At 33.3% G+C, this 72089-nt stretch overlaps 2 protein-coding genes and 1 pseudogene across 2 annotated transcripts in view; 2 read left to right on the forward strand and 1 right to left on the reverse strand.

Moving 5' to 3' along the window:
• Positions 1-1980: 1980 nt before the first annotated feature.
• LOC133180664 (uncharacterized) lies at positions 1981-2571 on the reverse strand. Its single transcript, XM_061315134.1, has 2 exons — positions 2506-2571; positions 1981-2421 (listed from the first exon to the last, which is right to left on the reverse strand). The coding sequence occupies exons 1-2, from the start codon at positions 2569-2571 to the stop codon at positions 1981-1983; spliced, it is 507 nt and encodes a 168-aa protein (XP_061171118.1).
• Positions 2572-5075: 2504 nt separating this feature from the next.
• Positions 5076-39275, forward strand: LOC133180665 (putative amine oxidase [copper-containing]; annotated as a pseudogene).
• Positions 39276-70511: 31236 nt separating this feature from the next.
• The window catches only part of LOC133180666 (putative amine oxidase [copper-containing]), a 5865-nt gene continuing 4287 nt past the window's right edge, over positions 70512-72089 (forward strand). Inside the window, exon 1 of the mRNA XM_061315135.1 lies at positions 70512-70532. Within this exon, the coding sequence (XP_061171119.1) occupies positions 70512-70532 (21 nt within the window). The remainder of the gene's footprint in view (positions 70533-72089) is intronic.

The raw sequence follows: 72089 nt of genomic DNA on the forward strand, positions 1-72089 counted from the left end.
AAATTGATCTTGTAATATATGTTTTACAATAGTGCTTATCAATTCATAATTGATATTGACACATTGTTCGTACCATACATTTAATAAACTATACATATTACAGATTCTCTGTCTGCAGTCTCATCATGGGTTTGTCAAATGCCATCACAATACAGTTTAAACACGTACGAGGGATGTTCGGAAAATAATAACACCTGGCTGTTTTCACGCACGTTTATTAATATTTGGTATTTATATTTCACCCTGCCCGTCAAATTACTCAACCTTGGCCTGGATACACTTTTTAGATGATAAATCAACTTCTGGAACCATTTTTCATACTTCTCAATAGGGACACCCATCACATACTGATAAATTACAGACCGTAGGGCATTTCGTGGTTTGTATTTTTTCCAGATAGATTGATTGAAGTTTGGGGAACAGAAAGAAGTCACACGGGGCTAAATCTGGAGACATCAGGGGTTGGGTGGGGTGGTAGGACAGTAACCTTTTCCGCCTTTAAATACTCGATTATAACGCGTGCTTTTCGTGCAGGAACATTGTCCTGCAAAAGTAGGAGATACTTCATACCTATTTTTGGGCCTTGACTTTCGTACTAGTTCTTCAGTTTTTTTATTAACAACATTTTTATAGTAGTTATCTGTAACTGTTTTGCTCTTTGTCACATGAATTTGCATTACAGGGTCTTTGTTGTCAAAGAAAATAACATATAAAACGTTTACGGTGCGTAATCTTTTAGCAATATTAGGACGTTTTGCATTCCTTGGTGCCCAGATTCTGTTAGAACTCTTACGGCTCAAAATAGTATACCCTGGTCTCATCACCAGTAACTAAATTATCAGAAGATCTTTTGATATATTTTAGATGCAATTTTAATAATTTCTTTGTGTTTTCAACACGGACTCTCATTTCTTCATCGCTAAGCAAAAAAGGTATCCACCAAGCGTTTATCTTTCTAAGCTTTAGATTTTTTTTCAAAATACCATGAACACCTGCCAACGACAAGTTTGTCATCCGGGCCTATTGCCTCACAGAATATCTTGCGTCTTCATGTAAGATTTGGTGGATTTTTACGTTTTTATTATTGGTTGTAACTGTTGCAAGGCGACTTTGGCGAGCAGCATCTTTGAGGTGTTCGTAACCTGTTTTAAATTTAGCAACCCACCTACAAACAGACCATTGAGACATTTGACCATTTCCATAGGTATAACAGACCTCACGATGAATATCTACGGGTTTAATCAAATTAATACCATGTAAGGACCTACCTTTAATAGGCCCTAATTTCAAATGCGTTGTTTGTTCTTTTTTCCATTCATTTTGAGTATAGTGTAATGAATACCCTATAACACAATGTACACTGTGGCTAAGTCAGTAAAACTGTGAACATGAAATTTTCTTCCGCTACGGTTCAGTGATCAATTTTACGTGTCAATGTGGTTTTAGTAAGATATTTACACGAAGGTGAAATGACATTATTTTGGAACACTCTTGGTACATATATTTGTGTAATACATTTACATTTTTATTTTTCGCGCCTGGAAAAAGGTTTGCCCAGCATGAGATTGTTTTACAATATACCGATATATATATATATATATATATATATATATATATATATATATATATATATATATATATATATATATAGTCCCGAAACTGATGTAAGATAGTCATTTACTAGTCATTTACTAGTACTATACGTCCAATGTATGATTAGTTATACGTAATCATTTTGTCATGATTATTATAATTACCCTTCAGACAAGAACGTATGCTAGTATGTACCTATATATGCAGACCTGTATAATCATGTATCTTATTACATATAACACATTAACCCATAGGATAGTCCTGTCACTGTAGGTGTGTGTCCATGTTTTTAGTTATCTAACTAGATTTAATTCTTTAATAGTGCCGTCTTTCTATGTATCTGCATATGTATGTACACTGTTCCATGCTCCCACCCAGAGAAGGTTACTAAGTACTTTTGCCGTCACAATAGAGGCCCTGTGGTCTGTTCATCCCTTGTTGGGGTTTTAGTAACATTGACAGAAATTGGACGTCCTTGTCTATCATTTGTACTGTATGGGTGTTAACATCACACACAGGGATGATCAATAGTGCATCTATACAAACTACACGTGGTTCTAGTCCTGATCCTAATGGACATCCTGTGTAGGAGAAGCGATGTCTTTCTCCACGCTCTTTCACCACTACAGCGAATTCAAAGTCAGACACAAAGATATCTCCTTTGCGGTTTTCTGTGATGTAATTAGGTAGTCTATACAGTTTCTGATCTGTGCTGGTGTGTTGTATTGCCAGGATGTGTTTTCCTATGTTATTGTTATGGATTACAGTGACTCTCTTTGTATCGGTATTATACATCACGACCATTACATATCCATAGGAGGGAAAGCACTAAATACAGTGTGATTCCATTTTTTTTAGTTTTCTTTATTAGTGCAGACTTTGTTTTATTATCACAAAGTAACTTTATCATACCTCCATGTTGATATCCTTAGTTAGGGACAGCAAAAAGAGTTGTTTATCACTAGGAGTGTCCTTCATCTTGCACTACTGGACTTATTATCCCCTGATATTCTGATTTTTCTCTGAAAATCTCTGTCAACCTTTGTACTTTCACTGTACATTACTGTACTTACCTCTGTACTTCACAGTACATAACAGTACAACACTGTACAGAAACACAGCATTTCACAGCACCTCCCTGTACTTCACAGTACACTTCCTCTGTACATCACAGTACCCCACAATACTCTACAGTACGCAGCCACTGCTTACCACTGTACGTCAAAGATATTAGCTGTACAGATAACTGATATTCACAGTACATTGCTGTTATTCCCTGAACCTTCATACTGTACATCAAAGTACATCAAAACATTCTACAGTTTATTCAGTATATACCAATGTACAACTAATTTTACTCTGTCCTACTCTGAAAAGCTTTGTATCCTAGGAAATTTATTTGATATTTAAAAAAAGTCTTATTTTATTTCATAGTTGCTTTTGAATACAAGATTAATTTTCAAAATGGATAGAGCGCGCTTGATGCTAGATATAACTGAAAATGTTTTATTAAAATGTTCTATTTTCTTTTTTTTTTTTTTCTAATTCTTTTGTCCAAGTATTTTAAATGAGTTTCCATTTAACATCTGAGAAATGAGTAAACGGACATTTTAAAGAGTTAACGAGTTTTACAATTCTTTTTAATTTATAGTTAATTAATTATATTAATCTTTTCTCCACATAGTATTGCATGTTTTTAATTCTACATAATTGTGTACACTGAAAAGCTGATTAAAGCCAATGTTATGATTTAGATTTCTGATTTTCAATTAATTCAACTTTTCATTTTCCTTGAATTATCTTTATGTACAGCGTACATCTACTGATAATTTTCTCTTTATATTCATTATGAAAACAACTAGAATTAATTAATCCCTAATCGCCGTCAAACGTACTGATACCCCCCCCCCCCCATTTTTATCGACAAACTGAGAGAAATTATTAAAAATGTACCGTCTTTACTGCAATACGTCGATAATTATTGACATTAAGTTATATTGCCAGTATTGAACTCCAGAACAGTGCTGATTATCTTGGTTTGTGATGATAAACGTAATAAAAATATATAGATAATTTTATTATTAACATAGCTCCCGACTAATTCGATATAAAGTACAAAGTATTAAATTAAATCTGGCAAATCAAGTTTTAACTTAAGTGAATATATGGAACCGTTGCTTTTTATCTCTTTCCAAGTTCAATCTTAAAATCAATTAATACAGGTCCGTAGGTAGCAATTTCCCATTAAGGGGGCACAACCATACATTTTCAGTTGGGGGGGGGGGGACTAAGAACTACGAAAATTCCTTGACAAGCTTAAAAAAAGGTCATCAGATATTATTATTGAGTGCGCACTAGCATGTAGCAGCTATGTTTTCTATAGTATTGTATATATCGGCAAAACTATGGGGGGGGGGGGGGGGGCACGCCCCCGGTTCCTACGGCCATGTAATAAATTTAATTCAAGAATTAATTATCATTTTATTCTATTCAATACAATGGGTACGTATATCCGTATGCATGTAACTTGCTTTATTTCCTTTTACCATTGATTAGAAAAACATGTTTTTAAATATTTCTCAGCAAGACAAGCGCCTCGGAATTTGTTTTCTCTATGTACAATTTTTGTAAAATAATAAAGACTTGGTTTAAAATTAAGGAGTAATTGTACATGTAATTTAAAATATCCCTGCTAACCGCTTTTAAGGATTTCTGGTATCCTCAGACAGATTTCTGAAATGGGTAGGAATAATGATCGTATGACGTTTGTTACAGCTGATGTGGAAACACACCTCCCGCCAACCCCAACCCCTCTTTCCACCCTTACCCCTTACGAAAAAAAAACACTAGACACTTGGTATCAATACTTCATAATAAACGAGGTCCTTACTAAAATTCCTTGCTGATCGAAAATAGTTCGTGAATTTTTAAATACTATATCAAACAATTGTGTCCTAATTAGGCTCTAAACCATTAAAAATAAGAAAACCTTTAAACCTTTAAACGCTTAAAATATGAATAGAATTCCCCGCATTACATAAAAACCTTAAATATATGTGTCGTTTTACTTTAAATTTCTTTGACCACTTGGTACAAACGTATTTATCATAACGTTTTGTCTCAATTTCATTTCTCAATCACTGGCCCAAATGATAATCAGCGCAAAGTTTTACCGTAATCTTCTCTCTCTCTCTCTCTCTCTCTCTCTCTCTCTCTCTAAATAAAGTTTTACATGTATGTTCAGTGCGTATAATTCCGACTGAAATTTGATTTCTTTTATTTCTTCTGAACTTTTTGCATGTAATTTATTTTCAAATTATGAATTTATTGAATTATTTAAATAATAATTGCAAGTTCACACAATGTACCCCATGAACATTAGAACAAGGTGTGTATTTAAACTATACTCATGAAAAATAGACTTAATTAGACTCTGTTACACCACTCTTTTTGTTGCTTGTTATTGCCCACCCAAACTAAAAATGTATGGACATGCCCTGTCAAACCAAGTAAACAGGTCTTTCGCGGGACTGCACTCCTTTTGTTTTATTAAAGTTTATATCCACACTTAAAGTTCGTTTTCTTTTATATGTTTATAGATCTATAATTAATGTAGTTCAGACGACATCACAATAACTTATTATTGTGCGATCTGTCACTTTTCAGTCCTGTAAAATGTGCATCGCACACTAAACCGATCTACCAGAAAACAGGGGGGGGGGGGGTGTGCTAAAATTATTTTCTTTTTTCCCTTAAACGAGTTTCACATTATAAGAGATCATTTCTTTTTATATATTTATCTATTGTGAAGGAAAGTGATAGATTATAAATATTTCAATTGATAATGTGTTTAATGGCTCAAACTTGTGTCCTTAACCTCGCTGTGGTCGTAATGTTGCGTAACTAAATTCATGTGAACTCCGGCGAGTGCCTTTCTGTATAATGCAGCAGTGACACCTATTGTCTTAGTGTCTCGCTACCGTACACACTCGGATCACCTCAGTCGATTCTATCTACACACAGAGTAACATCACAGACTTTCCGATTGTTTGTTTGATAATTCCGGTATTCAACAGACTCGAAATATTTCGTATTACTGAAAATGAAACTTGTTTATATACATAACAAAGATTCCGACTGGACTATGCAACATCAATTAAAATTTTTTTATAAAAGTTTTGGTGTAAACCTTTATGAAATTAAAACTATTAATAACCGTAATAATTGAAATAAATAGGAACGTTTTATCATGTTAAAAAAAGAAAATATACAAATGTTACAAATTCATGCCACGTAAAATAAAATGAATTCTTCTGTACATTTTAGTATAAAATATTGTATACACTATTTAATTCACCATATTTAGATTAGCGTACAAAATAAGGGCACATTAACATGACTACAATATTTTGCTGTTAAATCAGGCGAGAGATTATAAATTAAAAAAAATAATGATACCGTATCTATTGAGAGGTCAGTCGCTCACACACACAGTAAAAAGGATTACATGATTGTCCGTGTGTCAAAGTTTTGAGAGATCTGAAAAGTTTAATTCGCCCTAGTAATTAGACACTTGTTCATTATACTTCCCCGTCCATGTATTTTATTTTTCAATTAAATCAATAACAAAATAGCACATGCATTTAACGTTACGTATTTTTTTTTTATTATTATTTGTTGTCTTTCTTAATCTCGCTGGGCCTTACGCGCGAATGAGTTTGGAAAACTAATTTATTTTTCACACTTCCCGGTAATTGCTAGCTATTTTTTTTTTTTTAAACAAATAAATAACTTATATAGTTTTTCTAAGATAGCCAGCTCTCTTAACTTTCATTATAACTGCACATGTGGGTTTAACATCATACGTGGAATCCTCAATAATCAAAATGTTATTTTTAATTCCGAAATCATTGATGGCTTGTTCGAGTTGTCTGGAAGATGTCCTTGAATCTTCACGTTTTTTAGTCACCTTTCTCTCCTCCTCTAGTTGAAGAACACGGTCTCGATTTTAAGTTCTTATATTGAATGCCAAGTGCTATCGTATTCTGTATACGGATCTGCACATTGATATATTATTCTCACCTGTTTGACCAATGAAGCATTTCTTTAATTGTGAATGCATTTTCTTATGAATATGTATATAAATCGTAAATTATATTAGCTTAGGGTCATATTATTGATAGTGATACGTTTGGTTTGTACAGCTGATCATGAATAAATGAACTGAATTTTCATGCAGTGTACAATTTTAAGGTATATGTCATAATATGTCCACCAGATTGATGTCAGCCCCCCCCCCCTTTTTCCCATTGAACTGGGGTGCCGATGGGGACATTTTACTTTTAAAAAAATTGCTATTCTCAACTCAAATTATGGGAAAAGAAACAAACAAAAATTCATCCAACACTAGTACTTGATCTGTGGTTTGCATTTTTCGACTTGCAATAACCCAAGAAAAATTATACTAAATATAGTATGTCAGCTTTTCAAATTAATCTTGGATATATTTTTCCTCTCCATATGGTCATGAAATTGACAATGATCAACTAATAGCAATGGCCTTAAATGCATATTTACAGACTTAAAGTGCTAAAAAAGTGTTTGAAGCAACTAAAAATAACTAATTAAAGAATATATTTTTTAAAAAAAATGCGAATTCAACCTTTGAAAAATGGAATAAATAGCAATACAGCAAAATATCCTGAATAAATTTCACATTTCACGGCATTTGCAGCAAATCATAAATTGATTCATTCAATTATTTATTAATCAATCTTTCTTTTAAAATTTAATTATAAATACCAAGCTTAATGGAACCAATGGGGAGGGGGGGGGGGTTCCTTCCTTTTTGTTTTTTGTTTTTTGACTCGCTAAGGAATTCGAACAGCACGGTGTCCCTCAAACTAAAAAAAAATTATTTGTTTGCCCCCGGCAGATCCAGGGCTGTCTGTCTGATTTCTCTGTCTCACGAAGCTACATGTACAGTTCTACTTTCCGTATAAGTATAATAACATTGTTAGTGAAATTAGGCCTTCCAATGTAATACTCTAAGGGTATGCAAAGTGTATATTGTATATGAAACACAACTTAAAGTTTGGAAACACAAACTTATTTAACACTGATTGATTACTCTTGCAATTAAATTGGCTTATCCCCCCCTCTCTCTCTCTTTTACAGAGAGGTTCTGTATACTTTTATCTGAAGTGCACTTAGTCTTCTATTTACACAGCAAATAACACATCAGCTGCATGTTACTTTTTTCGTCCTAATTTAATATTATAATTATAATAATTATTATCAATATTGAATTTTCAAATAACTCCCTTTGTTGTTTGTTTGCTATTATATTTGAAGACTTAGAGAAAGAGAGAAAAAAATACAATCCAAATGATAAATAAAAATAAATAAATAAATAAAAATATAATTTTTCATAAATAATTAAAATAATGAAAATATTCTAAAGTTTTTTTTTTTTTTTATATATAATTATATCTAATTATTTGATTATGGATATCAAAATAAACGTCTCAATACGTACAATCTAAATCTTTGTATATGTTTTGCGTTTCTATTAATTCAAAAATATCTTAAGTTTGAAGCTCTCAAGAAATTATAAAAATATTGCTTCCTGTCGTTGTGTAACCACCACTTGTTGATATATCAGGACACTCAGTCTTGACACCTATTGTTTAAATCTCTGGCTACTGTCCGCTGTTTAATCCACCGTTTTCCTGTTTGGTATACATTTTCTGTTGAGTGTACACGTTAACCCACAACCATGATAAGCCACTCTACCCACTGAATCATTCTTGTCATTTTTTGATATTTTATTTGTATTGACAAAGTCAATTCAAACAATAATTAGTTTTTTTTTACAAGCCGTGTTAAAAAAATAATCATAGTGACAGGGTAAATGTATGAGTGAGAGAAAGAGAGACTTAATTTTTTGAGAAAAAATATTTAAAAAATATATAATATACTAATGTTTCAAAATTTTTCTTAACATGTAACTTTGCCTCCCAAATCAGGTTGTTAACCGCATTATCGAACTATGGAAAATGACAATGTGACGTTAAAATTGTTCAATACTATGAATGATAATTATTATATATAATTTAATTGCTCAGTAAATTCAAAACTTTAAGACTAGAGGAATCATAATTATCAATTAAATGATCTTAAATATAATTTATAGGATTTATTTTTATTTTACATTTTTATATATGGTGGTAGTGTGTGTTAAGTGTACTAACAGCAAAAAAATTATCACTCTTGAAATAAATATTTTATTTGCTTAAATCTAAAATACCAAAAACAATTAGAGATGTAACAAGAGAAGAATAAAATTTAGGAAACTCAAAAGTTAAATTTCATTCATTTAATACGTCTAAAATATTCGCAGTATGGTTCAGTGATGTACAGTGCCAAACTGGGATGCGTACATTGAACTTCAGTGATGTACAGTGCCAGTCTGGCACGCGTACAGTGAGCAACAGTAGTGTACTGTGCTGTACAGAAGTTGAGTACTGTACACGTCTGTGATGTACAGTGCTGTACTGTGGAGGCGTACAAGGACAGACAGTGGTGTACCGGGCCGTACAGAGGGGACGTACAGTAAAGTACAGGGATGTATAGAAAATAACAGTGGGTTTGTACTGTGATTTACTGGGGATAACAGTAGGTACAGCGATTTTGTACAGTGACTGTACAGTGTTTATACAGAGAAAAGCAGTACTTAAACAGTGGATATCAGAGTTTATCAGAGATTTTTCAGAATATCAGGGAATTTTAAGTTCAGTAGTGTTGGATACTTATGTTTTCTTAATAGAAAAAGGAATTTTACCGGTATGTTGTCTGACTGTTCAGATTTGCGTTTTATAGTTCTCTCTGCAGGTAAAGGCGTCTTTTCATTTTCGTGATTTTAATGATATAATCTCTGAATAATACCTTTATCTCTGGTTTTAAAATGTAACATCATATACCACAGTGTCAAAGAGATTTTCTAGTCTCTTAGCTTTTGTCAACATCTCTGATTGGTGTTGCTGGGTTTTTTTTTGTGAAAAGTTTTTATATTAATTCTTATCTTTGATAGGATAAAACAATTGTTAAAGACATTCTGCCTGTCTGATGTTATGAATGATTTCTTTGTTTTGTCTGCGGTTTGTTTTAGAAGCTGTTCCTGTGAGGAGCACATGGCGTATGTGACAGGACAATGGCGCCTGATCTCACCTCTGACGTATTTGCTCTGCTCCAAATTTGTATTGTTTCAATGGACTTTTGAGATTGATTACTGTTCGTTATCTTCATTTTCCATCCATCACTGTTCATTATCCTCTCCTTTTCTTCCACATAACCTGTAAGAGTAAGTCGATATTCATAAATTGTGAAATAGACTATTTCAACCCTCTTTTTCTTTAAAATGCGTGACACTGAAATCAGTGACGTCAAATATGAACTGTAAGTGCGTCAGGATGATCACATGGTCAGTTTCCCTTCATACGTCAATGCATCGTGAGGAATATTTATATAGCAGGAAAAACAATGCAGTTTTTTGCGTGATTTGTAGCAGACAGTTTATGATTTATCTGTTTAGCTTGTTGAATTTTTGTGTTACGTGATTATTTTCACATTGAATATTTACGACTTTTCCATTTTCCCGATCCTGACAAGGGTTACACGGCGGGTGTGACCGATCGACAGGTGATGTTAACTCCTCCATGGCACCTGTTTTAACCTCTGATTATTTGGGGTCCATGTTTGCACTGTTCTCAAAATGTATTTTTCAATCGACGTGAGCAACTTTTGACTACTTTTAGCCATCCTGATTCATTTTTTCACGTAATCGGAAAATGTAAACTGAAGAGTTTTAATGTTTAAGTCTTGTTAAGAATGGCCCTTGCAACATTTTGGTAAGCTTTACCTTTCGATATTGATACAGTTGATTAAATAAATGAAGGACTTTAGTTGAATCCCATATTTTGAAATACTGATTAATAGAACTTTTCCCAGATATTTCGTTTATTAAAATAGTCTTAAAAAGAGCTTAATTAGTCTAATTCATATTCGGTGTAAAATAACAAAAAAATTGCTCTAGGATTTTTAAAGACAATCCATACTCTAAAATATTACAAAAGATAATGTCCTCATACATATATTTCTTTTATTTTTCTTAAATATTTCCAGTATGGATTCATTAAATGAATATGTAAAACATGAATCAATTTTCAAACAGACTCTGTATAGAGCTGTTTCCTCGGCGATATCTCGTTTCTTAAATAACTCAAGAAGTTATTAGCAGACTCATTCTTGTATTCGTATGAAGCAGAATTTATTCAAAAAATTCGACACGAGGAGAAGAAAACACTCTACGACGTATTATCAACTAACAATAGTTACTTCCTTTCATATGTCGACTCGATATATCCCAGTGAGCTTGAAATAAAAGATATCACATAGTCTGACACATCTGTTTCATATTTATCGTTAACATCCCTTACTTATGCAGCAATATACCTTCATCACCTGCATATGGGGTTTATGTATTTCAGTTTTATTCGATACGCAAGAGCATTCTCTACGCATGAACAATTTCTAAAACGAGATAGAAATTATTGACAAACAAGTTGATGAAACAAGAATATAAGCAGTTTCGTTTAGAATCGTCATTCCGTAAGTTCTATAGTCGATACAATGACCTTGTCAGCAAATACAATTTATCAATAAGGCAAATGCCGACTGACGTTTTTCATACTAACTGTTAGGCCATTGTTTATACACTAAACTGTCTACGTTTTTTTTTTCGTTCCTAACAAGGAGCACATGGCGGGTGTGACCGTTCTGCAGGGAATGCTAACATGGCACCCGATCCCTCCTATAAATTTTGAGGTCCTTGTTTGCTCTGCTCCAAATCTTTATCGTTTCATTGGAATTTGGAGATTGAACTTTGTTCGTTATTTTCATATTTTATTCTGAAATGTGCATGGACATAGCATACACTATATGAGTTGACATGCGGAATATTAATTCTTACATCATGTAAAGATTTTAATTACTGTTCATTATCTTAACATTTTTTTTAACAAATGCTGGGAGCTGATTATAGTCTTTATAATATTTTTTTTCACAATGGAACAGCACAGAATTGCTCCCAGCGTTTTTCAGAGAGAAGACGTCAGAGAGAAGAAGGATAAGCCTTTTAATGTGTTTCAATTTTCATGTTAAAACATGTGATGTCCTTGCACTAATGTCATTTTCTACATCCCATGAAAGTTTAATATTTTTACATGAGCCACATGATACAGAGCTGAGAAATACCAGGTACTGAATAAACATATTCCTTATAAGGATCTATTTTACTTTCTAACATATATACAGTTACTTTCATTATCAGGCCACATGATTGGAAGGCTCAAATGAACCTTTCTGATCGAAAATTGTCTGACATCCTTCTGTTTGTCTGTCGTACGTCGTGTGTTGTTTGTAAACTTCTTACACTTCTTTTTGACACTGGGCCAATTTCAACCAAACTTTTCACAAAGTACCTCAAGGGGATTCAAGTTTCTTCACAGGAAGTGTTATGTCCTCTTTCACGGTGAGATAAATAACATTCCATAAAATTTTGTTGGTATTTTAAAAAAAAAAATCTCAAGAACCATGGGGCCATGAAACAGGAACTTATGTAGAAGCATCATTACAAACTGTAGTTTAAACTATATTCAAATCATGATTCAAATCATTATGGCAGGGCCATAACAGGTGATCGAAAGAACTATATATTGTAAGGGCGTATTCCTGCCCCCATAATAGTCAAATTTTGAAAATCTCTTGAAATGAGAAAAAGTGCATATATTGTATAAAATAATCCAAATAAAGACAATATATTATGAAATTGGAAAAATTAGTTGGCTTTTCTTGTCTCTGTGACGTCACAAACTATTTGGATTTCCGTTATTTTTAAAATAGAGGCCAAAATGCACAGAGTTTGTTCAATTTTGACTATAGTATTTATAGAGCGCAAGCTTGCTCAGGTATCATATTCACATATTTCATTGATATTATCATTCTACACATTATATCAAAAGATCTAGTCTGAGCAGACCTGCGCTCGATAATTTCCAATCAAAATACCGACGTAAAATACGCTATTTTCTCTCAAAATCATTGCAATTTGGAATTTACGTCATTTTATTGACGTCATATCTAACTAATGATGTCATAGTTGATAAAAATATTTAATGCTTTGAAGTCTGCAAATATCCACCTGGTTTAGAACATAATTAAAGATTTCTCCATCAAAGTTTTATTTTGGGGGCAGATACTGGCCACTACAGAATATAGTCCTTTACATAGGAATGAATAAAAAAAACTTCTCAAGATTATAGCAGAGTCATCCTTAGTCATATTAATAAAGAAGCATCCTCAGTTATTATAGAATATGTGGTGTAGATTCAAGATTATCCTAAACAAGATTCTCTGGGGCAGGGCATTGCTACAACAAGGGATCAAAATTTTAAATAGGAATATATATATTAAATATTTTGAAAAATCGTCATCTCTAGAACGGCAAAGCCTTGATTACATTCAGTGTAGAATCAATCTTGTTCTAATCATGACCCCTGGAAGTAGGGTTGGGCCACAGTGGACAATCCATATTATACCTAGGAGTACATAAGAAGTCTTCTTCTCAAGGACAACAAAGTTTTAGTTAATCATATTTATATGGAAGCATCCTCAGGTTGTGCTTTTTGAGTTTTTTTTCCATATACTGACCCCATGAGGTAAGACAGGGCTATAAAATGTGATCAAAGTTTTACAAAGGAAGAAACAGGGGGGAAATTGCTGGTATAGAACAAAATGGTCAAAGTTACTCAGGTGAGCGTTGTTGCCCATGGCCCTCTTGTACTAATTTATTTTTTAAATAAATGTATATTTAATAAACTACTAAAGTTAAACATTTTCTATTTGTTTCTTTCAGGCATGTCATTCTTGAAATGAGTTATCTCAAGGATTTTTGAGAAGTATTTTTAGGTTACTGCTCATATAACATGACTCAAAATCGCAAAGAAAATTAGGGGTCAGTGTCCATCTTACTGAGCAACAGTACAAATATCTTGACCTTCTTTGCACTTAAATTAGTAACCTTTATCATCTTTTTAGAGATGTAATCAAGGCAATAAATATAAAAATGTTATTATGTAGAATAGAATGAATCATAATTTTAAAAAATTCTGCACATTAATGTGCGTAAATTAGTATGTGACATTTTTGCAGGTAGAAATATTATATTCAGGGTATTAAAAATCTAAAAAAAAAAAAAAAAAAAAAAAGATTCCTGTATCAAGATTCTTTAATGACCTTAGTGCTGAACGGTTTAAAGTATCGTGTAGTTAAAAATAATGAAAGGAAAGGTTAGGATAAGTGATGTAAGATTTGCGGTATTGAACTAAAAATGTGATTTTCGGGCAGAAATTGATATACATATTAGATTGGCTCCTTCAATATTTCTTTTTTGGCAAAACCAATTGGTTGAATGTGTCAAATTTATTAAAAGAAAATAGATTAAATTATATTTAATGTTTAAAGCATATAATAACAATAACGTTAAAATATGTAGGATACAGGTGTGAGATGTTTAAGAAAACAAATGCGGAGGTTTGAAGAATTTTGTCCTAAACATCCCTCTACCACAAAAATGCCCCCCCCCCCCCACCAAGTCTTGTTAGTTTATGATTTTGTGAGTAATTTTGAAATTGAATATTGTATAGTTTTGATTTTTTTTTTTTCAAGTAAGTTGCAAAATTAAATAGTGATAAAATTTTTTTAATGTTCGAGTTTATTATAGGTTCTTACCATACTTATCCCAAAAGCTGACGATTGACATACCTTAACATAGAAGTTAGCTCGCACAACCATATATGCTCAAAACAGAAATCTTACTTTTTCCCCTGAAAATGACTCTGAGTTTGGCAACATGACTTTGGTCAAAATGCAGTCGCACCGTTAGTTTAATGAATTATTATGTTTCAAATACGAACACAGTTCGTATTTCAAACAAAATGATCACTTCTCTTCACTTGTTAATATGATGATATTTTGAGAAAATATTTTATGAATAAAAGATCAGTACAGTGTTTTTCAGCCTGTAGCCCACTTGATCTCTCAAAGTTCACTTGAAATCAGATAAAGCACATTACTTTCCGCAGCAAGATGACAAACTAGATATTGCAAAGGAATGTCTTTTTACACGAATGCTTATTTCCGATAAAATCATGCAAACGTATTTCAAACACCACGGGATCTGCCAAATCTGATTCATATTTGGAAGTTTTACTGACTACAAGCGATAAGGGCCAAGTAACAACGAAACTGTATGACAAACGAGATGACATCAGCTTTTCCATCAAAAAACCTTATTTATGTAATAATATTCCGCTATAACCTACCAGTAAGATCATCCTAGTGGTAGGGCGTTCGATTCGTGATCGAGAGGCCCGGTTTCCATTCTCGTTAGTCGCGTCGAACTTAAGACGTAACAGCAAACTCGTTGTAAGTCAGCCTTTCGTAAATTCTATAACCGTTAATGACTTTGTTAGCAAATATATTCTATCACTGGGTCGAATTTTGGCTTTCATGTTTCATACCTATAGTTTGGCCTTTTTTCCATTAATTTGACTATGGAATGTTTCTTCTGTTTGATTAATACATAAGGATCAGGGAGGGTGTGGACTTCCAACAGGGAATACTTACTCCACGTAATCCCATCTCTGGAATTTCCGGTGTCCCTGTTTTATGCACTGTTCATCATGGATTTGCATTGTTGAATATTTTATTTAGATCGAACACTGTTCGTTATCTTCACAATTTTCACTAATATTTGCAAGAAAAGCACACTGCACTTATAAGGATAAATATGTTTTCGAACATATTATATTAAGGAAATATCAAATATAGTTCGGAAAAATAATAGCAACCAAATGCTGATTTCAAAAGGTATACCATACAAAATAATAAAAGTTCCCTGTAGTATAAACTCTCATCATTTGTTGAGAGAGGAGTGGTTAGGGGAAACAAAATGACCGTGACACTTTTTTTCAGTTTAAGTTTTGTTTTAAGTATCACACAATATTTTTTCCATCTATTTTCCACTTATTAATGACTCGGTTTATTACCTTTGCATTTAAATTAAATCTGCTTCTTTAATACAATACAATAGAAGCTGGAATTCGATCGTTTTTGTTATTTCGTTTTATTGGCAAAGCACCTTAATATGTATTTATTCACTTAATAAAATTCCTGTAGAAAAGAAAATTAACTCAATTTTCAGTCGTCAGAGTACATCTCAAAACTTATGCAACTACCCATTTTATTATACAGGGATATATTCGCTCCGTGTTATTTTCGACCTTTCAGACTTGATACAATTTTGCTCCGACAATGACCACCAAGACTGAGTTAAGTTAGAGATATAATACTGTCTTCTTGAATTCGCTCCATTTTAAATTCACACATTTGCGAATAGGTGAAAGGTACAAAAACAAAACGGGGGCAAAAGTTCCCTATATACTTTTAGAAATTTTAAAAGCATAAACTTTTACAAAAAATAAATAGCATTGAAACGTAGGGTGAGTTAATCATGTTTCGGACACCTTCGAACTTGAACTGCGCTTCCTACTGAATATCATAAAAAATGGAGCTTAAGTCTTTAAATGATTGAAAAATGAAATTGTGTCTCAATTTTATGTTATTTATTCAGAAAAATTTAATTAAAAACGATTTTTTAATGAGCCAGAATTAACATAAATGGGACAATATTCAATATGTATATATATTTAATATGCTTCGTACAGACGGTATATTGAAGAGGGAAAAAAGTCCTACCTTTATCCCAGTGCCAGTGTCCTTTAAAATACCTAAAATGCTTATAAATTAATGACATGAACAAATTCTTGATTTTTTCATTAATTACAACTATTTTCAAACTTCATTGACTAGAGGTGGGATCAGGTGCTTAGGAAGAGTAAATATCCCCTGTTCATCGGTCAAACCCGCTGTGAGCCCTTTGTATTGATCAAGTAGACAAAGTATTCCAAAGTCAACTATAGTAGAAATACAAAAGTCTTACATTTGGTATGAAACACTTCAGCCAAAATACGACCCATTGATAGGTTAAATTTGATAACAAAGTAATTATAGCAACAATAGAATATACTTTATGATGAAATCCTTGAAACATCATCTTGTCTGTTAGTAGCCTGCCCCGGTTTGAAAATTGATCGTAGTCGGAGCTTGCTCTTGAGTATCGATTTAGTTGGAAGATATAAACACCCTGTATACAGGTAATGCATAGTATTACTACCTAGATAAAGACAAATGACGATGGAAAAGCTGAATTCATTTCGTTTGTCATACAATTTAGATGTTAGTTGGCCCTTAACGTCTATAGTCAGTAAAACATCCATATATGAAGCAGGTGTGACAAACTCTGTGGTGTCTTTTATTTCAAGTTCACTGGGATATATCGTGTTGACATATAATAATAACTATTGTTAATTGATAATATGTCGTCGATATATCTTAATGTCGAATTAATGGCCACAACAAGCGTTTTCTTCAACTCATATAGAAATTCTATTTCATGATATAAGAAGGTAACGAACAGTAATCAAGCTCATATGCCCATTGAAACAATACAAATCGAGAGCAGAACTAACACCGACCTCTAAAATCATCAGAGGTTCGATCAGGTGACATGGGGGAGACAGCATCCCCTGCCGCCCCTAACCCTCACACCCGCCGTGTGCTCTATGTCATGATCGAGAAATAACGGGAAAATTCGTGGACAATTCAGTGAGTAATTAATGACCTTAAAATTAGTATGAAAAACGTCAGTCAGCATTTGGGTTAATAATAGATTTTCTTTGCTGACAAGGTCATTGTATCAGCTAAAGAACTCACGAAATGAAGACTTTTAACGAGATTGTTGATATTCTTGTTTCATCATTTTGTTTGTCAATAACTTACCTTGTTTTAGAAATTGTTCCTACGTAGAGAATGCTCTTGCTTATCGAATCAACTGAGAAATATAAACCCCATTTGCAGGAGATGAGGGTATATTGCTGCATAAATAAGAGAAGTTGTCGATTGAAAAGAGTCATCACGTTTATCATAAAGCTTTGTTGTTAGATTATCATTAACGTATTTTTCTGGTAAAATATCCAAATAAGAAACAGATGTGTCAGACTCTGTGGTATCTTTTATTTAAAGCTCACTGGAATATATCATGTCGAAATGTGAATGGAAATAACTATTGTTAATTGATAATACGTCGTCGGTACCCATGGGAATTCCAACAGATTGCTGGAAGAATTAGTCTCTCAAAACCATATAGATATTGTCAATCAGAAACACAAGCATCTTTTCAATATCAACTTCAGAGTACTTGTATGTACAATCAAAATGTTTTTAACAAAAAAATGTTAATGAGTGGGATCAGGTGCCATGGAGGAGTGAGCATCTCCTGCCGACCGGTCACGATCGAAAATAAAATGCAAATGTGAAACGAATACATAACAAAATGATTTTAATACTTTATTTTATCGATCATCTCCGCTTTTTGTGCTTGTCAAATCATAATAGTGATTCAAATTAAAAAATACTCAAAACATTTTGATATTTATTCAAAATAAATTTTCAAATTTTAATGCAATCCAAATAATCTTTATTTGCAATAAATTATGCTTTTAAATTATTTATGACATTTGAAACCCTTTAATAAAAAATCCTTTTGCTGACAAAGAATTTTTTTCATAAAACTTACATGAGAAATTGAAAGAAAATCAATGCATATATTTTTGTCGATTTGAGTGATAAAAAAATTAGAATTACTCAAAACATTTCGTAATAATGTAGCATGCTTAAATAACTTCGTTAGAAAAGAACCTTGGTTGCAGAATGAGTTTTCAAGATATTTGATCTCTTGACAACCATGTTTTATTACTATCATAGCATATCTATGAAAATGTGCCATGGTAGCATATCTTCATAGGTCATATCATTTTAAGTTTTCAGAAAATATTTTTTTTTTAATTTATGTTCTGTGTTTCCAAAACAAAATCGAATTTGCTGTCATATTGACTTCTTGATTTCATAGACATATATTTAAGAAGCCCTTAACTTGAATGTAATGGATTCTATTTCATTTTATTGATGTATTTCCCCTTGAATCATCATTTTGCAGTATATTTCTATGCAGAAACAGAATAATTAAAAGGTCTTAATAAGTCGATTTACTGCAATTGCATTCACTCAATGGATCATGATAAGCTTCTACACATAAACACAAGATGTACAAAGATATTTGAAAAATAAAATATTTAAGATAAACTAATCATACTTGTGTTAAAAGAAAAAAAAAATCTTACATCGGCAATTTTGATAACGAAAAAGTAGATTTTGTGAAAGGTGAATGCACAATCTACAGAGGGCTTTAAGATATTTTTTACAATTTAAATGCTATCATGCCCTTGAAATATTGAAATTTACAGATGACTTCTAATGCAAGCATGTTTGGTAAAACCACGTGATTGCCATATCACCTGATTAAAATAAGGACATTGCCTTTTAAAATGACTTTTCTACACTAGCTTACATGCTTGAATACTGGTGGAATTTAGAGATAAGCTTAATGGGTTCAATCGAAATTAATACTCCAGTGTTTTTATCCATGCAAAATTATATAAAGCAGAAAATACGCAATGATTTCACAGCTTGGCGGCAGAATGTATCTTTTGACGGTATGTTTTAACAAGATAATTTATCATTATGTTGCATATATATTTCACTAAGGAAAATAATTTGAGATTTTTTTATTATTAAAAGAATACTACAGAAACAAAAAAAAAAAAAATAAAAAAAAATTGCTTAACTGGTTGAATACGAAAAATAAACGTAAGTACAATATGTATATAATAGTTTCCTATATCCGCTGCAAAGCATATTTAGAGCATTCTTAATCCGTCGTACTTTGAAACAAACAGTGTCAAAGAAAATATATCACAAAATTGTTTTTAATGCTTTTTTAAATATTAATTTATCATTCGGCCAATATTTGAAGATTTTTTTTTTCGAAATATCTTAACACAGCTAGGTTATGGACGCCCGTGATATATACGCTTTAATATATTCAGAGAAAATGAATACAATTTATTTTTTTTTTAAACAGCATTAGTTTTGTTGAATGTGCATTGTGCTGTTTGCACTTGTATATATCTCTGCTGAGTTCGGCCAAAGCGACATCGCTTTCATCAGCTGTTTGTCACGTGACATGTTTTAAAATTAGAACATATTTGTACTAAATACCACAAAGATCGTAAAAGTTTTACGGGTATCTTTCCGCTATAAAATTTATTCTGTTTTGATTAAGACAAATTTCTTAACATGAAAAGTGCTGGGAGTAACTTCCTCATGCTCGGGAATTGTGTAAAAATTAAGCCGTCTTTCTATAAACTCCAGACATAGATGTAATACGCACTGGAATAATACTACATTACCGAATAAATAAACAATGCACAACCAGCTCCCAGCACTTTTCAGAATAGTCGGAATAATAGCTACATATGTTTAAAAATTCAGAATTTATAGTGAAGCGGATATCGTCGAACTTTTGATATTTTCGAAGGGCTTGACCCCTCATTCTAGCACATTACTGTACAAATGTGCTCCCTACGGCTATATATAAGGTCTACACATTATCGATTTAATTTGAAAATAAAATGTGAATTAATATATTTTAGAATATGTATTTATTTTGGCCCAATTAAGCTTGTTTCGTATTTATTTTTATTTTTACAAGCTACGATAATAGCTTGATCCACGCCTCAAGTACAGAGAAACTGCGTTGTTAAACTAAGAAATGACTTCATATCAGTAAGTACAGCGAGATCAAGCTGGCTTTCATTCTACATACTCAGAGTGCTATTTTGGCAAGATAAGTTGCACATCCAATTATCTTTATACTATTTATTAGAAACAAAAGTATTTTAGTGTGTTTAAAAAAAAACATAGTATTTTTTCATCGAGATTCGATTGAATCGTTTTAACGTGACGTCATAATAGCTTTCCCGAACCTCTGCTGACGTTGATATGGGAGTCCTTAACCTAGCTGCGAACTTTATTATTTTTATACAGGGGAAATATCACGAAGTAAATTTATCTGGTTTAAACTATGCTAAATCTAAGCAAATAATTAGCAAGTACAACTTATGGCCAAGATCGAGTAAGCGGAAAAATCCGTATAAAATTCATAGTGTAAATAATGGCCTAACAACTAGTATGAAACACTAGAAACTCATTGTGAGCAATGAGAGGTCTTCCGTCCGATTTTGAAAATAAAGACGTAAATTCAAGCTGAAAAGATGATAAAAGAAATTCAGACACTCTGGAGATTTAACCCTAGTCGTCAGCGTGAAAATCCAACGCGCTAACCATTAACCATCTATCGGTCCTGAAAGTTTTAGACTTCAGTCGTTTACTGTTGCTGAGCAATATTGTGAGAACAAATTCTAATTTTGAGGACAGGTAAACACGCCACAGGAAGTGAATGTTATTAAAAAAGAAAAAAATCTCTGACGTTTCTCTAGACATTTGCAGTATCTACAAAATGCATAAAAACATTTCAAGAACTTTATCGATAAGCAATATTTATGAGGAAGTTAAATATCGAAATAACGTAGTTTATCACCTAAAACCGGAAGTTTCTGTTTTTCTTTCCGGTGGAATCTAACATATTTAAAAACAGCGAAAGAGATGCAATAAAGTGATGCAAATTTTAATTTAAGAAAGAAAAGTTAAAATTTTTGAGTTCTTTGATCACTTCCTGTGACGACCGGAAGTGACGACTGACGCGTTTAACCAAAATGACTTTGCCTACTAATCAAGGTCTGTTACTCATAAAAATTTGGTCTTTTAATCTTTTACCTGTTTTTGAGATCTCGCTCAGACAATTACTCATTTTGAGGACAGAAAAACACGCAACCGGAAGTGAATTTTTGAAAGATATTTGAGGTTACTCTAGAGATTTGCAGTCTAAATAACATATTTAAAATTCATTTCAAATACTTTATCTACAAAAGATATTAATGGGAAAGAAAAATACTCAAATTATGTAGTTTTTCTCTTATAACCGGAAGTTGTCGTTTTTGTTTCCGGTGGGACTGACATATTTCAAAACTACGAATGAAATGCAATAACGTGATGCAAAAAAAGATTCAAAAATGAAAAGTTGAATTTTTTATATTTCTATTATCACTTCCTTTGACGACCGGAAGTGACGGCTGACGCTCTTAACCCAAATGGTTTTGCCTACTCCTCACGATCTATTAACCACAAAAGCTTGGTGTCTTAATCTCTTACCGTTTCAGAGATCTTTCTCGGGAAACTTCTCATTTTGAGGACATGAAAACGCGCGACCGGAAGTGAATTTTACAAAGATATTTGATGTTTCTCCAGACATTTGCAGTCTGAATAACATACTCAAAAATCATTTCAAATACTTTATCTATAAAAGATATTTAGGGGAAGTAAAATACTCAAATTATGTATTTTTTCTCTTATAACCGGAAGTTGTCGTTTTTGTTTCCGATGGGACTAACATATTTCGAAACTACAAATAAGATGCAATAATGTGATGCAATAAAAACTTCAAAAAAGAAAGGTGGAAAATTTCGATTTCTATGATCACTTCCTTGAGCGACGGGAAGTGCCGACGACGAACGAAAGGTAGCGACCAAGCTAGTATTTATCACGATCTATAATCCCTTAAAGTTTGACATTGAAATATTCAGCCGTTCTTGAGATTATCTGTGGACAAAATCTCATTTTGAAATCAGAAATTCGTCCGTAACTAGGAACCGGAAGTGAGTTTTCCAATTTCCTCCCGGATAAAATAACTTCAGATTACAACACACTGTTCCTGTGAATTTCATTCAAATCCACCAAATAGTCTTCGAGAAATCGCGTGCATAAAAATTTTGGGCGGAAAAATAATAATAACTAGATGCTTTTCTTGTTGCTAGGGCAACAAGTGGTCTTCCGACCGAACTTTTCTCCAGAACGCTACGCTAACTCACTTCATTTAATACTTTATTGAAGGTTTTTTCGTTTGCGTTTATGTAACACAGTCTTTCAACATAGATCATAATAATTAAAGGATTTCTGTAGAATATCTGTAAACAAAGCTTGAAAAAATAAGCAAAAACTATCATACATGTCTTCACGGAGAAAAATATTATTTTCAACTGAAAAAAAGAGAGAAACAATCTCCCGCCCCAGCAGGATTCGAATGCGCAACATACGAGAAAGTTTGGATCGGTCATATCTTTGCAATAAATGCATCAATCAAAATAATGAAAACATACATAGAACTCTTAGAAGACTCTCTATTAACCCTGTAAATTTCAAAGAAAAATATTGAAAAACAAAAAAGTTGCAAATTTAACATTTTTGAATTCACTTCCGTTCGCGACCGGAAGTACGAACGACGAAAAATAAGGGTCGATCACCATATCTCCATTTAATGTTCTATCAGGTCCGTGAGTTTCAATTTCACATCTTTAGCCGTTCTCGACAAAATTAACGGACAAAATTCCATTTAAAAAAAACAAATTTCCCCAAAAATCGCGAACGGAAGTGATTTTTCAAAAAATGAAAAACACGTCTGGAGATATTCTCACGATGCATCTTCCCTGAAAAAATCTTTGAAATTCGTCCACTCACAGCTGAGATATCGGCTGTACTATGAAAAAAGAATAATAATAACTAGATGCGTTTCTTGTTGCTAGGGCAACAAGTGGTCTTCCGACCGAACTTTTCTCCAGATCGCTGTGCTACCTCACTTCATTTAATACTTTATTGAAGGTATTTTTTGTTTGCGTTTATGTAACACAGTCTTTCAACATAGATCATGATTATTAAAGGATTTCTGTAGAATCTCTGTTAAAAAAGCTTTAAAAAATAAGCAAAAACTATCACACATGTCTTCACAGAGAAAAATATCATTTACAACTGAAAAAAGAGAGAAACAATCTCCCGCCCCAGCAGGATTCGAACCCGCAACAATACGAGAAAGTTTGGATCGGTCATATCTTTGCAATAAATGCGGTCATATGAAAGATATGGAGATAACGAACAGTATTCAAGCTCAAAAGTCCATTAAACAATACAAAATAGGAGCAGAGCAAACACGGACCTCCAAACATCAGAGGTGGGATCAGGTGCCATGGAGGAGTGAGCATCCCCTGCCGACCGGTCACTTCCGCCGTGTACTCCTTGTCATGATAGATAAATCACGGAAAAATCCGTCGACAATTCAGTGTGTAAATAATGGTCTAACAATTAGTATGAAAAACGTCAGTCAGCATTTGACTCAATGATAAATTGTATTTGCTGACAAGGTCATTGTATCGACCATAGAACTTACGAAATGATGACTTTAAACGAGACAGCTGATATTCTTGTTTCATCAACTTATTTGTCAATAATTTACCTCGTTTTAGAAATTGTAGATACGTAGAGCATGCTCTTGCGTATCGAATCAACTGAGAGATATATACCCCGTATGCAGGTGATGAAGGTATATTGCTTCATAAGTAAGGGAAGTTGACGATTGAAAAGTTAAAGTCATCACGTTTATCATAAAGCTTGGTTGTTAGATTACCATTAACATCTTTTTCAAGTAAAATATCCAAATATGAAACAGATGTTTCAGACTCTGTGGTATCTTTTATCTCAAGTTCACCAGGATATATCGTATCGACATAAGAATGGAAATAGCCATTGTTAATTGACAATACGTCGTCGATATATCTAAATGTCGAGTTGAAGACCACAGCAAGTGTTTTCTTCTTTTCACGTACAAGATTTTGGACAAATTCTGCTTCATATGAATACAAAAAAAAGGTCTGCTAATAACGGGGCGCAATTGGTACCCATGGGAATTCCAATAGATTGTTGGAAGACCTGGTCTCCAAAAACCACATAGATATTGTCAATCAGAAACTCAAGCATCTTTTTAATGTCAACTTCAGAGTACTTGTGTGTACAATCAGAATGTTTTTTAACAAAATAATTTTGCAAATGACCAATGACAAGGTAAGTATATTTACGAGTTCCATTTTTATTGAAAAAGCAGCTGTCAATGATATCAAAAAGCCTGGACTTTAATTTATCGTGGGGAATGGTTGTGTATAAAGTTGAAAAGTCGTAAGTTTTAAAGCTGTTGATTTTGGTAAAATCTTTTGATTTCAAATTTTCCAAAAGTTCCTTGGAATTTTTAAGTATCCACATCTGATTTACACCACTTCTCGAATATATTGTTGCACAGTACTCTTGAAGTTTCTCCTTTACCACTGTTAATATCTTAGTGAGGAGTAAAGATAGAGGCTTGGTTGAACATATACTGGAACCCGCTATGTATCTTTGTTTGTAAGGATTTTTATGAAGTTTCGGAATCCAATATAAATATGGTAATTCGAATTCATTTTGGTTGTTTGGAATATTAAAAATATTCAAAACTGACATATGATTTTGAAGAAGTTCTTCCTTAGAAAGGGAACTATGAGTATAAGTTGGATTACCACTTGTAGAATTAAATCCAAGTTCCTCTAAAATACATTTAATATAATGAGTCTTACAAACAAAGACAATGTTGTTACCTGCTTTGTCAGCAGGGACCAGTACGTACTGATCATGTAATCTATCTTTGTATTACATATCTTTGCAACAAATTCATCAATCAAAATGATAAAAACAAACTTAGAACTCTTCGAAGACTTTCTATTAACCCTGTAAATCCCAGAGAAAAATATTGAAAAACAAAAAAGTTACAAATTTAACATTTTTGAATTCACTTCCGTTTGCGACCGGAACTTCGAACGACGGTAAATAATGGTCGATCAACATATCTACATTTGATGTTCTATCACCTCAGCAAGTTTCATATTCATATCTTATCATATATATCGAAAGACCTTAATAATAACAAGTAAACTAATTGTTCAGAGAACAATTAGAGGCCTTTCCACCATTTTTAAGTGTTTTCGTGTCGTTTAGGCCGAAAAAAAGAAAAATGCCAAAAAAGCAAAATAAAAAAAAAAAAAAAAAAAAAAAAAAAAACTCCTCCACCTGGGATCGAACTCAAAACCCTTGGTTTGAAAGGCAGGTGTTTTAACCACTGCGCTACACATTCCGATAAAATTGAGTAAGTTAATTGTTTAAGACTATAGAATAAATACAAGCGTATTTTTAGAATCGGTAGGGGAGAAAGAAGTTCCGTAAAAGGAAATAGTTCCTGAACTTGCAAGCATTATATAAAATAACAAGGGACGGGTGTGCGTGAGAAAACGTTAACACTGTTCCCTTGTTCCCTAATGAAAATGTATTAATGGACTGTAGCCCGATTCATCGATATTGTGAGCATGCTGAATTTTTTGAAAATAGCTTTGTTGTAAGCTTAAAAGATCGGGTTCGGATTTTAACATTTCTGACTGAATATCCTGAAATAAATATGAAACATTTAAATAAGCATTTCTTTGGGTTAAATTAAATATGTGTAGCACAAATTAAACTCCCAACATGCATTTTTAGAAGGGAAACACGACAATGAAAGCGAGAATTGTTTTTAATATACAGAAAATCGCTATTTCTGGAAACTGATTAATTCTAAATAAAAATCAAATAAATTCCAAATGTAAAAGAAAGAGAGAATGCTTGGTATTAAAATGTCGTATCATATCAGGAAAATCGAATGCTACTAACGACATCTGAAGAAATAGCCGATAAAAGGTTTAGATCATTTCTTCGTCCACCTGCACTTTAATTTCAAACACAACAGAACTTGTAGTTCTTGCCGTGAAACTTCATGACTTCTATAAACTTATAAGACTCACCGTAAAACTCTCAGGAAAGTTTCTCTGAGGTCTATGCTACATATGTACCAAATATGTTGTCGATCCGAGGTCTGGTTTGAATTTTACAGAAATATTCTACGTGGTTGTTGATGTGATTTTTTTTAAGAAGGGGGGGGGGGAATGAATTATTTATTTTATGCCTCTTATAAACTAAGAATTGTAACTACTTTCACAACTTTATGCCTGATTGTGACCTTTGGGTCAAGATCAAAGGTCAAGGTCATTTCAAAAAAAAAAAAGCAAAACAAAAAAACAAAACAAAACAAAACAAAACAAAACAAGGAAATCTTTACTTTCTATGTTTTTACCTGATACTGGAGCTGGATGCATGTCCTTACTTTTCATTTGACCCAATGTCAAGGCCAAAGGTCAAGGTCAAAGTTCAAGGTCATTTGGTGAATTGCTATATTTTACAAATATATAAGGAATTTCTTATGTTTTTAAATGACTTTGACCTTGACCTATATTTTAAGGTCAAAGTCAAACATGCCGATGCAGTTGGTCCCATGTCTCTAGGATACACCGTTTTAAAAAAAGTTCATTAAATGTAGGCAGCATAAACTTTCAGGGGCAGTAACTCATACAAGGGACCAAAGAATGCTTTTGCAATGATAGAATGAAGAGAGTATTAAATGAGTCGAAGACACTGCTGAAGGCTTGGAATCTCTACGTTTTACGGTTTCGGAGGAGTAGCGATAACAAGGTTTTATTACAAAAGGGGTGACAACTTTTGAATGGGTCAAGCTTTGGGGACAAGAATGAAATCCTTAAAATAGTTTTAGAAGGACAATATTATAGATGCAAAGATATTCAGTATATGTCGAAAGGTTTTCTACAGAATCTCTGACAAAAAAGCTTTTAAAAATCAGCAAAAACTACCATACATGTTTTTAAAGAGAGAGAAGTCATTAGCAACTGAAAAAAAGAGAAAAACAAAGAAAAAAAAATTAACTACCTCCAGCAGGATTCGAACCCCAGACAGTGGGACAAAGTTTGGATCGGTCATATCTTTGCAATAAATGCACGCATCAAAATATTGAATACATATTTAGAATTTTTGTAAAACACTCTATAAACCCTGTAAATCCTAAAGAAAAATATTGAAAAACAAAAAAGTTGAAAAATTGGACTTTTTAAATTCACTTCCGTTTGCGACCGGAAGTGGCGACGACGAAAAATAAAGGTCGTTCCCCATATTGGAATTTGATGTTCTATTTATTCATTTAGTTTCAACTTCATATCTTTAGCCGTTGTCGAGAAAAATTCTGGACAAAATGCCATTTAAAAAATACAAATTTCCCCAAAAATCGCGAATGGAAGTGAATTTTGAAAAAATGAAAAACACGTCTGGAGATATTTACATGATGCATCTTCCGCGAAAAAATCTCTGAAATCTGCTCACTCACAGCTGAGATATCGCCATAACTATGAAAAAAAGAATAATAATAATAATAATAATAGAAAACAGACGGAAAACAATAAGGTCTTCCGAAGGAAGTCGGAAGACCTTAATAATAATAGAAAACAGACGGAAAACAATAAGGTCTTCCGAAGGAAGTCGGAAGACCTTAATAGTAATAGAAAACAGACGGAAAACAATAAGGTCTTCCGAAGGAAGTCGGAAGACCTTAATAATAACGAGTAAACTAATTGTTCAGAGAACAATTAGAGGCCTTTCCACCTTTTTAAGTGTTTTCGTGTCATTTGCTCTGAAAAAAAAAAAAAAAAATGCAAAAAATGCCCCCCCCCCCAAAAAAAAAAAACAAAACAAATGCTCCTCCAGCTGGGATCGAACTCAAAACCCTTGGATTGAAAGGCAGGTGCGCTAACCACTGCTCTACACATTCCGATAAAATTGGTAAGTTAATTGTTTAAGACTAAAGAATAAATACAAGCGTATTTTTAGAATCGGTAGGGGAAGAAAGAAGTTCCGTAAAAGGAAATAGTTCCTGAACTTGCAAGCAGCATATAAAATAACAAGGGACGGGCTGCGTGAGAAAACGTTAACACTGTTCCCTAATGAAAATGTATTAATGGACTGTAGCCCGATTCATCGATATTGTGAGCATGCTGAATTTTTTGAAAATAGCTTTGTTGTAAGCTTAAAAGATCGGGTTCGGATTTTAACATTTCTGACTGAATATCCTGAAATAAATATGAAACATTTAAATAAGCATTTCTTTGGGTTAAATTAAATATGTGTAGCACAAATTAAACTCCCAACATGCATTTTTAGAAGGGAAACACGACAATGAAAGCGAGAATTGTTTTTAATATACAGAAAATCGCTATTTCTGGAAACTGATTAATTCTAAATAAAAATCAAATAAATTCCAAATGTAAAAGAAAGAGAGAATGCTTGGTATTAAAATGTCGTATCATATCAGGAAAATCGAATGCTACTAACGACATCTGAAGAAATAGCCGATAAAAGGTTTAGATCATTTCTTCGTCCACCTGCACTTTAATTTCAAACACAACAGAACTTGTAGTTCTTGCCGTGAAACTTCATGACTTCTATAAACTTATAAGACTCACCGTAAAACTCTCAGGAAAGTTTCTCTGAGGTCTATGCTACATATGTACCAAATATGTTGTCGATCCGAGGTCTGGTTTGAATTTTACAGAAATATTCTACGTGGTTGTTGATGTGATTTTTTTTAAGAAGGGGGGGGGGGGAATGAATTATTTATTTTATGCCTCTTATAAACTAAGAATTGTAACTACTTTCACAACTTTATGCCTGATTGTGACCTTTGGGTCAAGATCAAAGGTCAAGGTCATTTCAAAAAAAAAAAAAAGCAAAACAAAAAAACAAAACAAAACAAAACAAAACAAAACAAGGAAATCTTTACTTTCTATGTTTTTACCTGATACTGGAGCTGGATGCATGTCCTTACTTTTCATTTGACCCAATGTCAAGGCCAAAGGTCAAGGTCAAAGTTCAAGGTCATTTGGTGAATTGCTATATTTTACAAATATATAAGGAATTTCTTATGTTTTTAAATGACTTTGACCTTGACCTATATTTTAAGGTCAAAGTCAAACATGCCGATGCAGTTGGTCCCATGTCTCTAGGATACACCGTTTTAAAAAAAGTTCATTAAATGTAGGCAGCATAAACTTTCAGGGGCAGTAACTCATACAAGGGACCAAAGAATGCTTTTGCAATGATAGAATGAAGAGAGTATTAAATGAGTCGAAGACACTGCTGAAGGCTTGGAATCTCTACGTTTTACGGTTTCGGAGGAGTAGCGATAACAAGGTTTTATTACAAAAGGGGTGACAACTTTTGAATGGGTCAAGCTTTGGGGACAAGAATGAAATCCTTAAAATAGTTTTAGAAGGACAATATTATAGATGCAAAGATATTCAGTATATGTCGAAAGGTTTTCTACAGAATCTCTGACAAAAAAGCTTTTAAAAATCAGCAAAAACTACCATACATGTTTTTAAAGAGAGAGAAGTCATTAGCAACTGAAAAAAAGAGAAAAACAAAGAAAAAAAAATTAACTACCTCCAGCAGGATTCGAACCCCAGACAGTGGGACAAAGTTTGGATCGGTCATATCTTTGCAATAAATGCACGCATCAAAATATTGAATACATATTTAGAATTTTTGTAAAACACTCTATAAACCCTGTAAATCCTAAAGAAAAATATTGAAAAACAAAAAAGTTGAAAAATTGGACTTTTTAAATTCACTTCCGTTTGCGACCGGAAGTGGCGACGACGAAAAATAAAGGTCGTTCCCCATATTGGAATTTGATGTTCTATTTATTCATTTAGTTTCAACTTCATATCTTTAGCCGTTGTCGAGAAAAATTCTGGACAAAATGCCATTTAAAAAATACAAATTTCCCCAAAAATCGCGAATGGAAGTGAATTTTGAAAAAATGAAAAACACGTCTGGAGATATTTACATGATGCATCTTCCGCGAAAAAATCTCTGAAATCTGCTCACTCACAGCTGAGATATCGCCATAACTATGAAAAAAAGAATAATAATAATAATAATAATAGAAAACAGACGGAAAACAATAAGGTCTTCCGAAGGAAGTCGGAAGACCTTAATAATAATAGAAAACAGACGGAAAACAATAAGGTCTTCCGAAGGAAGTCGGAAGACCTTAATAGTAATAGAAAACAGACGGAAAACAATAAGGTCTTCCGAAGGAAGTCGGAAGACCTTAATAATAACGAGTAAACTAATTGTTCAGAGAACAATTAGAGGCCTTTCCACCTTTTTAAGTGTTTTCGTGTCATTTGCTCTGAAAAAAAAAAAAAAAATGCAAAAAATGCCCCCCCCCCCAAAAAAAAAAACAAAACAAATGCTCCTCCAGCTGGGATCGAACTCAAAACCCTTGGATTGAAAGGCAGGTGCGCTAACCACTGCTCTACACATTCCGATAAAATTGGTAAGTTAATTGTTTAAGACTAAAGAATAAATACAAGCGTATTTTTAGAATCGGTAGGGGAAGAAAGAAGTTCCGTAAAAGGAAATAGTTCCTGAACTTGCAAGCAGCATATAAAATAACAAGGGACGGGCTGCGTGAGAAAACGTTAACACTGTTCCCTAATGAAAATGTATTAATGGACTGTAGCCCGATTCATCGATATTGTGAGCATGCTGAATTTTTTGAAAATAGCTTTGTTGTAAGCTTAAAAGATCGGGTTCGGATTTTAACATTTCTGACTGAATATCCTGAAATAAATATGAAACATTTAAGTAAGCATTTCTTTGGGTTAAATTAAATATGTGTAGCACAAATTAAACTCCCAACAGGCATTTTTAGAAGGGAAACACGACAATGAAAGCGAGAATTGTTTTTAATATACAGAAAATCGCTATTTCTGGAAACTGATTAATTCTAAATAAAAATCAAATAAATTCCAGATGTAAAAGAAAGAGAGAATGCTTGGTATTAAAATGTCGTATCATATCAGGAAAATTAAATGCTACTAACGACATCTGAAGAAATAGCCGATAAAAGGTTTAGATCATTTCTTCGTCCACCTGCACTTAATTTCAAACACAACAAAACTTGTAGTTTTTGCCGTGAAACTTCATGACTTCTATAAACTTATAAGACTCACCGTAAAACTCTCAAGAAAGTTTCTCTGAGGTCTATACTACATTTGTACCAAATTTGGTGTCGATCCGAGGTCTGGTTTGAATTTTACAGAAATATTCTACGTTGTTGTTGATTTTTAAGAAAGGGGGGGGGAAAGAATTATTTATTTTATGCTTCTTTTAAACTAAGAATTGTAACTACTTTCACATCCTTAAGCTTGATTGTGACCTTTGGGTCAAGGTCAAAGGTCAAGGTCATAACAAAAAAAAAACCCAAGGAAATCTTTACTTTCTATGTTTTTACCTGATACTGGAGTTGGATGCATGTCCTTACTTCTCATTTGACCCAATGTCAAAGGTCAAGGTCAAAGTCCAAGGTCATTTGGTGAATTGCTATATTTTACACATATATAAGGAATTTCTTATTTTTTTTTTAAATGACCTTGACCTTTGACCTTGACCTATATTTCAAGATCAAAGTCAAATATGCCGATGCAGTTGGTCCTATGTCTCTAGGATACACCGTTTTAAAAAAAAAGTTCATTAAATGTAAGCAGCGTAAACTTTCAGGGGCAGTAACTCATACAAGGGTCCAAAGAATGCTTTTGCAATGATAGAATGAAGAGAGCACTAAATGAGTCGAAGACACTGATGAATGCTTGGAATCTCTATGGTTTACAGTTTCGGAGGAGTAGCGATAACAAGGTTTTATTGCAAAAGGGGTGACAACTTTTGAATTGGTTAAGCTTTGGGGACAAGAATACAATCCTTAAAATAGTTTTAGAAAGACATATTATAGATGCAAAGATATTCAGTATATGTCGAAAGGTTTTCTACAGAATCTCTGACAAAAAAGCTTTTAAAAATCAGCAAAAACTACCATACGTTTTCAAAGAGAGAGAAGTCATTAGCAACTGAAAAAAGAGAAAAACAAAGGGAAAAAAAAATAACTGCCTCCAGCAGGATTCGAACCCCAGACAGTGGGACAAAATTTGGATCGGTCATATCTTTGCAATAGATGCACGAATCAAAATATTGAATTCATATTTAGATTTTTTGTAAGACACTCTATAAACCCTGTAAATCCTGAAGAAAAATATTGGAAAACAAAAAAGTTGCAAATTTAACATTTTTGAATTCACTTCCGTTCGCGACCGGAAGTACGATCGACGAAAAATAAAGGTCGATCGCCGTATCTCCATTTGATGTTCTATCAGGTCAGTGAGTTTCAATTTCATATCTTTAGCAGTTCTCGAGAAAATTAACGGACAAAATTCCATTTTAAAAATACAATTTTCCCCAAAAATCGCGAACGGAAGTGAATTTCAAAAAAGTGAGGAACACCCCTGGAGATATATTCATGATGCATCTTCCCTGAAAAAATCTTTCAAATTGAACCACGCATAGCTGAGATCTGGCCTGTACTATGAAAAAAAGATTAAGAATAATAATAACTAGATGCGTTTCTTGTTGCTAGGGCAACAAGTGGTCTTCCGACGGAACTTTTCTCCAGAACGCTATGCTATCTCACTTTATTTAATATTTTATTGAAGGTATTTTTCGTTTGCGTTTATGTAACACAGTCTTTCAACATAGATCATGATTATTAAAGGATTTCTGTAGAATCTCTGTTAACAAAGCTTTAAAAAATAAGGAAAAACTATCATACATGTCTTCACGGAGAAAAAATATTATTTATAACTGAAAAAAGAGAGAAACAATCTCCCGCCCCAGCAGGAGTCGAACCCGCAACAGACGAGAAAGTTTGAATCGGTTATATCTTTGCAATAAATTCATCAATCAAAATGGTGAAACCATACATAGAATTCTTGGAAGACTTTCTATTAACCCTGTAAATATCAAAGAAAAATATTGAAAAACAAAAAAGTTACAAATTTAACATTTTTGAATTCACTTCCGTTCGCGACCGGAGGTCCGAACGACGAAAAATAAAGGTCGATCACCATATCTCCATTTGATGTTCTATCACGTCAGTGAGTTTCAATTTCATATCTTAAGCCGTTCTCGAGAAAATTAACGGACAAAATTCCATTTAAAAAAAACAAATTTCCCCAAAAATCGCGAACAGAAGTGATTTTTCAAAAAATGAAAAACACGTCTGGAGATATTCTCACGATGCATCTTCCCTGAAAAAATCTTTGAAATCCGTCCACTCACAGCTGAGATATCGGCCGTACTATGAAAAAAGAATAATAATAATAATAATAATAGAAAACAGACGGAAAACAATAAGGTCTTCCGAAGGAAGTCGGAAGACCTTAATAATAGAAAACAGACGGAAAACAATAAGGTCTTCCGAAGGAAGTCGGAAGACCTTAATAATAATAAGAAACAGTAGAATCACTATAAGGTCTTCCGTGAAGACGGAAGACCTTAAATATCAATTTGTATTACCATAAACATGAGATTGGACATTTTCAATAATCATTGTTATCACCATGAAAAAATAGTTATCACTTTGACACTACAATATACACATATTTTAATATTTGGAGAATAGCAAGTTCTTGTCCCTCAAGCCAGCATTTTTTTCCTGAGGAGCAGCCAAGGGAAATAGTTGCTATAGCGGGGAATTATAAATTTGCAATTGTTCTGATATCGTTTATATAGGTGTTTTATTATACCGAAGCAGACACAACTTGTTTCACGTTTAAACGATAAAAGTGTTCAGTTGAAACGCAAGGAAAATGGGATCTGTTGGTTAGCAATTTGACGACTATTTCACGATGGGCAAATAGCACAATAATTATTTTACGTTAGATACTCTCTATCAAAAATAACAAGCTTATTCGTCTTTTTTGTACTGAAAACTATGGTTCAATAATGATTTTTATGATATTATAGTGATAACATTGAGAACAACGAACCGATCTCATCTTTTTTTCATACTTCTAATTTTTCTTTTAACATGCCACAAATTTACCATATTTCTCAAATATTCTAGATGAATTAACATATTTAGTATCTTTAGCAATACTTGCCTGGAGTCTAGTTACTGACCATTTTCAGATAAAATAATTCCTAATTTATGTCTAAAAGGCTCTGAAGGCCTCTAAACTATATGATAATTTTATACACAAGGGGGGTTCAACATATAACTTAACATTTTTGGATATAATTAAAAAGGAAATAAATTTAAAATGTGTTAAATCTTAATGTATAATATGTTTAAATGTTTTTTGTTTTTTGTTTTGTTTTTTTGTTTTTTGGTTTTTTGTTTTTTTTGTTTTTGTTTTTGTTTTTTGTTTTTTGCTATTCTCTATGCATTCCAAACTTCAGAAATAAAAGTAACTATTTTTAGATATTACTGCCAGTTGTGATTTTGCTTTTAGTAACGTCGGCCGAAGGTGGCAAAAATCGGGAAACAGTAAGAAAGTATTATAATGCCTGGGAGCAGAAAACAGGTAAGATTGAATTATGTGAACTACATTTACTTGCTCATGTTTAAAAAATGTATAATAATTACGTCATCAACAGGCTAGCGTTGAAGAAGATTCAAAACGTCATAAAAAGGCTAATTTATAAGTACTATACTAATTACCCCATTAAAAAGTCAAGAGAGAGTGTCAAAAAACTGAAACCATAAGCCACAGATAAGAAAATGTAATCAGTACACAATTAACTGGACTAAATATAAGAAAGCGAAATAATTACAGTATAAACGGGCTAATATTTAAGCATTGAATTGTAAATCAATGTGACATAACAAATATGGTTATGCTTAAATGTGTTATGATTTGTTCCCGTATAGCCGTCCATATTATGACACACTGAGCGTCCAAAATTTACAGTTCAATGCTTTTATTTTCATTTTTAAATTTCACGGTAATATGCTAAAATAATTTAATTTTAGTTGTATAGGGTTATTTGATTGGATAAAAGATTTCGTATATATCGTATAACATAAGGTGCCTACGTCACAGTGAGATACGTATAAAACGTATTACTCCGCTTGACGTTACTTTTAAAATATGCACAATTTGAAGCCATTTTTGGAGGAAAAAAAGTTTGTTTTTTTTTGTCAACACTGAAATTAAATTATAAGGAGTGAAGCTATTTCAAACTTTGTTATATGATATAACATAACTTGGGGCAGTTTACGCTTTTTTTATAAGCAGCTTCGCGGTTTATAAGCTTAAACTGCCCCAAGTTATGTCATATCGTATAACATAGGTTAAAATAAGCTTCATGCCTTAAATGTCTTGCCTTTGAATAATAGTATATAAGAATGATTGATTAATAAAATGTTGTTTAACGTCCTATTTGAGAATTTTTATTCACTCATATAGAGATGAAACTATGTACTGGTGAAGGGATTCCAATGTAGAACTATGCTCGTCCTTCAGGCCCATTGAGCAGTGAAGATTCTTTATCGTGCCAACGCCAACTCTGACACTAGGTCTCATCCTAAAGATCCACGTGTTTTGCGTCTTGTGCGAAGGAACAGCCATTACCTAGTTTTACCTGACTCGTACAAGAATCTAAACCGGGACTCCCTATTCTGAAACAAACACGTTATTATTAGGCTACCGTGACCGGTGCTAACGCATACGTATGTTTAATAAATTCATCAAGAATCTGCTTACATGATGATTACGTCATAAACTGCCTATGTAGTAAGAAATTAAAATATATTACACGTGTTTATGGTAACTTATGATATTTCTAACCTGTGGAAATCATGGTATAGCTAACACTACGATGAACTATACATGCAAACATTTTACGCAGTTAACACTTTTTGCACTGTTACCGGTCGCCATGCATTTTTACCCCCCCCCCCTCCCCCTCCTCTCTTCAGGTTGTGACGTATGCACGTGATAGCGTGAAGTACTTTTTAGCAAATGTTTTCAAATGTTTTCAAACCAATTAAATTTGTCTATTTTAAAAAAAAAGTTCTGTACGATCAATGCGATGCACAAAAATTAATGAACTAATGCAATTCATTCAGATTAATGTTTACGATATTTTTTTTTTTTCAAATTCTAAATTTCTCATTTCGTTTTCTTACAGTCCCCAAGAATCACGAAAATGACACTAATGGATGTCCAATATGTCGCCAGTTTCGATGTGGTTCCATTGACCTCCATGAACCCGAAAATCCACCACCCTTTCATGATCTGACAAGTCAAGAGATTAAATCAATTTTCAATTTCATGTTTGCTCAGAGACGTTTAAATCTAACCATGCAGAGCAAGGCAACTTTGTCTTCAAACTACATTTTCTCTATGGAATTAATACTTCCGAAAAAGAAACACATTAAATGTACACGACATAAAAATATAGCCAGAAAAGCATTGGTCACGGTATTTTTTGGAGGTGAGGAGAATCCTGTTGTTGCAGAGTTTTGTGTGAGGCTTACTCCTCGACTGGGCTTTTGTGGAAAACCTAGATTTATCCCATTCTCTTTTAGACCATTCACAAACCCAGAAACCTCAGCGGTCATTGACGTTCTTATAGAGGAGACTAATAGACTAGCAGGAGATATTTTGTTGGAGAGCTTCGGGGGATCTCTAGTAGATTGTGGGAACAGGTGTCTCGGGTTTGAGACCGTAGTTCCATACTCTGCCGTAGCTTCTGGGGTTCTTGATAACAACTTCAGAGGTTTCTGGTTTCCTTTTCTTCAAAGACGACGTCCCAGTACCCTAAATCCCGTTGATTTTGTTGTTCTTGTCACCGTAAATGGAACAGCTACACCACAGACAGCAGACGTTTGGTACAATGGTCAACTCTTTGATTCGCTTCAGTCATTTAGAGATGCTTGGTTGAGTGGAACGGTGGAAAAACTTCACGTGAGTTTCCCCCCTGACCCACGTCCTGTCAAAGTCTTTCCTAAGTATCCACAGAGACCTCCAGCTCAAGTAGAACCAGACGGAAAGCGTTACTCCATAAAAGGTCAGTCAGTTCACTACATGAACTGGGACTTTCAGTTCGGAGTTTCACCAACACATGGTCCTCAATTGTACCAAATTAAATTCAAAAACGAACTGATCGTTTATCAGTTAGGTCTATCAGAGATGACAGTTTTCTATTCGTCTTCGGAACCATTAGGTAGATTTGCCAATTTCTTTGACAGTGTTGTTTTAATTGGAAACAACATTCAAACATTAGTCCCTGGCGTAGATTGTCCAATTCATGCAACTTTTACAGACACAACTTTTATGTCAGAAACTTCAGACGTGCCAGTTGTAAGAGAAAACTCAATATGCGTCTTTGAACACAGTTCTGGAATACCACTCCGACGACATTATGTAGCAGACGATTATCCATCTGGCTATTACGAAGGTGCACCTAATACCGTACTTGTTCTCCGAATGTTATTCACCCTTGTAAACTATGACTATATCTATGACTTTATGTTCTACCACAATGGTGCAATGGAAACAAAATTAACAACATCAGGGATTGATTTGCCATCCTACGTCCAGGACACCTGCAAATATGGCTTTCAGATAAACAGACAATCCACGGGTCTTCTTCATCAACATATGTTTAATTTTAAGGTTGATCTTGATATCGGGGGAAGAAAAAACACCTACTCCACATACGATATACGAGAAGAAAATGTTCCAAACCAGTTTTCAAAGACTCCTGAAACATGGTATCAAACAAGAATAGTTAAGGTCAATTACACCACAGAGAGAGAAGCAGCTTATAGGTAAAATTTTAGCGAACCTAAATATCATGTGTTCTACAATGAAAAAAACAGAGATAGGTTTGGGAATCCTAGAGCCTATCGCCTTTTTCCAAGCGGTGTAGCCAAAAGTCTGTTCAAAGAAGGAGAAGGGAACGAGATATCAGTTGGCGGTCACAAAAAGAAAAGAATCAGAACAATATAGCAGTTCTAAATATGCTACTTTTGATGGAGAAGACAGGGTGGTCAATTTCGAAAACTTTATAGGAGACGAATCAATCGAACAAGAGGTAAAAATTATAATGTGAATACTTAATAATCATATATTCAATTTTAGTATGTTTTTAATTTCATTAAAATATTTTTTTTTCAATGGGCTTCAGATACAGCAGAGAGAGAGAGAGAGAGAGAGAGAGAGAGAGAGATTGTTTTCTCTAATCTATTACTTTCCAATGTATCTGAAGCATCTTTGTTTACTAAATGTGAAAACTGCTTCTTTTTTTTTTTTCTTTTTTTTTTTTTTCTCTAATCTATTACTTTCCAATGTATCTGAAGCATCTTTGTTTACTAAATGTGAAAACTGCTTTTTTTTTTTTTTTTTTTTTTTTTTTTTTTTTTTTTGACTGTGCAGTGCACTCTATTTTTCTTTTAAGGACCTAGTTGCCTGGGTCACTCTAGGGATCCATCACATACCACATACATCTGAGGTACCCATTATGCAAACCGTCGACGGTGACGTCAGTTTCTTTCTCCTGCCCTTCAACTATTTTCCCAGAGACCCAAGTTTGGGAATTCGAGACGGCGTAGAAATATTTTACGACGACCCAGATGGTCCCCTGAAGATAGAGTCTAACATGGAGGAGGTTGACTGTGTACCGAGGCGTACTTACACCGTGGAGGACCTGGCCGTAGACCCAGAAGCGTTCTTACCACGACCTATGGATGATTAGTTTTTCCCCATACACTCTTCAAAATAAATGTTTAACACACACTATTGTTTTTTTATACATTTTAAACGCATAAAATATGTCGTTTTAGGTTTCTTGTGTTACGAACTGCAAAATCGTAACTTTTCAACAGCTTAGTTGCGATATACTTCGCTTTATTATCTCACGCAATTGGAATGATGGTTTTCTTGCACATAATAAATTACATGTATTTATATTTCATGGACCGATTTGTGTTCACTATCTTCATTTTTTCTTAATTTGTTATGAAAAAAGAAAACGCAGGTTGAGCTAAAAAAAAAAAAAAAAAAAAAAAAGCCTATTTTCAGTTATCATTTTCAATTTGTTTTTTTACTTCCTTTGATTGTCGCCCGCGTGGCGCAGTGGTTAGAGCGTCTGCTCTAGAGTCGCGAAGTAAGGAGTTGATCCTAACGTCGCACGTTCGAATCCCACTGTGGGACGTGGAGACCGGTCCTTCGGATGAGACCGTATAAACCGAGGTCCCATGTCGCAGTAGGTGCTGGCACGAAAAAGATCCATCACTGCTCAATGGCCGTAAGTGCCGAGTATAGGACAAAATTTGCAGCTCTCCACCGGCAAGTGGTGGCGTCTCCATATGAGTGAAAAATTTTCGAGAGGGACGTTAAACAACATACAAACGGACAAGCAAAAAACGTCCTTTGATTACCACTACATCTATTATGGTAATTCTAATAAGAGATAGTATTTAAAATTTATTGAACCTTTTTCCAGCTTGTTTAACATTTTGTAAGAGTACCTGCGCTAAAATGAATTTATAATAGAGAATACAATACTCGAATAGAAATATTACACCAAGTCCCAATCGTGCGTTGTTGACCTATTATATGCATTATAAAAAGTACACCATTCGTAGCGACGGAATGAGTCTTTCTTCCAAAGATAAATCGAGCTCACACTTAAAACTGTACCGTTGCATTTTTTAAAGTGATGCACACAAGGAATGACATGGATTAGATATGGATAGCATATATTTTCTTGCTTTTGATCTTAGACTTGTACAAATGGTCTTAATAATGTTTATTTTATAGCCGTATCTAAAAGAAACAAGCATTCTGAGAGTATTGCATTAGCAATACTAGTCCCCTACCGGCAAGTGTAATCTGGTTTCCGTTAAGAATTGAAAATGCCATAATTCCGTCAAAAATCAATGAAGCGGGACGAAATGCAAACTTGATCTATAACTAATCAAAGTTAAGTCACACACCAAAAATCAGCTCAATATCTGAAAGCGTTAAGAAGAAAATTGCGGAAAACCCCTAAAAATTGAAAAGGCCGTAATTCCGTCAAATTCAATGAAGCGGAACGAAATGCAAACTTGATCTGTAACTCATCAAGATACACTCACATACCAAAAATCAGCTCAATATCTCCAAGCGTTTAGGAAAAAAGTGCGGAAAACCAAGTGGGACAGACTGACAGACAGACAGAGGGACAGACAGACAGACGGACAGACAGACAGACAGACGGACGGACAGACGGACGGACAGACGGACGGACAGACTCAGAGGAAACCTATAGTCCCCTCCGGTTTCACCGGTAGGGGACTAATAATCGTATGAATGAATTACCATTTTTTTTTCAAAATAATAGGATAAGTTTAAATTAATCTTTCTTGTGAATGAAGTTTTTCGAAATTTACTTTCTTAAGACAGAACACATCCCTTATTAGTCCCCTACCGGTGAAACTGGAGGGGACTATAGTTTTCCTCTGAGTCTGTCCGTCCGTCTGTCTGTCTGTCTGTCTGTCTGTCTGTCCCTCTGTCTGTCTGTCAGTCTGTCCCACTTGGTTTTCCGCACTTTTTTCCTAAACGTTTGCAGATATTGAGCTGATTTTTGGTATGTGAGTGTATCTTGATGAGTTTCAGACCAAGTTTGCATTTCGTTCCGCTTCATTGATTTTTGACGGAATTACGGCGTTTTCAATTTTAAGGGGTTTTCCGCAATTTTCTTCTAAACGCTTTCAGATATTGAGCTGATTTTTGGTAAGTAACTTTACCTTGATTAGTTATAGGTCAAGTTTGCATTTCGTCCCGCTTCATTGATTTTTGACGGATTCATGGCATTTTCAATTCCTAACGGGAACCAGATTACACTTGCCGGTAGGGGACTAGTATTGCTAATGCAATACTCTCAGAATGCTTGTTTATAATTAATTTCAGTGACAAATACGAAACAGTGTTCCTCTATGAGAAATTATAAAGTGACATAAATTGTACACTTTATTTAGTCTGTTACTTTGACATTATCAATATTGGTTTGACACAACCTTAATCGTCTTATAACAATTCTGTGATGTCACACTTTTACTCTTGCAGTCTCCAACTGTACCTGTAGCAGAGAGATGAGAATGTATACAGGTCCAGCAATAGATTATTGAACTGCAGCGATAACAAAATCAGATACTTTATTTTAAAAAGGAAACTAAAGAGCAAAATCAAAGCTACTAATTTCAGAACCTTTTATAAAGATTTCTTTTTAAAAATACAATAAGAGGAAACATCATCAAAATATATGAAAAACGCATAAAGATCAATTCATTACATATCGATCTTGAATGTTTCTTGAAATTCCATTTTAATCGTTTCCTAGAAATCATCTGCACAAAATAGTATAGGAATAAAATAATGAGAAAAACAATTCTGAAAAGGAAACAAAAGAAAAATAAGGAATTCTGTAGGATAGGGAACACCCTAATAACCAATTCAGGGAAGACAAATGCAAAAAATGCGATTTGGTTATCAATGGACGAGAAAATGTGTAACCTGCTTCAAAAGTAATTTGTCGTTCAGGGTTTTTGATACAGCTGTTATTTACAGGATCATTATCCATTTAGAATAAAGTTTTCATAATTAGGTTTCGTTCGCTCCAGTGGGTGATCCGTCACGATCATGGAATATCATTATATCAACTAACTGAATTTTGAAATAAAAACATGCATATTCACTTTCCATGGTTACAGTATTCTTCAACATTGATTGATTAATTTAATGTATGTTGTTTTACGTCCCATTCGAGAATTTTTCACTCATATAGAGACGTCACCATAAACCGGCGAAGGGCTTCAAATTTTGACCTTTACTCGACACTTAGGGCCATTGAGCAGTGAGGGATCTTTATCGTGCCAACGCCTGCCGTGACAATGGGCCTCGGTTTTTAAAGTCTCATACAAAGGACCCGCAACTTTCACTTCAAAGTGTCGAGCTCATGGCGAAGGAACAGTTGCTACCCATTTTTTATCGACTTAGGTCAGTCGCGGCCGAGATTCAAACTCACGACCTCCCGATCACGGAGCAAGTGCTATACCGACTGAGCTACCGTGAGCGGTTATTCAACATTGTCTGTATCAAAACTTATACACTTCAAAAAAAAAAAATCCAAATTTCAATGATTTCGTAACAACGCAGCACTGATAAGGCTGCATAAAGGGGACGGGGACTAATCTATACGGGACATGTTTACTACGACATCACATGAAAAGAGTAATTCCTCACAATACAAGAAAATTAAATAATTTGCGATTTTAAGCTGTATAAGAGTAATAAATTACATAAAACTGACCACTGCATTCCTTTTTGTCGCTATTTAATCCAACACAGTAAGGTATAAAAAGTCACTGATCACAATACACTTGTCGAGATGACGTCATCATGGAAAAATTGACGCATATATGAGTGAGAGGTGGATAATCTTTTTTTTTTTTTTAGTGAAAAATACATTTTATTATTAGATAGAATATATTTTCAAATGTAAAAGCAATATATAACTTTAATAGGAAATATTACATTCTGGATTGGGTGTTATTTGTTCATTTTATCTTCACATGTAACAGATTATCTCATTATGGAATGAGGGCTGTTCAGCACTAGTTAATATGATAGTGTTTGTTAAGAGCTTTCACGCATCAAAAATTAGTTGTTTTTTTTTTTTTTTTGAAAGTTTCTTCATAAATTTTATCTTTGCTAGATATAAGTAAACTAATATACAGCAGGAAATACACAACAAAACACAGCTAGATAGAATGATGGGTTTTAATGGAAATTGAGGGTGAGGAGCACCTGAAACTTTCCACGCCCAATGAAATGTATGTTATCCAAATATGAAACTGATGTGTCAGGCTTGAAAAGACATCAGAAAACCTGACACATCTGTGTCATATTTGGATATTTTACTAGAAAAAGACTTCAATAGTAATCTAACAACCAAGCTTTATGATAAACGTAATGACTAACAGGTGAACGTGACGTAAAACGTGATGATGAAGAGTCTCGTTTTAAGTCATCATTTTGCAAGTTTCGATACAATGATATTGTCAGCAAATACATCTTGTCATTAGGTTAAATGCTGACTGACGTCTTTCAAACTCATTGTTAGACTGTTATTTACACACTGAATTTTTATAGATTTTTTCTGTTGTTCACGATAATGACAAGGAGCACACGGCGGATTTGAGTGGTCGGCAGGTGATGCTAACTCCTCCATGGCACCTGATCTCACCTTTGATGTTTTTGAGGTCCGTGTTTGCTCTGCTCCCGACTTGTATCGTTTAAATGGACTTTGAGCTTGAATACTGTACGTTATCTTCATAGTTTATTATGTACATGTGAATATAATTTTTTTTTCTCTCAAAATGATAATTCTTAATAAACAAAAACGTTGAGAGGATTAAGCATATGCCGTAAGTCATTTCATTTGCTTCTATTTAAAAAAAATAAAAGCCCCCAAAAAGTCGATAAATGTAATTTTACTGGGCCCAACCATTTAATAAGAAAGTGATTTTAGTATAATATGTAGTTTTTAAATTTTTATAATTATATGTTTGTCCATAAATTTTGAAATTTGAAGGGGAAAAATCGGTACCGACTGTTATATTTTGTCCTATTCGTAGAAGCCCAGTCGAAAGTTATGATACCATGACTGTAGTTTGAGCGGTTGGAAACGTACAATGTGCACGTGCACACATGCATAGAGGTAGTCAAAGCACAGATGGGGCTAAGAGTCGCAGTTGAAGCGTGAATGGATAGTAGCCTAATTGTGAAGCTTACAGTCAGATGATCCTTCAAACCATTCGAAATAAAGCCACGCCCCCTAAGGTTTTGCTACGAAGCAACCGCTTTCATTACCATCCTTTACAAATTTCATCAATTCCACTTTTAACATTCTTTACCATAACCTCTTTAAATATATTTTTTGAAAGATCAAATTTGTCTTTGCTCTTTAACGATCTGTCACTTGAAATTCCGTTTCCACTTTTATACACTCCGGAAGACTCTGAATGGAGGACCCTTCAGGATTAATCTTTTTTTCATAGTCGTAGTGTAAATATGATTTTACCATTCTCTTGTTTTGCAGACAAAGGGAAAATCTTTACTAAAAGTAACAATGAAGCATACGTTCTATCATAATGTTTATTTCAAAAACTAGCCCATTTGAGTAAAAAACAAAAAACAAAAATCAAAAACAAAACAAAACAAAGCAAAAAATAAATAAATAAATAAATAAAACAAACAAACAAGCAAAACAAAACAAAACAAAAACCCAAAATAAAACAAAAAAGCAAAAACAAAAAAAAAGGGGGAAACAAAAACAAAAAACTCATAAGCCAATGAAATGAAAAGTTATACATATGAATTAATTGACTTTAAGCTTATTTGTAAAAAAAAAAATAAATGAAGGAAAAAATGAACTAATTAAGGAACAGCTTCTGTCCACGTAAGAAATATATAACAAGCTTCAGTTAGTTCGTTAGGAAAAGATACCTTGCTGCCAAAGGTTATCTTAATCAGAATAATCATGTGACAACCATGTTCATTCATAGGAAATATCATTCATCGCAGCTAGGTTAAGGAAAACCAATAGGAAATACTCCTTAAAATATTCCTAGAAAATGATTATAGTGTTGATATTTCTTTAAACACCAGGGAGGTCGTGAGTTCGAATCTCGGCCGCGACAGACCTAAGTCGATAAAAAATAGGTAGCAACTGTTCCTTCGCCATGCGCTCGGCACTTTGAAGTGAAAGTTGCGGGTCTTTCGGATGAGACCTTAAAAACCGAGGCCCCGTGTCACGGCAGGCGTTGGCACGATAAAGATCCCTCACTGCTCAATGGCCCTGAGTGCCGAGTAAAGGTCAAAATTTGAAGCCCTTCACCGGTATCTGGTGACGTCTCTATATGAGTGAAAAATTCTCGAATGGGACGTAAAACAATATACAATCAATCAATCATCTTTAAACACCATGAGTTTTGATTAATTAGAATTCTACTATTTGCAAATGTATATATCGGGTCTCTGTTGAGTTTGGCCAAAGCGACCTCATTTACATCAGTTGTTTGTCACGTGACATATTTAAAATTAGAGAAAAAATATGTACCGCTGAAAAGATCGTAAAAGTTCAACGGTATACAAATGTCTTTTTTCTATGAAATTGTTTGTGCTATCTTTTAGTCAGCTCAGTCATTGCAGCGAGATTCTTTATTCAAATAGTGTTATTATAGCAATATACGTTACACATCGATTGATTTTTAAATCATTTATGAGAAAAGACTGCAGTTTAGTGTGTATGAAAAATAACATTAGTATTTATCCTCCAAGACTCATTTGTATAGTTTAAACGTTACATCATAATCGTTTTCCCGAACCTCCGCATAGGCTGATGAGAGTGGGAGTCCTTAATGTAGCTGCGATTATATTGTTTTACACTTCATGTTAAATTTTGAATAGAAACAATTCGCTCATATTGAATGAAATGTATACCTCAAAATTACGATTGTATAGAAAAAGATAAAAACCATAACACCAACATCCCATCGTATTTTGAAACAAGAAAAATAAAACACTACTGTTTGGTATAAAGGTTAAGTTCATCTCAGTCGGAATTTATCTTTAATCATGTAAGTAGCCTCAGTAAAACTCTATCGGTCAGTTATTTCAATTAAAAAGAATTAAATATAGTGAACTAACGTCATCTATTCTTCTACTCTTTATTTCATATAACATTAATATTTATACATAATTTTAACGCTGGAATAAAAAGAAGAGATTTTAGAGAAGTCAAATTTCAAACATTTAACGATAATTTCAATTCATTCCTATACTTGATCTTTCTTTTCATTTGAAGCAGAAAATATACAATTATTTCACATCTTAATAGCAAAATGAGTCCTTTTCATGATAAGAATTATTTTTTTAATTGAGAAACATCATTCTTATTTTGCATGGGTGGTAAATGTATATTAAGAATAAAAATCTTAAGAATCATTGATACTCTCATAAAATAGATAACTCTGAATGAACTCCTGTCATAGATTTTCAAATTGGAAAGTCTTTTGCGTCCAAATTCACCTCGCAATCTATGTTAAAAATATTTACGTTGCAATTAAAAGAAGCATTTCGTTTTGAATGTCATGAGCGTTAAAGTAACATTTTATATGAGTGATCAGAGGGATTAGGCAACTTAAGAGATTTTTTTTTCAATATAGAAATCAACAAACAGTTTCTGAATATATGTATATATTGCTGAGTGAATTTAAATTATTATTTTTATCTTTATATGAAATATTCCACTCACATATTAATGATTTCGATAGTTCATGTAAGGAAATTAAGGGAAAAATCTTACAAATCAAAATTTCATACTTTAAACATTAAACAAATCAGTCAATCTTCCACACTTTCACGAATCAATGAACACTCCCATACATTATCAGTTTTATTAGGCTTTTCGTTCTACTTTGTTTTACAAGTTCGTATGAACTTTAATACTGTAGACAATATGACATAATTTTACAGTTATATAGGAAAATTGATTGTCTCGTTAATTTGCTTTTTATTTAAAAACATCCCTGTATGAAAAAAAAAATCATGTATCACTTTCAAAGTTCATATTTATCTTGAAGTTAATAATATAAAAACCCTTCTTTCAACTTACTATTGTCAAAGTGCAAGTGTCAACGAGATCAAATTATTGTTATAATGATAAATTTATATACCTTTCTATTATTAGCTTATAATAAAAGAATGCTTTTGGGATTGATCGTACAACTTTTATATTTTACACGACACATTTTTTTCAAGAAACTTTTAATAAACTTTTTGACACTCAAGGGGGGAAAACACCATGTATACTCTGTACTAAGTCAACATTTCAGAGAAGTATCATGCGGATTCAGTAAACCACAGAGAGGGTGGTGATCCGGAAAGTCGGATCCATCCGTCATATGATATCGTGAGTAAAGAGTCATACATTGTTGAGTATATTAAAATGCAAATTATAAAATTTCATTATTTATGAACTTGACACATTCCTGTCACTATCTTTTATTTGTCAAGCTGACCTTGGTTCAGGAGCGCAAGTAATACAGATTGAGTGTGATCGGTCGACAGGGGATGTTTACTCCTCCATGGCGACTGATCCAGCCTCTGATGATTTTAGAGGTCCGTGTTTGCTCTATTCCAAATCTGTATTCTTTCAATATTTCATTCAATATTCATTCAAGATTTTGACCCTCGGGTCCCAGCTTGCTTTCCTCCAAATTTGTAGTCTTCCAATGGACATTTGAACTTGATTACTGTTTGTTACCTTCAGATTTCATTCAGGATTTTGTCCCTCTCTCTGTCAAGAAGAAAATTAGAATATATAATGACCTGATACTGAACAGATATTTAACTGTTTTCATGACTTTATCATAACTAAATTGCTTTAGGTCAAAGTCGTGACTTCTTTAAGTCGTAAGCAAACTTCGTGTTAATTATGGGCTTCTAAAGTCTTTATATTTCAAAGTAACTGCCTTGGTAACTCTTCTTAAAGAACATCGAATTTCAGATTATTCTCCTACATCAATATCACATCAAAGAATAAAAAATGTTTTTCTACGCTCATATATTGTACTTCTTAATTGGACTTTACAAAATAATTACTGTTCCTTATTTTCATATTATATAGGAAATAAGACAAATTGCGTACTTAGCTATTTGATAATAAACTTAACTTGATCTGCTGCGGACATTACCCAAGTTTTTAACAAAGCATGCAAAATTGATCGTTCGATATTTTATAAAATGTAATAGGATTTGCCGGAGTGGCATTATTTGTTCGTTTTATCTTTTAATGATTCGCTTAATTGAAAGATAGTTGCACGAGTTAATATAATGAGATTCGTTGAAAGCTTTCAAGCATTGGGGTTCAATAATTTTTGAAAGATATTTTTGTTATAATAAATCTTTCTAGATTTACGTGAAATAATAGAAATAATAAACAGCAGGAAATATGCAAGGATACACAACTAAATAGGAGTATGAATTTTTCTACAGTTTACTGTTTTCTTGTAAAATACATTAGTATTATTTTGCACATAAAGTACACACTGATGAGTTCATTTTGATTCTGTGAGATGCGAATAACATACATACTTTATAATTTCTTAAATAAAGTAATACATAATGTTATTTAATAAAAAAAAAAAAATAACATGATAACGTCATAAAAACCAAAATCCCCACATGCCAAAGGCACAAACACACAAAAAAAATTATTACAGTTATTAAGACTTTTATAGACACTACACGGAATGATCAACTAATATTTGTTTTTCAATAAAAAATGGAACTCGTAAATTTACATTCAATGTACCTTATCAATAATCATGTGCAAAATTATTTTTAAAATAACATCATTCTGAAGTACTCAGAAGTTGATCTTAAAAAAGATGCTTGATTTTCTGATTGACAGCATCTATATAGTTTTGGAGATCAAGTCTTCCTACAATATTTTGTGTTACAATAATTTAATGCTATTCATAATAATGTTGCATCAGCTACTGGGTATTTTGGTGTTTTATTTCGTTTTGTGTGATGTCACTTGTTACCCTTCGTGGTTTGTAGGATGTGACGATTGCAGCCGAGGAATAGAAGCACGTGATCGTCTGGTAAGAAGCAGATTCAGGAAAATGGAGACAAGGATGGTGGACCCAACCCACATTATAATCCCGCCTTGGTCAAACCTGACCGACCCTAACCAATACCATGTAAATGTCGATGTCCACAAAACTGTTCTTGCTGGACTGGTTTTAGGACATCAGTAAACAGCGGAGTAAATTATGTCTGTATTGTGTGTTTCGTGTTATAATTTGCGTTGGCTTGCATTGTTGTTGTAAGTGCGTCACCGCGAGCCAAAAGAAGATTTGTGTATTCAGCACACAGTACACTTAGAATTGGAAATAATTGTACTCCGTTATTAGCAGACATATTTTGTATTCATATCGAGCAGAACTTATTCAAAAACTCTTACATGAAAAGAAGAAGTCTCTTGCTGTGCTTTCGATTCGACATTAAGCTATATCGACGACGTTTCGTCAAATAATAATATTATTTTTCATTCCTACGTTGATTCTATCTTTCCCTTTGAACTCGAAATAAAAGAAACCACAGAGTCTGACACATCTATTTCACTTTTGAATATTTTACTACAAAGAGACAATAATGGTGAACTACTGTATCAACAAAACTTTATGAAAACAATACGTCTTCAAGTTTTTGATCGTTAATTTATTTATGTTGCAATATACCATGATCACCTGCATATGGACATTTTGTCTCCAAATTGATTCAATACCCAAAGGAATGTTCTACGTATGAAGAATTTTTCAAACAAGTCAATTTATTGAAAAAAAATATGTTGATGAGAAGAATATCAACAGTCTCGTTTAAAGTCAACATTTTGCAAATTTTCTATTCGATACAGTGACCTTGTTAGCAAATTAAATCTATATATGCACAGTGGTTAGAGCGTTTGCCGTAGAGTCGCGGAATAGGGAGTTGATACTTAACTCACGTGTTCGAATCCAACTGCGGGGCGTGGAGACTTATCCTTCGGTTGTAACCAAAAACCGATATCTCATGTCGCAGAAGGAGCTGGAAGGAAAAAGATCTCCCATTGCTCATAAGCCTTAAGTGCCGAGTTTAGGTCTAAATTTGCATCCCTCAACCGGCAAGTGGTTACTTCTCAATATAAGTGAAAAATTCTTAGTGGAGACATCGAACAAAAAACAAACAACAACAAAAAAAATCAATTTTTAGATTTTCTCCATATCTGTGCTTTATGGATGTCCAAGTTCTCTTGCATTATAGCCACGTCATATCTATATAGTACATTCAAACTACAATTCCACCACATTCTGAGTCTACTTACGAGAGGTTATCAGAAAGTTCTTGGACTGATGCGATAAAATTACTACTATTTTGTCTGTGCTTTCAAAATTTTACAGGAATATAAAACAACAAAAGCTTAAAAAGTGTTCAAAATGTGAGCTTGATACTTTGATAATTTGTCGAATTATCTTTGAATAAAAAGACATTAAACGACCACCCGGCGCTGTCGCCGTTTTGTTTCATGACGTCCGACAACGTCATTGTTTCTCAATGTCCACTCCCTCTATATACTTCATACACTTATCTCGATGATATTCCCTGGAGTTAAGTAAAGACTTAAACCCGTCTTGTTTATATGACTTTACAATGTCACGAACAGCTGATTTCAATGGATATAATATTGTACGTGGATCTACACTAGTGAAAGCTTTTCACTTGATCATGTCAGCATTTAAAACAAGTACTCTGGATGGATTGTATTTTTCTGTAGTCGTTAAAACATTTCCAAGGTCTATGCCAGTTTTTCCAGGGTTGAAACTTTATAATAGAATGTTGGAAAGAGAAGCTCCTCTCCCTTTTAACGCCATTACAAGCCCTTAATTATTTGGACACTCATAAAATTTACGATAAAAATGTCATAGAACGATCAAAATAAGGGAAATATTGCAATTTTAAGGAACAATTGTGTCATACCACATGAGTGAATTAACTCGATTTTTGAATGACAAATGCTCATATTAAAGGATTTTTTTTTTCTCAGTTACACCCAGGTAGAAAAAAGGTCATCTTCGAGGTTGCGCCGCCTAGACATACCATTGCTTACAGAAACTTCAACAATTTATCAAAAAAAAAAAAATTATGATTTATAGTTTATTTCATAGATAAAAAGATTATGCTAATTAAATGTTTAAAAATTCATTGACGTACATATAGCGGCTTTTATTTGATGGCGCTAGTCCACGAACTTTTTGATAAACCCTCGTATATACGACAGACCCGTACCACCACGATAAGATCCAGCTTCGCACTTAAGATTTTAACACGCTAGGTTACGCTTACACGATTTAATCAAAATGTGAAAACTTGGTAATTGATGAATATCAAAAAAGCGTTTCATTTGTGTGGAGTTGAACATGTTTATTTATTTTAATTAATTAATTTATTTATTTCTCTGTGATATAATATCGGTTCCTTTCGACTTCTTAACATAAAATTTTATATAAGAATAAATATAAAATATTTGTACAAAGGATATATTCGCTTAAGAGAAAATACCAACGAACTAAAAGACACAAATATCAATAAAAGAATTGAGATAAAAAAATCAAGATCACTTAACCATATAAAAGGGGTTTCTAAATACGATTAAGTTGTAATACAAATGACATATTTTTGAGATATGCTAATTGCTAAGTAATAGCAACCGAAAATTTCAATCACACATGAAGAGAAGATAAAAGACAATTATTAAAATGTTGATATAAACTTATAATACACAAAGACCAGTGCACGAAGTGCGTTATGACATCAGTTATTTCCTTTTCATTTGTTCCCTTTTTTTCAAAAATCAAAGACAAAAAAGTTCACCATGAATTTAATTTTACTTTATACAAAATAGTTTAGCAGGTACCCTTGTAATTATCAATAACAAATGTTTTTTGCGCTATTTTTACTTTTTGAATCGGTAATTCTCAAATATTACCAATTTTGGTTTGTCTATTATGCTACTCTGTTCAAATCGTGAGGTAAAATGAAACATGTTGTAATGAAAATGAATTTTAAGACGTATAGGGGCCACATCATTAGCTCGAATTTGATCCCCAAAAGCTCTACTAAAGCTCCACTAAGAACGGTTGAAAACGTACTACGCGCAGCATAGTCTTATTTATAGCACGGTTTGAGTTAGGAGTCGCAGTGAAAGCGTGTTAGAATGATAGTCTGATTTTGAAAGCTAAACATTTTTGAGGGTCTTCCACGATCTGACCTTTGCCATTTAGATCCCACATTGTTTTAATATGCTCCCGAAAACCCAAGTATGCCTCTGGGAATACAAATTGTTAGGCTACTATTCCCACACTTGATTCTCTACAGATTTTCCGTTTACAAGATAAAGAGCACACGTACGGCGTCTCTACGGCACCTGATCCCGCCTCTGATGTTTTTTTAGAGGTCCGTGATTGCTCTGCTACAGATTTGTTGTTTTTTTTTTCCCATTTATTACTGAGCTTGCTTTTTGATAGTTATCTTCATGCTTAATCCAATTGAAGGCCAAAGCAATTAATTTTTTTATTTTCATGTAGATCATAGGTACCCGATTCCACCTTTGAATTGTCAAAGGATCCCGTTTTTTAACCTCCCGTTCACACATTTTTTTGCTTGTAGATCTATTGAGATCGATCATTGCCTTTTTAATCTGTTAATAACATGACAAGTATTATTCATGAGAATAAAAAGCCACTTCGAGGACAGGATTTCTAAAGATAACACTGATATTTTCAATAATAACCTCAAGTATCTTTTTAATATCAAACTCAGAGTACGTGTGTAGAATCAGAATGTTTTTAAACACAATTAATTTGAAGAAGACCAATGATAAAAAAATGTCATTTTACATATTAACTTTATTTTAGAAATCTGTTTATGAAATCAAAAAGCCCAGGCTTTCATTTATTGTGAGGAATGGTTGTATAAAGTTTTGAAAAGTCCCAGCTTGTAATGCTATTGGTTTTGGTGGAAATTTGTGAATTTAAATTTCTTAAGAGTTCCTTCGACTTTTAGGTATCCACATCGAACCAAACATGTCTCAAATAAGTTTTCTACGATACACCTGGAGTTTCTTCTTCACTGCTGTTAACGCAAGTGAGTTAAGGCTAGGTATAGGCATTTCTATGCAAAAAAACTAAATAAAATGCATAAGGACTATACCTATTATACAGAGAAAGTTAAAACTTATTGCCTACTATATACTTGGTACCCAAGACATGATTTTGCCAGTACACATTATGACGTCCTTAATCTAGCTGCGATTACATTGTTTTACACTTCATGTTAACATTCGAATAGGAACAATTCGCTCATATTGAATGAAATGTATACCTCAAAATTACTATTCTATAGTAAAAGATAAAAACCATAACACCAACAAACCATTCGTATTTTGAAACAAGAAAAATAAAACACTACTGTTTGGTTTGAAGGTTAAGTTCATCTCAGTCGGAATTTATCTTTAATCATGTAAGTAGCCTCAGAAAAACTATATCGGTCAGTTATTCCAATTAAAACGAAATATAGTGAAATAACTCCATCTATTCTTCTACTCTTTATTTCATATAACATTAAAATTTATACAGAATTTTAACGCTGGAATAAAAAGAAGAGCTTTTACGCTTCAGTCAAATTTCAAACATTTAACGATAATTTCAATTCATTCCTATACTTGATCTTTCTTTTCATTTGAAGCAGAAAATATACAATGATTTCACATCTTAATAGCAAAATGAGTCCTTTTCATTATGAGAATATTTTTTTTTTTCATTGAAAAGCATCATTCTTATTTTGCATGGGTGGTAAATGTACATTAAGAATAAAAATCTTAAGAATCATTGATACTCTCATAAAATAGATAACTCTGAATGGGATGAACTCCTTTTATTCTGTAATTTTTTTTTTTCAAATTGGAAAGTTTTTTGCGTCCAAATCCCCCCTCCCCACAATCTATGCTAAAAATATTCACATTGCACTTATAAAAAGCATTTTGCTTTGAAATTCATAAGCTTTAAAGTAACATTTTATATGAGTGATCAGAGGGATTGGGAACCTTGAGATTTTTTTTTCAATATAGATATCAACATACAGTTTATATGTATATATTGCTGAGTGACTTAACTTATTATTTTAATCTTTTTATGAAATGTTTTCCTCACAGTTTAATGATGTTCGGTAGTTCATGTAAGGAAATTAAGAGAAAAATCTTACGCATCAAAATTTCATACTTTAATCATTAAACAAATCAGTATATCTTCAACACTTTCACGAATCAGTGAAAACTCCCATACTTTATCAGTTTTATTAGGCTTTTCGTTCTACTTCATTTTACAAGTTCGTATGAACCTAAATGCTGTAGATATGATATAATTTTGCAATTGTATAGGAAAATGGATTGTCTCGTTAATATGCTTTTTGGTTAAAAACATCCCTGTATGTAAGTTATACTGAGGAGGAAAAAAATCATGTATCACTTTTAAAGTTTATATTTATTTTTAAGTTAATAATAATAAAAAAAAAACTTCTTTCAACTTACTATCGTCAAAGTGCAGGTGTGAACGAGATCAAGTTGCTATCATGATAAATTTATATACCTCTGTATTACAACGTTATAATAAAATAATGTTTTTGGGATTGATCGTACAACTTTTATATTTTACACGACACATTTTTTCTCAGGAAAGTTTTTAATAAACTTTTTGACACTCAAGGGGGAAACCATCATGTATACTGTGTACTAAGTCAACATTATAGAGAGAAGGGTGATATGGATTCAATAAACCACAGACAGTATGTTGATCCGGAAACTCGGATCCAACAGTCATATGATAACCCGAGTAAAGAGTCATACACTGTTGAGTATATTAAGGTGCAGAGTATAAAATTTCATTATTTATGAACTACATACATTCCTGTCACTATCTTTTATTTGTCCAGCTGACCTTGGTTCAGGAGAGCAAGTAATACAAAGTGAGTGTGATCGGTCGACAAAAGATGCTTTCTCCTCCATGGCGCCTGATCCCACCTCTGATGAGTCCAAATTTGTATTCTTCCAATATTTCATTCAAGATTCATTCAAGATTTTGACACTCGGGTTCATGCTTGCTTTCCTCCAAATTTGTAGTCTTCCAATGGACATTTGAACGATTGTTATCTTCTTTTTTCATTCAAGATTTTGTCCCTCTCTCTGTCAAGAAGAAAATTAGAATATATAATGACCCGATACCGAACATATGTTTAATGTTTTCATGACTTTAACATAACTAAATGGTCTAAGTCGTGACTTCTTTAAGTCGTAAGCACACTCCGTGTTAATAATGGGCTTCTAAAGTTTTAATATTTCAAAGTAACTGCCTTGATACCTTTTCTTAGAGAACTTCGATTTATTCTCCTACATCAATATCACATCAAAGAACAAAAAAATGTTTGTCTACGCTCATATATTGGACTTATTAATTGAACTTTTCAAAATAATTACTGTTCCTTATTTTCATATTTTATAGGAAATAAGGCAAAGTGCGTACGAAGCAATTTGATAATAGACTTAACTTGATCTGCTGCGGACATTACCCAAGTTTTCAACAAAGCATGCAAAATTGATCGTTCGATATTTTATAAAATGTAATAGGCTTTGCCGGAGTGGCATTATTTGTTCGTTTTATCTTTAAATGATTCGCTTAATAGAAAGATAGTTGTTCAGCACGAGTTAATATAATGAGATTCTTTGAAAGCTTTCAAGCATTGTGGTTCAATAATTTTTGATAGATTTTTTTGTTATAATAAATCTTTCTAGATTTACGTGAAATAATAGAAATAATAAACAGCAGGAAATATGCAAGGATACACAACTAGTTAGGAGTATGAATTTTTCTACAGTTTACTGTTTTCTTGTAAAAGACATTAGTATTATTTTGCACATAAAGTACACACTGATGAGTTCATTTTGATTCTGTGGAATCTGAGAAAAAAAAATAACATATATATTGTATGATTTCTCAAATAACGTAATACATAATGTTATCTAATAAAAAAAAATAACATGATAACGTCAAAAAACCAAAATCCCCACATGCCAAAGGCACAAACACACAAAAAAAATTATTACAGTTATTTAGACTTTTATAGACACAACACGGAATGATCAACTAATATTTGTTTTTCAATTAAAAATGGAACTCGTAAATTTGCATTCAATGTACCTTATCAATAATCATGTGCAAAATTATCTTTAAAATAACAACATTCTGAAGTACTAAGAAGTTGATCTTAAAAAAGATGCTTGATTTTCTGATTGACAGCATCTATATAGTTTTTGGAGATCAAGTCTTCCTACAATATGTTGTGTTACAATAATTTAATGCTATTCATAATAATGTTGCATCAGCTATTTTGGTGTTTTACTTCGTTTTGTGTGATGTCACTTGTTACCCTTCGTGGTTTGTAGGATGTGACGATTGCAGCCGAGGAATAGAAGCACGTGATCGTCTGGTAAGAAGCAGATTCAAGAAAATGGAGACAAGGATGGTGGACCCAACCCACATTATAATCCCGCCTTGGTCAAACCTGGTCGACCTTGACCAATACCATGTAAATGTCGATGTCCACTAAACTGTTCTTGCTGGACTGGTTTTAGGACATCAGTAAACAGCGGAGTAAATTATGTCTGTATTGTGTGTTTCGTGTTATAATTTGCGTTGGCTTGCATTGTTGTTGTAAGTGCGTCACCGCGAGCCAAAAGAAGATTTGTGTATTCAGCACACAGTACACTTAGAATTGGAAATAATTGTACTCCGTTATTAGCAGACATATTTTGTATTCATATCAAGCAGATCGAATTTATTCAACAACTCTTACATGAAAAGAAGAAGTCTCTTGCTGTGCTTTCGATTCGACATTAAGCTATATCGACGACGTTTCGTCAAATAATAATATTATTTTTCATTCCTACGTTGATTCTATCTTTCCCTTTGAACTCGAAATAAAAGAAACCACAGAGTCTGACACATCTATTTCACTTTTGAATATTTTACTACAAAGAGACAATAATGGTGAACTACTGTATCAACAAAACTTTATGATAAACAATATGTCTTCAAATTTTTGATCGTTAATTTATTTATGTTGCAATATACCATGATCACCTGCATACGGACATTTTGTCTCCAATTTGATTGAATACCCAAAGGAATGTTCTACGTATGAAGAATATTTTAAACAAGTCAATTTATTGAGAAAAAAAAATATGTTGATGAGAAGAATATCAACAGTATCGTTTAAAGTCAACATTTTGCAAATTTTCTATTCGATACAATGACCTTGTTAGCAGATTAAATCTATATATGCACAGTGGTTAGAGCGTTTGCCGTAGAGTCGCGGAATAGGGAGTTGATACTTAACCCACGGGTTCGAATCCAACTGCGGGGCGTGGAGACTGATCCTTCGGATTTGACCGAAAACCGAGATCCCATGTCGCAGAAGAGCTGGCAGGAAAAAGATCTCCCATTGCAAAAGCCTTAAGGGGATGAAGGACACATGGTCACATGACTCTGTTTAACTACGTCATAGTCTCCGTTTATATAAGTTCAAAACGTGTAAACCATCAGTTCTTGTATTAATATTTGACAATTTGTTTACTTTGATTACCACCTTATATATAAAAATTAAAAAGTTTTAACATTCTTGTAAACATTAACAAATTATGAAATTGTTTGCTCCACTCCTCTGTTTCCCTAAACTGCGCGTCCAACAAGTTGGTGACGTCATACACGATCTGTTAGTACAGCAAGATCATACTCGGTGAAAACAGGGGCGGTATTATTATGTAAAAACAGGTCATAATCAGTATGTGATGAAATATTTTGAGAAATGGGAACACAAAAATTATTTTTGCATTGCTGATGACGGAAATCTTATGTAGGTATATCTTATTTCGCTTATTTAGCTTACGCGTGACGTCATAGTTGGTTTTTCCCGTACTCGAGAAATGTAAACATGACACGGTTTTGTCATGCTTATGCCTTCTTTCACGATGTCCTGTGCAATATTGAGGTCAGCTTCACCATTCGAATTTTTTACAGTTGATCAATAATACGAAGGACTTGTATTTCAAGGTAAATTTAAAAATATTGAATAATAGAATTTTTTGTATATTACGTTTTATGTTGTTTAAGTTGTCTTAAAAAGTACGTAATTTTCCCTATCCAGATGCAGAGTGATAGAAGAAACTTGCTTTTTCGAATTTTAAACCCTATTCATACTCTGAAATATTTCAAAAGATACATGTCCACTTACATATTTTTTATAAATGTTTAAAAAATCCTATTGTGGACAGAGTAATGAGCCCGGAAACATGGAGAATTAAAACTCCACTTAGATACTGTAGGACATAGTATTTGTCAATCAATATCTCGAAAATAAGGTCAGAAACCTAATGATATTTCTGCTTCAAGATATGTGGGACATACTTAATTAGAAATATACAAAATATAAAAAAAAATTGAATGACAAGTATTTTTTCAGCTCAAGGTCCTTCTTCCCCTTAAGTGCCGAGTACAGGTCTAAATTTGCATCCCTCAACCGGCAAGTGGTTACTTCTCAATATGGGTAAAAAAAATCTTAGTGGAGACATTGAACAAACAAACAAACAACAACAAAAATCAATTTTTAGATTTTCTCTATATCTGTGCTTTATGGATGTCCAAGTTCTCTTGCACTATAGCCACGTCATATCTATATAGTACATTCAAACTACAATTCCACCACATTCTGAGTCTACTTACGAGAGGTTAACAGAGAGTTCGTGGACTGATGCGATAAAATTACTACTATTTTGTCTGTGCTTTCAAAATTTTACAGGAATATAAAACAACAAAAGCTTAAAAAGTGTTCAAAATGTGAGCTTGATACTTTGATAATTTGTCGAATTATCTTTGAATAAAAAGACATTAAACGACCACCCGGCGCTGTCGCCGTTTTGTTTCATGACGTCCGACAACGTCATTGTTTCTCAATGTCCACTCCCTCTATATACTTCATACACTTATCTCGATGATATTCCCTGGAGTTAAGTAAAGACTTAAACCCGTCTTGTTTATATGACTTTACAATGTCACGAACAGCTGATTTCAATGGATATAATATTGTACATGGATCTATACTAGTGAAAGCTTTTCACTTGATCATGTCAGCACAATGTGCTTGTCGGAGTTCAAAATCTATCACTCATGATCAACATCACTCTTCAACGTGACTAACTTTGAACATCATGACTACAAATCGACATTAACTGTGCATTGCTTATCTCTCTGAATCTTTTTTGGCATTTGAAAACAAGTACTCTGGATGGATTGTATTTTTCTGTAGTCGTTAAAACATTTCCAAGGCCTATGCCAGTTTTTCCAAGGTTGAAACTTTATAACAGAATGTTGGAAAAAGAAGCCCCTCTCCCTTTTTAACGCCATTACAAGCCCTTAATTATTTGGACACTCCATATAAAATTTCCGATAAAAATGTCATAGAACGATCAAAATGAGTAAAATATTGCAATTTTAAGGAACAATTGTGTCATACCACATGAGTGAATTAACTTGGTTTTTGGATGACAAATGCTCATATTAAAGGAGTTTTTTCTCAGTTACACTTGGGTAGAAAAAAGGTCATCTTCGAGGTTGCGCCGCCTAGACATACCATTGCTTACAGAAACTTCAACAATTTATCAAAAAATAAAAATTATGATTTATAGTTTATTTCATAGATAAAAAGATTATGCTAATTAAATGTTTTATTCATTGACGTACGTATAGCGGTTTTTATTTGATGGCGCTAGTCCACGAACTCTTTGATAAGCCCTCGTATATACGACAGACCCGTACAACCACGACAAGATCCAGCTTCGCACTTAAGATTTTAACACGCTAGGTTATGCTTAAACGATTTAATCAAAATCTGAAAACTTGGTAATTGATGAATATCAAAAAAGCGTTTCATTTGTGTGGAGTGGAACATGTTTATTTATTTTAATTAATTAATTTATTTCTTTCTGTGTGATATAATATCGGTTCCTTTTGACTTCTTAACATAAAATTTTATATAAGAATAAATATAAAATATTTGTACAAAGGATATATGTGCTTAAGAGAAAATACCAACGAACTAAAAGACACAGATATCAATAAATTAAAAGAATTGAGCCCAAAAAAATCAAGATCACTTAACCATACAAAGGGGGTTTCTAAATACGATTAAGTTGTAATTAACGGAAAGTTGTAAAACAAATGACATATTTTTTGAGATATGCTAATTGCTAAATAATAGCAACCGAACATTTCAATCATACATGTAGAGAAGATAAAAGACAATTATTAAAATGTTAATATAAACCTACCTTTTCTGTGCTTACTGTAAGTTTTCTCTATCAAAATAATAATGCTATAATACACAAAGACCAGTGCATGAAGTGCGTTATGCCATCAGTATTTCCTTTTCATTTGTTACCTTTTTCAAAAATCAAAGACAAAAAAGTTCACCATGATTTTAATTTTTAAAATAGTTTAATAGGTACCCTTGTAATTATCAATAACAAAATGATTTTTGCGCTATTTTTACTTTTTGAATAGGTAATTCTCAAATATTATCAATTTTGGTTTGTCCATTATGCTACTCTGTTCAAATCGTGAGGTAAAATGAAACATGTAATGAAAATGAATTTTAAGACGTATAGGGGCCACATCATTAGCTCGAATTTGGTCCCCAAAAGCTCTACTAAAGCTCCACTAAGACCGGTTGAAAACGTACTACGCGCAGCATGGTCTTATTTATAGCACAGTTTGAGTTAGGAGTCGCAGTGAAAGCGTGTTAGAATGATAGCCTGATTTTGAAAGCTAAACATTTTTGAGGCTCTTCCACGACCTGACCTTTGCCATTTAGATCCTACATTGTTTTAATATGCTCCCTAAAACCCAAATATGTCTCTGGGAAAGAATAAAAAATGTTTTTCTACGCTCATATACAGTACTGACCAGACACAACCTGACAGGAAGCGAACCCAGAGCGCATCCCGGGTTCGCTCTCTGGGTTCGCTTCGGGTTCACTCGGGGTCTGCTAGTGCTTACCCCGAGCGATCCCGGAGCGCACCCGTTGCGAACCCGCAGCGAACCCAAAGCGGACCCAGAGCGAACGCTGAAAGCGTACCCAAAATTCAGTAGCGGTCCTAGAAAGCGAACGCGCGTTCGGTGTTGCGTAAAAGAGCTGTCAATCAGGATTAGAGATTAATTCATCAGCGCGTCGACCAATTAACATGCCGAACAAGTCTGTCAATCAGGATTAGTGATAAAATGTGTTGACCATCAGCGCATCGATCAGTCAACATGCCAGTTTGTAATCTAAACATTGTACAAGCAAAGCGTGTGAATGCACAGTGTAAAAATATTATTCATATGATTTTTAAACATGATTTTATATTTATAGATTTTAATTCTCCAGACAACATGCAATATTTACACATCTATTTTCATTATTTTTTTATTTTTAGAATCTATTAATACATTTTATAATTTTTATTATCTAGGTAGCATGTTACATGCATAGTTACATATTTATTTTCTTTATATTTTTAAAATCAATTGATATATAAATATGCATTGCGTAAATTTATCAGACAATAAGTACTTTAATTCATAGTAGAAGAAAAGAAGATAATGATGGTTATAACAATAGTTACTTAAAAAAAAAGAATTAAAAAAAATGGTCTTCGATAAATTATAAAATTTTATTATCTCAAGATGCAGTATAAGAACATGTACGTGGTTTACCTTAATTATTTTTAGTTATTATTTCAATTTACATGCACGATTAATTTATCCTGATCAACATCGAAGTTATCGATCTTAGTAATTGATCATGAAAAAAAAAATTAAATGTATATTGTACAGTATAAATGTGCAATATGTCAATTCGTAAATTGGGGAAAAAATTAATTTTTTTTACTACAATGATTTTTTTAATCAATCCATTACCAAAATTTAGTAAATAGCTTGATTTAAATACATACACATAGTGAAAGATTATTTTGTCAATTCTAATTATCCTACATGTAGACCTTACATTGTATGTTTTTGAATTTTTGTAACTACTTGCAAGTCAGTAAAAAAAAAATGCTTATCACTTTCCTTCGCGTTGATATATATTCGCCCGTTATGCAAATTATCCCACGTTTCCAACTATCATTGATGCCCTGGCATACTCCACTAACTAGATAGTGAATCCTTATATTTCCATTTCATTGTGAAATAAAATTGTAAATTTAGATTTTAAAAATGTAGACTAATAGATTTAAATTACACGAGGCCTCACATGTCAATTTCAATAGTCCCCGCCCACTGACGTCAAACACAAAGACAGCCGCACGAGAATTACATGCATATAAGGCCTTCTTAGAGTCAGACACAAAGAAAGCCGCCCGAGAATTACATGCATATTAGGCCTTCTTAGCTCCTGACCTTTCTCTTGGCGAAATTTGCATTCCGTTAGAATGATCAAGAAATCAACTCTCCTAACTTTCAAAGAGTTATCACAGAGAAAACAAATAGAAATGGAAATATTTATAGGTTTACATGTTCACGAACCTCTTACATGTACTACATGTAATTTTCGAAATACTTTAAATGGATATAAAAAAAATACTAGACGGGTACGTTTTGTACTTGTGATTGATTGATTGATTGATTGTTTATTGTTTAACGCCGAGTGGGCAATATTTCAGCCATGTTTCGGCGGATAACTTTTTTAAATACTCGGTTTATGAAAGGTTTTTGGTTTCTCTGGCGGCCCCCAGTGAGTCTACTTTTTTTCGAAATCCAGAGAAACGATCTTTAACGTGCCAAGGGGGTTGTGAAGTACACCTTATTCCAACATTAGTAAATTGAACTTGCAAAGATACCTTAATACGAAAACGTACATATATTTTTTCATTACATAGGTACCTGTATTTGAACTTTGTAATTGTCATAATCATTTTATTCTAACAATTTAATAATTATAGTTTCAAAGTGAAGCCAAGGTCATCACGTGTCGGTAATCATCCACCTGTTTCGAAGATATTGCAGGTGCTAAGAGCAATTGCGGTGGGTTTTTTTAATTGACACTTGCTAGCTGGATGTATACTCTCTCTATGGTCACGGTATACCTGAGTATATACTCCCCCTACATCCGATGCCCCTTAAGTTACATGTACCTCGTCTGGGCACATTATCAATGAGAAATTCAATTATTATTCTTATTTTTTATTTATTTATTTATTTATTTTGATTTTTGAATTTGGAAACGCCATAGTTCTTTGGTACGTTGAATGAAGAGTACATGTTCATGTAATTTGCTGCCACCTGAATGCTGAAAATCAGTAAAATAGCTTTACGAGAGAGAGAGAGAGAGAGAGAGAGAGAGAGAGAGAGAGAGAGAGAGAGAGAACACTGTATATTATTTGAAATAAAATCGCTACAACCGGCCCATAGAAAACAATTCGAGTACGGAGAGGGGTGGGGGGCTCATACAAAAAAAAAAAAAAAAAAAAAAAAAAAATCGGGCGTTATTATCTTAATTTCATCTACTTAATCATGCGAGTTTACAGTTATTGAATTCTTGTTTTGTTTGTTTTCTTTCTTGTTTTTATTTAGTTTTAAACATTTAGAATTTTGTTTGTTAAGATGCCACTCCAGTATATACATGTATGTAGTGGGGCTGGGGGTGGGGGGTGGGGGGGTGGGGGTTAATGATCATGTAAGGAACACAAACTATTCAAATGACCATTTATTTGAAAACAACTTAAAAGAAATAATATATTCTTATCAGTGGACCAGTTATTGGTTTTTGTTTGTTTGTATGTTTTTGGTATTTTGATTGTTGTTGTTGTTGTTGGTTTTTTTAAATAAGTTTTCCGTTAAACTCGCCTTATAAAACAATGATTTATAGCATGGAAGTAAATTATGAATGATCTGTAAAACGAAACTCAAGTTACACTGTATGAGAATTTCTAGTGATAACACGACCTACATATACGTGTAATGGACGACAGCTTAGCTTAAATGTAAACTGCTAAATATGAAAACTTAGCATTTTACGTGTACAGTATGTCTCAGCTATTTCATAGATAAGATCATAATTCAGTTGTTTGTCTATCAAGCATTTAAATTACGATTTAGCAATTGCAATTACAATTGAAAGTTCCAACTTATTTTAAAAAGCATGAATGAGGTAAAAAAATGAATTTGAAAGCTTTTTTTAAATTAAGATACTCTTATCAATTTCACTTCATCCGATACATCCGATCCGATACATCGAAAAACATTTAACGCCTTTTCTTCTTTTTCTTTCGAGATATACTTAGCTTGTAAGTTAAAAAAAAATAAAAATGATAATTCTACGTCGAATATATGGTGAAATTCTTGAAAATTTATCAACGTTCTCCATATTGTCACTTACATGTACATGTTTCGATTGCCATAAAAACAGTAATGATTGATTTCACTATTGTATTTGGAATATACAAGGGGCGGGGTTTACTGGCGGCAAGATTAAAGCGGGGTCCGCTTCACGCATGAATGCGTAAAGCGAACCCGGAAAGCGAACGCCGGGTTCGCTCTAGCGGACCCAGAGCTGACCTCGAGCGAACGCAGAGCGAACCCGAAGCGCACCAAGAGCGGTCCCAAATTTTCTGAAAGCGGACCCGAAGCGGACCCCAAGCGAACCCAGGAAGCGAACCCGGGGTGCGTTTTGGGTTCGCTCTGGTGTTAGGTTGTGTGCGGTCGGTACTGTTATACTTATTGATTGGACTTTCAAAATAATTACTGTTCGTTGTTTTCATATTTTGTAGAAAATAAGACAAATTGCGTACGAAGCTATTTGATAATAAAGTTAACATGATCTGCTGTGGACATTACCCAAGTTTTCAAAAAGGCGTGCAAAATTGATCGTTCGATATTTTATATATCAGCTGTCTCGTTTAAAGTCATCATTTCGTTCTTAAGTTCTATGGTCGATACAATGACCTTGTCAGCAAATACAATCTATCATTGAGTCAAATGCTGACTGACGTTTTTCATACAAATTGTTAGGCCATTATTTACACACCGAATTGTCGACAGATTTTTCCTTTATCTCTCGATCATGACAAGGAGCACACGGCGGGTGTGACCGGTCGGTAGGGGATGTTCACTCCTCCATGGCACCTGATCCCACCTCTGGTGTTTTGAGGTCCGTGTTTGCTCCGCTCCTATTTTGTATTGTTTGATGGACTTTTGAGCCTGAATACTGTTCGTTATCTTCATATATTTCATCATAATGTAATAGGATATGCTGGAGTGGCATTATCTTTCATTTTATCTTTAAAGGATTCTCTTAATGGAAAGATAGCTGTTCAGCACGTGTTAATAGAACGAAATTCATTGAAAGCTTTCACGCATTGAGGTTCAATAATTTTTTGAAAGATTTTTTGGGATAATTAATCTTTCTAGATTTACGTGAAATAATAAACAGCAGGAAATATGCAGCGATACACAGCTAGATAGGAGTATGAGTTTTACAACAGTTTCATTTTTTGCTGTAAAATACTTCAGTATTATTTTGCACATAAAGTACACACTGATGAGTTCATTTTAATTCTGTGAGATCCGAGAAAAAAATAACATACATACTGTATAATTCGAAAATTCTCTGATCGATACAATGACCTTGTTAGTAGATGCCGTCTATATTTGCAAAGTGGTTAGAGTGTTTGCTCTAAAGTCGTGGAGTAGGGGGTTGAAACTCAACTCGAATCCCACTGCGGGACGTGGATGCTTCGGATATGACCATATAAACCAAGATCCCGTGTTGCAGAAGGAGTTGCAAAAAAGATCTCTCATTGCTCAAAGGTCTTAAGTGTCGAGTACAGGTCTACATTTGCATCCCTCCAAGTTGTGGCGTCTCAATATGAGTGAAATATTTTCGAGGAGACATTAAATAAACAATCAACAAGATTTCCCCCAGTATATCTGTGCCTTATGGATGTACAAGTTCTTTTACACTCTAGCCACGTCTTATCTAAATAGTACATTCCAACTAGGATTTCAATATGAAAACCACCACGTTCTGAGAATATGTATGTACGACAGACCCGTACCACTACGATAAGATCCAGCTGCGCACAAAGATTTTACCACACTGGGTTACGCGTCAACGATTACCTCAAAATGTTAAAAAAATGTTAATTGATGAATATCAAAAAAAGAGCATTTTATTTGTGGAGTTTAAATGCTTACTTATTTTATTTATTTATCTACTAATTTATTTATTCATTTTCCCAGTGATAGAAATACCTATAGTAGGAAGCCATTGAATATCACTTCAGTTCGATTTCTCAACACAAAAATATTTATTATAAAATTTATATAAAATATTACTACAAAGGATATATATGCTTAAGAGAAAATAATTGCAAACAAAACGACACAAATATAAATAAAAAAATGGGGGGGGGGGAATCAAGATTACTGCAGCATTAACCATTTGAAGGTGAACATGAAACAGGCTGTACTGAGAATGAATTTTAAAATGTATAGGAGCCATATCATTAGCTCGAATTTGGTCCCCAAAGATCTACTAAAAAAAGGGTTGGAAACCTACTACGCGCAGCATGGTCTTAAAATTAGTTATAGCACATTTTGAGCTAGGATTCGCAGTCAGAGCGTGCTGGAATGATTGCCTGATTTTGAAAGCTAAACATTGTAGACTCTTTCACGATCTGGCATTTGCTATTTAGATCCAACTTTGTTTTTAATTTTCTCCCGAAAACCCAAATATGCCTCTGAGAATACAAATTGTTAGGCTACTATTTTCACACTTGATTGTCTATGGATTTTTCGTTTATCCGATAAAGAGGACACGTATACGACGTCTCAATGGCACCTAATTCCACCTCCGATGCTTTAAGAGGCCTGTGTTTGCTCTGCTACGAATTTGTATTGTTCCCATGGACGTTTGAGTTTAATTTTGATCGTTATCTTCATACATAATCCAATTGAAGGCCAAAGCAAGAGACTCCTTATTTTCATGTAGATTTTTAATATATATAGTCAGTTTCATATGAATACAAAACAAATCTTTTTGGCACCTGATTCCACCTCTGCAATATCCAAGGGTCCGTTTTTAACCCCGTGTTCACATATTTGTTTGTTTGTAGTACTTTCGAGATCGATCACTGCCTTTTTTAATCTTACTATAAAAGGACCTAATTATTAATCATGATAATCAAAAAGCCTCTTGTAGGACTGGATCTTCAAAGATTACCTTGATGTTTTTAATAAGAAACTCAAGCATCTCTTTAATATAGATCTCGGAGTACTTGTGTCTAGAATCAAAATGTTTCTTAAACAAAAAATGTTTGCAGAAGACCAACAACAAGGAGTGCTAATTTACATGATCAATTTTTTATTGAAGACACTTGTCTATGATATCAAAAAGCCCAGTCTTTCATTTATTGTGAGGAATGGTTGTATAAAGTTTTGAAATGTCCAAAATTATGCTATTGGTTTTGGTAGAAATTTGTGATTTTAAATTTTCTAAGAGTTCCTTCGACTTTAAGGTACTGTTTACGGTAGCTCAGTCGGTAGAGCGCTCGCTCCGTGATCGGGAGGTCGTGAGTTCGATTCTCGGTCGCGACTGACCTAAGTCGATAAAAAATGGGTAGCTACTGTTCCTTCGCTCGGTACTTTGAAGTGAAAGTAGCGGGTCCTTCGGATGAGACCTTAAAAACCGAGGCCTCGTGTCACGGCAGACGTTGGCACGATAAAGATCCCTCTTTGCTCAATGGCCCTGAGTGCCGAGTGAGGGTCAAAATTTGAAGCCCTTCAATGTATATGGTGATGTCTCTCTATGAGTGAAGAATTCTCGAATGGGACGTAAAGCAACATACAATCAATCGTCTTTAAGGTATTTATATTTATCTAAAACAACCTCTCAAATAAGTTTTTGTACAATACACCTGAAGTTTCTACTTCAACGCTATTAATATTTTCTAGTGTCAGATTCCAGTATTTTTTTTTATTTCAAATTCTTGATCACATATGATTTTTAAAGGAACTTTAATTTTTTTAAGTGTCTACTGACAGTAGCTCTTATCAGGCAATACAAATATTCCTTTGAAAAAGAAAAAAAAATATGTACATTAAACTATACATAATGTTAAAGTTAAGTTATTTGGACGAGAACAAAACGTTAAATTTGTAGCGAGGCTTTCAGTACTTGATTTATTTGATATTTAAATAAAAAAAAGAATATGAATACGCTGGGTTTACTTCATCTATTCATTTAATCTCCCTGTAAGATTATTTCTTTACAGAATGATGACTGTTCTGCACTAGTTCATATATAAGATTTCGGGGGAAAAAAATTTCGCATCAGTCACAGTTCAATACTTCAAAGATTTTTTTCAACCTTTTCACCATACCTAATGTTTGCTTTGTTTACGTTAGACTATATAAAGCAGAAAATATACAATCATTTCACATCTAGAAAGCAGAATGTATCTTATGAAGGTATGCTTTTTTGTTTTTCCTTTGTGTGTGTGTGTGTCTGTTAGGAAGGGGAGGGGATCTCTTGGTGGCTGAAGAAAATATATCATGACTTTTTTCTGAAAAATAATATTTATTATATTTAAGAGTCAGAATCAGCAAGGAGCAAATATTTCATCGAAAATCTTTTTTTTTTTCAAAAACACAATTAAATATGACATTTTGATGAACTGATATTCAAGGAGATCCATTTGCTTGGACAGACTTTAAAAATTCTAATAAAATCAATAACTTTATCCATGTGTTTCCTGTAGCTAATAAGACATGATATTCTGATTAGCTGATTTATTTAAAAAAATGCATTTTTATATATTTCCAAATATAACAACAAAAAACCCCAAAATTTCTGCAGTGAATTTGTTGCTATGACAAAGGGAAAAAAATAATATCACTATGTATTAAGTTTTTGAAAATTGCATATGTTTAACACTAAATACGAAAACTCTACAAGTACCACCGGAAAATTGAATGCTTTGTCAAACATATGTCATATCTGTAAAATAAAATTGATGGACAACTTAAGAAAGAAAAAGTTATGAAAGGTCAAAATGGAATTCAAACTTGCATTTATATGATCAAAACATGTGGCATCTATGGTAAAGGGGGAAAAAATTGATGAACTTCATCTCCCCCCCCCCCCCCGGGGGACATGAAGGGTGCGCCCAAAACTATCAAAATTGATGCAATCCTAAAAAATTTCCTTTACTCCTGGACATCAAACAGTCCATGATTATAATATGCATTTAGTCCTTTACAAAAAATTGTGAATTTTAATTTTTGGAGCTCTTTTTATTTCTAAAACATATAGTGAAAATGCATACATTTTTCTTAAAAGCCCCTCCTCTTCCCCTAATCAAACAAATAAGGTACATGAATATGTTGAAAAAGGATGCTTCTTCCAAAATTCTGAAGTTCATTGCCACAGGGTCAGGGATTATGACTTGGGAGGGGGGTGTATTGATTATATAGTGAAATGCATTAATTCTTTGAAAATTTTATACTCTGCTCCTGGGTATTTTGCCGATAAACTAATTGTATCGTTAGTCTCTTTCAAAATTGAGAACATCAGGGCCCCTGGATCAGGGGTGTTATGGCGTGGCTCTATTGATTACATGGTGAAAATGCATAAATTCTTTGAAAATTCTCTTCTATGATTTTGGGTATTAAGCAAACAAACTGAGCGCATGGTTATGACAAGCATAGATGCTTCTTTTAAAAGATTGAAATTCATGATCGCTGGATCTGGGGCTCCTGTTTAAGTGCAAGCTCTGTTGGTCACATAGCGAAAATGCATTCACTATACATTAAAGCTTCGTAATCGGGAGGACAGGGTTCGAATTTTTTTTTCTCCGCGCCGCGTCAAACATAAGACGTAAATATAGCTAGTGACTGTTCCTTCGCCAAGCGCCTGGCACTAAAAGTGAAATTCACGGGTCTTTCAGATGAGACCTTATAAACAGAGGTCCCGCTTCACGTTAGGCATTGAGAAGACAAAAAAAAACCCTCACTGCTCATTGGCCCTGAGTGCCTAGTATAGTCTTAAATTGAAGCCCTTCACCAGCATATGGTGACGTCTCTATATGAGTGAAAGATTCTCAAATGGGACCTAAAAAATATACAATCAAACAATTATCATACATTATATACTCTTCAAAAGAGCCCAATGTGTGAAGGAATGAGTATGGTTTACTATATGTTCTCAAGCGCTATTGAATGTTTAGTCTGCATGATGACAGTGACAGACGAGAAAGTATAATTTCTGGACCGTAAATGGATCTACTTTAGACTATCTTTTTTATCACTGATTATCCTATGTTCTTGCATTGCTTTTTGGCAACATGTCTTAAACTCCGAGATTATTTTCTGTCATTTCATACATTAGTGAATCCTTTACAGTGTAGTATTTTACTCAGGTGACCAGTAAGGCCCTTGGGCATTTTGTTGAATTATACTTTGGTTTCGATATTTTTTACGTGACATAAACACTGATTAATACTAGTAGTCAAAATTTTCTGATGCCTGCTTCTATTTCCAATTTTTTTTCTTCTATTTTTATAAAAAAGATTAAAACATATAGGATGTATGAAATTGAAATAAATAATTTAACTAACATAGAAATCTCCTAACCTAAATTTTCTCAACTATTCTTAAATCATTTGAGGATTTTTTTCATAATCTTACATGATTCGTCTATTTTTTTCCCCTTGATTATACAAAAATAGTCATGTAAAGGTACAAAAAGATTAAAAAAAAATAAAGCAAATGTCTTTATCGTTAATAAGAGAGAGAGAAAAATAATTTTTTTATTTATTCTTGCTCAAATCTGTTCTAAGATTCGAAGCTTTCAAAAGTTAACAGGGTTGTATTTTTTGTTTTGAAATCGTTTTTATTTATGTGTTGTAAAACTCAAGTCCGTAATTTTTAATTTTAGTTGCTTCAGATAATTCCAAAATGTCAGCTAATTTCATTATTCTGTAGTAATTTAAAAAATTAGAATAATGAGAACTTGGAAACGCCGCCGTTCCACCAAAAATATAGCCCCTGCCAGATTTCCAAACCATTTCTATTCAAGTTGTACAATTATGAGAAGGAAAGAAAAATATTTTCTTTTAAATCCCCTATATCTAAATTTAGAAGATGCATGCATTAAAGCAAAGATACACTGAGTATTTCATTTAGTCAGAAACCATGAAGTGACTTTTTTTGCCAAGCATCCAGAACTAGAAGTGAAAGTCAAGGGTATTTCGGATGTAACCTTACAGATAGACTGGGGTCCACTGTCACAATAGGCATTGGCATGATAAAGAACCCTTACACTTCTAGGCTTTGAGTGCCAAGAAAGTCTAAATTGAAAGCCCGTAACCGGTATATGGGAGCGTCTCATATGAGTAATTCATTCGAACAATGGCTTAAAACAACAATCGATAAAATAATTCTTTGAAAATAGAATCTGTCCGTGTAAAGGGTCTTTATGTATTTTATCTCGAGATTATCCTGCTTAAAATTATTTATCGCTTAAATTTTTGAATAATATTAACACCATAATAGAAAATTATGCAAAAAACTTGTACTTTTTGACAAACCATGAGTTAAGAAGATGAAAAAGGTGAAGATGTAGAAAAATCTACAAACAATGGAAATCTACAAACAAGACTTAAAAATCAAATGCCCGGAACTTCTAGAGTTGGAATCAGGTGTATACGAGGAGAAAGCATCGCCTGTCGACCGATCATACTCTATGTATTGACAAGGTAGACGGAATATTTTTTAGTCAAATTTTGTTTGAAAATAAAACCCCAAGAATTGC

Source organism: Saccostrea echinata, unplaced genomic scaffold (assembly GCF_033153115.1).
Source record: "Saccostrea echinata isolate AGI-Se365-2 ecotype Australia unplaced genomic scaffold, CSIRO_AGI_Sech_v1 ptg000007l, whole genome shotgun sequence".
NCBI lineage: Eukaryota > Metazoa > Mollusca > Bivalvia > Ostreida > Ostreidae > Saccostrea > Saccostrea echinata.

Coding starts and splice junctions, on each gene's coding strand:
- LOC133180664 (XM_061315134.1), bottom strand. CDS start 2,571: ATGAAGGACACTCCTAGTGATAAACAACTCTTTTTGCTGTCCCTAACT. Junction 2,422..2,505: donor CTAAGGATATCAACATGGAG/GTATGATAAAGT, acceptor CACTGTATTTAG/TGCTTTCCCTCCTATGGATA.